Source organism: Topomyia yanbarensis, chromosome 2 (genome assembly GCF_030247195.1).
Source record: "Topomyia yanbarensis strain Yona2022 chromosome 2, ASM3024719v1, whole genome shotgun sequence".
In the NCBI taxonomy this organism is placed as follows: domain Eukaryota; kingdom Metazoa; phylum Arthropoda; class Insecta; order Diptera; family Culicidae; genus Topomyia; species Topomyia yanbarensis.
Window position 1 is genome coordinate 378,128,153 of NC_080671.1, and position 72,089 is coordinate 378,200,241.

A 72,089-nucleotide genomic window follows, 5' to 3' on the forward strand; every position below is an offset into this window, starting at 1 on the left:
CGTCGGTTTGAGCACGATGTTCCATATTCTTTGTGATTTAGGATGTTAAACCTGCTAGACTATGTTGACCATCCGGACGTGAAGCCGTGTTGATTGTCACTTAGGTACTGCTTATAATGAGCCTGAAGAGGTTCCATAATCACCAGCTCAAACAAATTCGAAACAACACAGTGAAGTTATTCCACGTTAATTATTGAAGTCTCGCTTATTACCCTTCTTGTGGACTGGGAGCATGTTAGCGTATTTCCAGCAAGATGGAAAAAATCCTCTAGAAACGGAGTAATCAAAGCTTCAATATGTCTTCTCAGGATAAGGGGGGGGGGACCCGTTGGGTCCCGGATTGAAAGATGACTTAAGCCGAGAGGAAGCTCTGGTGGTCATCGACATCGATAGCACCCAAAGATTGGCCTACAAGTGGAGCTCTGCTAACAGCGAGTTCGATTTGCTCAATAGTCAGTGTCTCATCTGTGAATACATTCGCGAATTTTTCCGAAAAAAGTGTACATATGTCTCCGAGATGTGGTAGCTGTATTCCCATTGAAAGTCATAGACGACGGCAGTCCAGATTCCTTGCGCTGCTCGTTCACGTATTTTCAGAAACGTTTGGGATGCGACTAAAGCGTGTTTGAGACTGATATAAAAAATGAACTTTCAGCATTTTTTCTCGGAGTGCACCTCAAAAAAATGCTTGAATGGTTCCCCGTATAATTTATATGTGGAATATGTCGACAGTTCATGCGGAGTCTCTCCACAGAAGGAAAACTTTTCACGATTCTCTCCGCATTTTCCACTCCGTGCCTTGTTTCTAAAATGGGTAACTATATAACCCTATTACTTGCAACGTCGGTAGTTCATGCACAAAAAGGCGAACAGCTAAATGAGCCCCGTTCAAAAGAACAAAGTATGCAAGAACAGATCCGGCGAAAGGTTTGAAATAAGGCCAAATTTTTTTTAAGTTGTTTTCTTATACTTCTCGATTGTTGCTTAACGCAATTGCTTGCATACCAGAATTTGCACTGACTAATGTGAAGGGTTCTGGAAGGGGCCAATTCCATATTTCGCAATTAAGGTCCCTCCCGGAGACTACACCATCAATCTCTACTTCCCAGGAAGGTACGTATACGAATACTTATTCGTATACGTCCGAGTGTTGTTTAGTTAGATCACTCGATATATGGATGATGTTAAATGGCTTATCTTTGGTTCGGAAGTTTACCGGCCGGTTGTTTCAGATGGATATGGTTTGTATTGAAAGGGAGACTTATTTTTGAACCATAGAAGATTCTATCGCAGGGAATGCAACGAAATTGAAAAGAATGGTGTGATTGATACTTAACTGTACAAATGTTCTATGTAATATCAGTAATCAATAAACACATTTTCGCTAAGCTGTCGGTCATACAGCCTGTTAACAAAGGGTGTTTTCAAATGAATACAAGCTATTATCAGGAAGTTTTCATTTTCACTTACACAACTTGCATCAATATGAGTAGAAATTACTCTGAATCTTACTACCCACTCGGGAAAAAAGTGTTCCGCCGGCCCTGACGATGGCTGAAGAATAGTAAGCCGAAACGTGATATGTTATAATGGAAAAATTGCAATCAACTAGTGAATAAAATGGACAGGCTGTCATTTTAATACAAATATATTGACTAAATAATGATAATACATATAGTTGAGTAGAATTATATTGTCTATTATTTGAGGTAGACAACTCTATTTTATATTCTTCTAAAGGAAAATTGTTGATAAAACGTGTACCAGTTATGTAAGGAAAAAACAATTAGAGTCAGTCAACAAACCACTGATATATGGCATTTTTAAGTAAATAATCCAACTTTTATTCAATTTTTTTAATTTACACGTTATAGTTAACGTTAGGTAGGCAGCCCTATTTTCACATTTTTTCAGCGCAGCATATAAATAACACCTTTTGGGCATTATATTTGTGTAATTAAATGGTAAGGTTTTACTTTAAACAGCGATACGTATAAATGATCTAAATAGTCAATGACCAACATGGGTTCATGCTTGAAATCTGGTAGAAAACCCATCTATGACCGCATACCGCATTCAAATCGTTATAACTTTCGATTCCGTCAATGCAATATTTTCAAACATGCAGCGGATATACTTGATTACTATATCTTTCGAATGCCAAGTACCAAATAACTAGACAAATATTTTTTTGTTTATAAAGATAGAACCAAACCCGTGGGTGTTTGGTGGTGGCCTTATGAAACGAGTCATAAAACTTCAAATCGCCCTTTCTCTCGAATCTCTCGATGGATCATTTGGAAATTCATTGAGAATATGCTTGGATACTTTCGAATGCCGTATGCCAAATTTATGGTCATATTTTTGTTACTAATGGCTTTGAACACACCGTGTACCCGCTTTTTGGAACACTTCTTTTAGTCAATTAAATAGTTTTATCGCATGAGCTATACCCATATTTCATTCGTGTCTAACAAGGCGTCGGAAATTCAATTACATTAATCTGGAATCTTGAATGCTTATTTTTTCATATTGCGATTCAACAAGATGTTCTAAGGAAAATCGTGCACGCCTTTTTAGCAATGAATCCTCATACGGGTGTGGCTTACGCGTAAAATAGTTCCATCATCATGCCGTAATATGCCAGATTGAATTTAGACCAAAATATTACCACACCATGCACACCCGAAGGAGCAAAACCTCACATCTGGACATTCGGAGCTTTGATCAAACTGGAGCGTTCAGTGCTATCATATTGCCTTTCATTTGAGTAATAACAGTTACAAGGATCAGCTCTAGAAGCGAAGTTACTGCAATTAAGCTGACTCGATTCCGATAGAGCAGTGCTGCCAGAGACTGTTTACGTTGACAACAAAAAATGATTTTGTCATATATCTTCGTTATGGTGCAATATTTTTGAAAACTGACAAAACTTATCAATTTAGACTGTCTTTGGCTACGTTTTCCATGCAATTGGGTTATTGTAAATATTCTTGTAGAATTGTATTGAGCATTGGAATGTAAAAATTGAGCAGCTTCTAGCACTGCAAGGGAAGCACCTATCTTTTTGACAATAGACTTTTCGTGTTTTTTGATCTCACCGCTTTCAAGGAAAAATAGTTTTGAAACCCTACATGCACAAGAAAAAAGTTGGGCATGAAAGGGTTAAAAAATTATACTTCACTCTGATTGTATGTCTAACATTACTTACCCATCTTTCTTCGTGAATAGAAGTGGACACTTTTTTCGCTGTTTGCTTACTTGTATTTTAGTTCACTTAGAACTGCTAGTGATGGTAGCTAATATTATTTTATATCTATCTTAACCCTCAAAAGGCAAGGGGTCTCAAGGGCCCGGCTAGTTACAGTTCTCTAGTTTCAATGAACCTGTGATTTGAAATACAAATGAGTGAGCTTTTTCGGGGTTTCGATTCTCTCCCTGATAAAACGCTAAAAAAGAGGCTTTTGATTTCATTGGGTCTTAGGAGTGATATTTCTTGAAGTTACAATTTTAGCTTGCTTTTTTAGGGTAAATGCGTGGTTCCTAGAATCCCGGAGACTCCTGATCCAGTGTGCGCTTGCATAAAGACAGTTGGAACTGAAGTTAAACAAATCAGTCCAGCCCAGTTTAAGTAGAATATGACTATATCTTATCAGTATGTGATAGCCAGTCACAACGATTTTTAACAGTACGAAATGATTAAGCATCTTTCAGTAGTAAGAGTGCCAAGGAGCAATCGTATCGCTGTGGAGCTTGCATATTTACGATACAGATTGGTGGATAGTTTAGCATCCAACAAGAGGAAAATTATACCTTGACATTTCGCTATGTGTCAGCTACTAATGAATATAACATTTGAGGGATACGGGAATGGCGTAGTTGGTAAATCGATTGCCTTGTACGCAGCTCACCTTGGTTCGATTCCCAACCGGGGGTTAGAGATTTTTCCAAAAAGAGATTTCTCTAAGCCGAAAAGAGGCGAATGAACCTAAGGTTATAAAGCATCTATAATCAAAATAAAAAAGTATACCATTCGTTCGATGACTCTCAGACCATCCGGTCGATCATTCCAGTTCGTGCAGTATACCGCAAGAAAGAATAGCGCTAATCCGCGTTCAAGGTTATCTTACGCTTTCTCTTCAAGATTTCGGATTTTTTTCCTTCTTTGGTGTGTGCGCGTTAACCGTTATTTAGCCAACAAAGCAGTGAGGCAGCAGTGGATACCATTGCATTTACAAGTAACGTATACAGTGACTCAATTTCATATTCGTACACGTCTAGTGTATATGTTTAATATTGTTTCATAAATATTTGTGCTATTTAATATAGGTATTGTTTTGTTAATATGGTAGTAGAATCACCATCTGTCATTCTGTTATCATTTGTAATCCAAAGTGTGCAAGTTTCCGTGCACTACAGATAAAAAATCAATACTTGGTGTGAAAATGGCTCAATTTGCACCTTTGAAAAGTCAATTATTTTATAATTTTGTTTTATTAATTGTTATTTTTTAGCTGTTTAAGTCTTGCTTAGAAAAATTTATATTATGACTACTGAAAAGTGTTCATTGGCACAGTTTCATCTACGTTGAGTTTGCAATGTCCAGTCAGTGCCCTGACAAGACTGCAGTTGCTGGTTCTGGACCAACGAAGTCAGTCGCAGCGCCAGCTCTAGCCAATTCGTCCGTCCACTCATTTCCAGTAATACCGGAACGACCGGGTTCCCATAGAAAGTAGATACCATTTGAAATGCTAAGCTCTTTGATTTGAGTTCGACATGTAATTACTAATTTCGATCTCGAATCTGCTGAACTAATTGCTTTCAGGGCATCGTAAAGATTTCTGCTTGGAATACGGTAGGCAATGAAGATTGGTTTAATCTCATTTCATGACAATAGACACCAGCACCGGCTCGGCCCTCCAACAAAGAACCGTCAGTATAACAAACTACGCATTTTTCAAGTTATCGCTCCATCCAGTCAAACAGCCATTCCTCGCGAAGAACAATTCTCACATTGAAAGGTCGAAAAGAAAAACTACTTGTGAGTGTAAGGTCACTGGGAGCAAGTGTATACTCATCCCAAGTAACCGTTTGGGGCACAGTGTTGTGTGGTTAGTTGCACGATCTATTGGGTTACTGTTCCACAGCCCAGTAACCATAAGACGGTATGCACAAGAAAATGCTTCTTGTTTCAGAAAGACATTTAGTGGTTTTATGTTTAAGAGCAAGGATGCAAAATGCCTACCTTTTATGCGGCTGTAATTTTTCTGCCTGCAATCTCATTTCTCTTTCGACGCTGCTGTCCTTCGCTATTGCAGGACACCCAGCGCTGTACGGCAGTCTGTAAGCAAAGCAGTAACATGACAAAGAAATACTGCCCCCAGTACAGCCACCAGACGCGAGCGGTACAGCTTCTCTTTCCTTATTTTACACTTTTTAATATTTTTAATCTATTCAATATTTTCAATCAGAAACGACGACAATAAATGCGGTTCGTTTACGCCACGACCGGTATCAACGCTTTCGTGTGCGGGCCTCTCCCTTTGACTACGCAGAGAAGTGTACAAAGCGAGAGAACAAACTTTACTTCGCCACACTCTCACCGAGCAGTCGGATTACAGCAGCAAAACAAAAATGTATTCTACTGTCTACGGGAAAATGTACTCGGTTTGGCTACCGTTCTGGCAAGAGCTGTAGTGATGCGTCGCTGTAGCGAGCTGTACGGCTTGTGCAAATGTAAATATACTGAAAAAAATGTAGTTTACCAGTACCTTTTGCATCCCTGTTTAAGAGTGCCTCTAGAGCAGCAGTAGGTGTTGTCGAGAACGCACCAGTCATCGCCATCAAGATGATCCTCTGAAGATGGTTTAGCTTTGATTGGATTGTCATGACTTCTCCCTGCTGCCACCAAACAAGGCACCCGTATGCTAGTATTGATCTAACAATTCTTGTGTAGATCCACTGAATGTACTTGGATTTGAGTACCCAAGATTCTCCGAAAGCCCTTCTACATTTTTCCGAATGCCATGCAAGCTTTCTTGATTCTGAAATCGATGTGTGCTGTCCAATTAAGTTTTGAGTTTAGAATTACCCCAACGTACTTAACTTGATCTGCGACAATAATTTCCGAGTCAACGAACTGCAATGGACGAGCTTCGGTTGTAACCCTTCGATGCGTGAAAAGCACCATTGATGTTTTATTTGGATTAACTGATAGTCCAACATGAAGAACCCGTTGCTCAACAACACATAAGGCTTGTTGCATCAAATCAAAAAGTGTTTTAATGCAAGTACCGGTGATCATTATATGAAAATCATCGGTGAAACGATACGTCGGAAACCCTAGCGTATTAAGTTACTTCAACAAGGCATCGGCGACAAGTTTTCATAGAAGTGGTGACAGCACACCACCTTGAGGACATCCGCAGACACTCAGTTTCATTATCTCTACTTGTCTTAACGATACGCACAGATGTCGGTTGCTAAGCATTGTGTATATCCAATTAGTGATATATGAAGGTACACCATGACCTCGTGCTGGTTCTAAAATAGATTCGAAAGACACGTTGTCAAAAGCATCTTCAATATCGAGAAAAACTCGTAAACTTGATTGCTTTTGTGAAAAAAGCTTTTTCAATGTTGTAGACAACATTGTGAGTAACAGGGTGGTGTAGACTTCCCCCGCTGATATGCATGTTACATTGCATGCAACGGGTGCCTGCCCAAGCAAACATCCCGAATGTAGTGGTCGATTAAACGTTTCACTGATTTGAGAAGTAAGGAGGTCAGACTGATCGGTCTGAAGCTCTTTGCCTCCTCATAAGTGACGCGGCCACCTTTGGGAATGAATTTGACAGTTATTTCCCGCCACGCTAATGGAATGTATCCTGTTGCAAGACTACAAGTGAGAACCTTTTTCCTTTGCTTGAAGTGTTCATATCTTTTTTGTAGAAGAACTGGAATGATTCCATCCTTTCCAGGAGACTTACACAGAGCAAAACTTTCAATCGCCCATTTGATCGATTCGGTTGTCACAATTCTACGAGCAAATACCCAAGAATCAAAACTGCTTGAAAAGAGCTCAGGGGCAGTCGTCAGTGATGGCTCCGTACAGCCTGGAAAGTGTGTGTAAAAAAACAGTTGAGCACTCTTCGTCAGAGGAGTATTTACCATTAGCAGTTCTAATTGAACGCATGAAAGTCTTTCGATTTTGCAAGTAACTTATTTAATCTAGTAGTCTCATTTAAACTTGAGACATTTGTGCAGAGGCTTTTCCAACCACTTGGCTCAGAGGATCGAAGAGCATTTCTGTATGTATGTGCGAGTCAACTTAAATGCCTCCGACCCGTCCTTGCGTCTGTGATTCCAAGCTCCTCTAGGTTATTTGAGTCGAACAAGTTCGGAATTCCACCAAGGTGTTCCTCTAGAAGCACGCATCCTCATCCAAGTCACTTCGAGATTCAATCGTCGAAAGATACCCATGAAACGTTCGTAGATTTGGGATTACGATATGTGACGATATCCAGTGAGACGTTTAAATGATCAAAGACGATGTACTTATGATCAGATAACAACGGTTCGAGTTCGTTTGGTACAAACCAGTTAGCCAACTCATGCGTAATACTGTCAGAGTTACATCTAACACCTCTTCTCTGCCACTACTTAAGTATTACATTAATTCGATGCTTCTCAAATTGATATCTGAGCTGCCCCAAATTATGTGGTGGGCATTTGCATCATTGCTGATTATGAAGGGAAACCCATTTCTACCACAATATGATACAACCCTTTTGAAATCATCAGAAGTTTCTTGTTTACGTTGTCAACAGTCACGTTTACCGTGAGATCACAAATAACGCGAGTTGTGAGGTCGGATATAAGACATGCGTCAATAGCACTATTCGCAAGTATACATGCACGAGGCATTTCACGTTGATTTGTCACGCCATTTTTGTTGAAAACTACGAAGACGGGGTTAAGTAGCTTTTCAACATAGAAGTTTTCTTTGTGGAAATACGGTTCTTGAACCAAAGCTATGGAACCGATAAGGTTAGATTTTCAAATTCATAAAAGTGGGACAATGCCGATATGAGGTCTTAGATAGCGTTATAGAACAAAGGTGTCCTCGAAAAAATATTCACAATATGATTCTACAATTTCTCTTTTTTACATTATTGGTGAAAGAATCCCCTCGTTTGACCGTGCACTTATAGCATCCGTTTTCTCCATTCCATTTCATAGTAATATCGGCAATATCTGAAGAGTTATCATTTTGACTAAATAACCGACTATGCCATTGCGACCCGGGTTGCGAAAACTAAGTTCCATATGGGAATAAAAGGGTCGTAAATACTGACGTAAGTGTTTCTCTTGTCGGAAAAATCTATCCTATTGTACAAATGTGCCATGTTGGTGTATTGAAAATGTAAGTACAAAACGGGTTTTTATCTTAGGCATTTGCATTTTTATGGAAAGCAATCAGCTGATTGACTTCCATAAAGATTTCAACTGATACTTTTCCAACCATTCCAACTCGTAATGTATGGCAGCATAATACATTCTAAAAGAAACCGTTCCCGCTAGTCTTCATTCGGCGGAGGTTGTCACTTCCGTTAATGATAAGGTTCCTTTTTTGTTGGTTAAATTACACTAATTAAAAAAGGCAAAGGACACGCTTAGATAAGCAAGTCAATCTCCTTTGGAATCCAACCTCAAATCTATTCGGCCAAGAATGCATGGACTTTGAAGGCGGAATGTTGTCTCCTTTTCATCCACGAGTGGGCAGTAATTTTCGAAAGCTGATGGTAACTGGGTCGAAGCGAACTAAATTGCCACAGGCAGGCAGGACCGCACCAGGCACCACACAGAGGAACAGTAGATTGCTTAATTAAAGGCTACTCGCTTCCGGTGGACGCTGGCGCCGTTTTGTTGGGCAAGGGGAACTTTTGCTTTCTCAGTTTTAGTGCAGTGGTTACCGGAAATGTGTAAGGCTTAGCACCTTTTTCTTTTTGTTTTCCTCTCTGTTCCTCCTTTCGGGTCGGGTGGGTGTGAATTACCTTCAAGGCGCCCATTCTTTAATTTACTAAATTGGCAGCCTTAACCGGCGAAAAGTTTTTTGCTGAAAGGGGTTGGATGGCTTCCACCGGGATCTTCCCTGAAACCCAAATTCTCCCTTCGGAGACTCTCATCAAAAGGGATTCATTTTTCGATGATTTTGAGCTGTTATTGTTTGATTGTTTTCCGATAGGAGGATTTATCGCAAGCCAGCAATTTCAAAAGTTTGCTCCTTTTGTTGTCTTCGGCTACCAACTTTCAGCTCAGAGTAGATACAGGGATACATCTTTCTGTTCGGATTTTGCGAAGAGCAAACGCTGCGATGATGCTGCTGATGGGTGCTGTGGGCATCATTTCAATCGAATAAGTCCCAGATTGAAAACTCGGGGCGGGTGTGCATTCGAGCAGATTCATTAATTATGTTTTTGTTCCGCACTTTATCAAACTCTGAAGAAAGCATACTTCAATGAGAGTATTTTGTGCGTTCAAGGATAACGGCGCAGATGTTTATTTTGTTACCCCTCCGGCTTCATCACATTTGTCGCCGGTAGACTTTCGAATCGGTTAGGATGCTACGTGGAAAGAACTGTTGTAACGTAGTCAAGCTGTCTAGCATTTTACCGCTTCGAAACTACGAAGAACGAAAAATGCTTACAGGCATAAATCAAATTAGGAACTGATTTCTGCGGCAATTTAAAGCTGAAACGAAGTGGTAATGTAAATGCTTGCGTTTTACAGACAATACTCTATTGACTCTAGATCTATTGTCGTTTGTTGGCAATAATCCTACCGGGACATTTGATTTATCAATTGTTTGGCATTTTTACGGCGAATTCCAGTTGAGGCATTTTGATAACAACTTTGCATGGGAGCTTTCGACAAATGGTCATCGTAAGAATAATCTTGTTAAATATTGAAACAATGTAGGGTAAACGCTCCCTAATTCATCTCAGCACTCAAATTTAAATCAAAATACAACAATACTATTTTGCAGAATCAACCATTTCAATAGCGAAAAAATTCTTTGGGATTTAACTATTATTTTAAAATAATAAATTGAAAAATAGGCGCAGTGAACTTATGACTTGAAAATAAAGCATTATTTATTTTTTCAGTTTTCTTATCTTAAAATTAGCGATGAGATGAATTTCTTCATAGCTACTAATCTTCGCAATACACACCGACATTTTTCACCTAATTGCACAAAAATTCTAAGTTTAATCACTTACACTTTACAGCAGACCCTTAACTAAATTCCAAACAAATTGCTCGCCACAATAATTTAAAATAGTTTTTTTGACGGGTGTTCGAGAATGATTTCAATACCTTTCTGTAATTAAAGTAAAGAGCGTAATTTTTTTTCTCTCTCCAAGAGAATTGCTCTCTGGACTCCCTAGAAATGGGTGGCATGTTTCTTTTCGCTCCGGTGCTGTCAGTTCAATCGAAGATGGCGTTGATATAGCAAGCACTCCGCGACCGTGTTGTACGGTTTCACGAAACGCATGGTCGTCGTGGAAAAAAGTTTACCGCAGATCACTTTCGAGACGAAAATATGCCCGTGAGTACAGTTTACTGGATCCTGGCATCCCTGAGCGTGGAGCGGAAGGCCGGTAGCAACCATCTGGCGAAGATAGTGACTAAGAGGAAGAAGGAAGCGTTGAAAAAGCTGTTCGACAACAAGGACGGAACGAGTTTGTGTGACGCCGGCCGAAAATATCACTGCTCCCATACCTTTATTCACCGAACCCTTAACACGGAGGACATCATCTGTCGGAAGAAGACTCGGTCCCCCGAGTATACGGACGAGCAGATAGCGGATGACGAAGAACTACCGCGGGACGTTGTTCGTGCTGGACGACGAATGTTACTTTTCGCTCTCGAAGACCCACATTCCAGGAAATGACAGCTACTATTCATGAATCTGACGCTCAACCTAGTTCCATTTCAGTCCAACCCTTCATTGGCATAAACCGCACTTCACATGATATTCCTAAAGGCGACAGCGACAAGTCGGTCAAACCCCCCGAATTAAAATATAAGTTTAAGCATAAATTTGAAAAAAAGTTACGCTGTACATCGCCATATCGGACAGAGGGATTTCAAAGCCGTCGTTGGAGCCGAGCGGCCTGGCCATCAATCAACAAGTGTACCAGGAGGAATGTCTTGAGAAAATTCTTCAGTCATTCTTAAAGGAGCATTATGCGGATGGGAAGTATGTCTTCTGGCCGGACGCCAAGAAGACGCTGGAGTATCTTGATCAGATAAAAGATACCGTACGTGCCGAAAGAAATGAACCCGACCAACTTGTGCCAGTGCCGTCCCATTGAGGATTTTTTTGGTTCCCTCAGTGCTATAGTGTACAAAAATAATTGGCGGGTCAAGGATACGAAGCAGTTGACCACCAGGATCCGGAATTGTACCCGAAAGATGGACATCAGTGCCATCTACTATCCACTTTGAGCTACCATTATCGGGAGGAGCACGATACGGCTCTGCAATAATTGCAACGTCGCACTTCGTTTCTGTTGTTAACTACCACAACAGTTGCTGTGCTATGTCACAATGATGGAGATTAAGCTGGATTATCTCCATCATTATTGGCATATTTTCGCCTTTTTGGACTCTGGGCATAAGAAGACTCCCGTTATGTGGTCTTTTCCGCCCTCATTTTACTTCTGTTGCTTTGTGCAGTCTCTAGAAATGTGTCTCTTCTCTCTACATTTTCTGCACAGATCAGATCTGCCCGGACCTCTACAGTTTCTTACCTGATGACCAAAACCCTTCTTCAAACTGATTGATATCTCTTCTTTCTCCAGGTTACAATGCTCTATTAGCGCGCTCCTCGCTTTGTCTTACGTTATGATCTCGTCCAGATTCCTGCACTCAACCACTGCTTCCTGAACTAGAACTCTCACGTTCGCTTCTCCTCCCACCGCTTCTGCTGCGAGTTCTCGATAATCCGAGCTCTTGATAAATGGATCTTTCATCAGCTCGACCAGCATTTCGCCTTTCTGGGTACGCCTGGTTCTTATAACGTTCTCCCCCAGCTCCTTCAGCATGGGATCCTCTCTCACCCTTTTGACGATCGCAGCGTACGTCACGCCATCGTTTGCTTTGACGACTAGAGCGTCTCCCATATGCTTCTCCTGGCGCGGCCGAGGATCTTCTATCTTCTTTTCCTCCTTTTCTTTCTGTTTTTTCCTTTTTTCTTGTTCGGTTTCTGCGGTTCATCATTCACTTTACTATTGTCCGCTGTTTCGCTGTCTTTCACCGACCTTCTTGGGCTTCTTCGGTTCCTCGTCCTCTCCTTGTGTTTCGCTTACTATTTTCACAGAACGATAATACCGATCACCCTTCGGTGTCTCATAGACTTCGCTCTTTTCAGCGTTTTCAGCTCCCTCTAGTAATGCCATCTGCTCGCATTCGGCTGCTGCGACGGCGGATTTGATGCTAATCACTAGAACTGTTCGTACACGTTGCGCTTGCCTTTCACGAATTCGTAAAGTTCTTCGATTTTTTGTTTTGACCCCCTAAGCTTCCCTTGGCGTTCAGTTGGTTTGTCACCGCTCGTGTTCAGCATGGCCTCCCTGGGCTGCTCTCGCTGCTGTTGCGGCGGTTGCACTTGTTCGTTATGCTGGCTCGGCATTTGTGTGCCAACTCCAAGCCGCTATCTATGCCCGTAATAAGTAGTCGCCTCATATGATTCCATGGTTACCTTTGCTTTGTTGACGCGGTCCTTAATGGGGCACCGCGTTCAGAGCCGGATCGGCGCTAGTCAGGATCCTTCAACTGAGCCTACGCGTTGACCGGCTAAGATGCCGGGTTTCGAACGTACTAGGAGATCTATCAAAGCTTTATTGAGACGGGGGACAGCCAGTACCATTAGCCCACTCGCCGTTTCCGGGAAGTGTCACCCATCCTTACTAGGGCAGTGAAATGGCGTGGCTGTCGGTCCGTGGATAAATTTTGATGAAATCCTTATTCACATCCGTGTTCTGCCGCCAGTATGCCGTAATTAATTATCTAGCAAGCCTAACTAACTCGCGGTAGGTCCGAGGGAGGAGAGGTCGTTAAACCCCTGAACTTCTGTCCTCCAGTCCCTGCTGCCCCTATGTGTGTATGTATGTGTATATGTAGTGTGTGTCACATAATGTCATTCAATTTTCTCAGAGATAGCTGAACCGATTTGCGCAAACTTAGTTTCAAATGGGCAGTATAACGCTCCCATAAGCTGCTATTGAATTTTGATCCAACTTCCGGTTCCGCAGTTACGAGCTGAAGAGTGCGGTCACACAGCAAATTCCCTTATAAACTGGCAACACCATTGTGCCCGAATGATTTATTACAAATGGGTTCAACATTACTTGCATTTGCGGGTCTAAATCGCTGATGGCCAATCAAGGTAGCTTTGACCACATTGATGGTTATTCATCCGGGGAACTCGCCTAGTTCCTAAGTTAATATAAGACCTATGTTCCAGCGAATCCTTAACCGATTTTTACAAACTTGATTTCAAATGAAAGATATAATACTTTCATTGGCTGCAATTGAATTCATTTGGTACTGACTTTTGGTTCTGGAGTTAAAGGTTGGTTATTGCAATCACATAGGAATTTCTCATATAAACCAGTACAATTATAATACCTCATCGGTTAAAAATCTATTGAAATGAACATCAAATTACTTCGATTCGCTGGCTTTGATCACTGATGGTGAACCAAAGATTCGTAAAATAAATTGTCCACTATCGATAATGCCGAAAGTACGGGGTTTCAGCCATATTCTAGAACTACAGCCACTTCCCAAATAAAATGGGACAAATATGCGATCATGGGCAGTTTCTTACTGAAAAATTTACCTTTGATTGATTCAAAGAAATATTGATTATTTCACGACTCTTAAGATATTTATGGTATCGATTTCGCAGCCATGGTTTCGAGAAAAAACACGTGTAAAGTTTTGTGTGCGACTTTTGTTTACTGTCAAAAAACGATTCGGTTCAATGTTACTTATCTCCATAAACAACAGTTCGATTTGTCTGGTATTTTTAGAAAATGTTTTAAAAATATTCTACTTTTTGAATCTGCAACCTAATAGTTTTTTTCTTCAAAATGTTATCATGATCCTTAACCCTAGAACGTTGCACTGGGGTACAAATGTACCCCACGCCTTCTTTGGAGCCGTGTGAAGACGAGAATTCGGCATTTACCGATCTGGAACCCTAACCATAATTCAATTGAGAGTTCTTAGTAAGAGTAGGAGAAGGTGGTATAGCCAGTTTGCTTATGGCCTTCGTGGAAGCAGGTGTCAAAGTTGGCGTGGGGTACATTTGTACCCCAGTGTACGGTTGCCGTTAGCGTTTTGTTATGTTTCGTGCTGTCAGTGGAAATGTGACTCGTGACAATACCAGTTTAAATACTGGTTGTTTTAGTACGCAAGTAACAATTAGTATTATATAATCGTTTTTAATCATTTATTCAATTAATTTAATTTAATTTTGAAGTAGAAGAAAAATCGTTCTCATTTTTGCTGATATTTATTGTTTTATTATTTATTTTTCATAGTTTTTCAAAACAATGGCTCGCAAGTATAATTTGCGCACAGTAACTGCTGTAGCAGTAATGTTGCGTGTTACCAATGTATTACTGGTCAGAAATATTTTTTCATTTCAATTTCCACCCCATTTCGTGGAATTTTCCAAAACCCGATTTTTAAATTTTCACTTTTTCAAATAATTGTACTTTTTTTTCAAAAATATCGAGATTCCATTTTATACCGCTTCTAGACCAACTTTTAAAATCACTTGATTTTTTCAATTTGGTTGAAAATTCGAAAAGTTAGAGTAATTTTTGTAAAAACAGTCAAAATCGCGATTTTGTCACTTTTTTGTTCAAACCAATTTATGCAACATTTATTCAATGGATTCCGCACTTTTAGTACACAGCTGCTTTTGCAATTAAAAACGAAGAAAATGATGTACTATACATGGCTTTTGTTTGCATTTTTACCTGCGAAAATTGCGATCAAACGCGTGGGGAACATTTGTACCCCAGTGCAACGTTGTAGGGTGGAAAACGCAAGTGCAACGTTCTAGGGTTAACGAATCACCTCTACAGATTTGTCAATGATTTCAAGGGTAGTAAGATTCGGCCGTCGGTTACTAGTATTGCTCTCATTCAGGAACGGCATGAAACGGAACTAGATAATCACATGCTATTAGAAGCACCGTAAGCTGTAAACTAGTGAACAAATTGTGTGCAATACAATAGTTCATAAATGTATACTCAGAAATGATAGAAACATAACCGAGGCATAGTTACATGTTATGCCGGCACGTAACCAGAGGGGGCCCCTTCGGATTATTTTTTAAAAAGAATTAAAGAAAAAAACAAGTTTTTCGGTAATTTTTATCTCATTTGTATATCGATTAGTTTAAACAAATTAATGAGAAAATGTTTAAAAATATTGCTATTTCGAACGACCAAAGACAACAGTCACGATCCGTCGAGATGAGTGAGTCGCAGTTTAGCAAGTAGTGGTGTTCCGGCCAAATACGGAGGTTATTGAATTCCGGCCTTCTCACATACGATCTAGCATTCGTGATGTGAAACATTTGCTAAAGGTGAATCCTATCCTCCATAGTTTTACGGAAGTCGCCTTTATCGAGTTCTACGATATCCGGCATTCAGTGCGGAGAGCGTGTAACAAATTCGTCCAAGCGAAACCAATCATTCTGCATAACAACTTTTAATACGTGATTGTATGTAGCATTCAAGATCTTCATATATATGGATGATGAGAAAATGAATGTTCGGCTACAAGATCTGAAACTACTTACTTGCACTGCAGAAATTAAAAGATTCATGTCACAATTGAAATAAATGGAATTCATTACATAGGGCACATCTAGGAACAAGTTCCCGGTATTTCAAAGGGTGTTTTGTGGTGAGAAGTCGAGTCTTCTGACTCGTTTCCTCCTACCCGACTCTGTAGTACAAAACATAATGCGACAGTACCATTACACAGATAATTCTTTGCACATCCACAATCTCCAATGTCATTACCTGATCCACCAATTGCCATATTTCAGGTAATATTGATAGTGGAAAAGTTGCGTCAGTACCTCAAAATCAAAAGCTAGCACCATCATTGAGATAGTTTACACTCGGGACCCGTAATGAAATGTACGCCCGTCAACACGATGTTTGCCAGGAAAATATATTTCTCTGAGGCTTCGTAAACAGGTGTCCACGCGCAATGGCTAGTATCTCGTAGGAGATCTGCCGGACAACCATTAAAACTCATTTTATTGTTTTCATTGAGAACATCACGGAAATATATAAAGAACACACAGCTCCGTATAGATAACGCATTGCGCCGAGCCAAATAAACGAAATCATGAAATTTAATAAGTTGAAGTTTAATTGAAGACTAGGCACTAGAACTCTCCAAAAAAGCACTTCATCGCAAGTGATTGCCGAGCTTAACAAAACTAGTATATAGTAGTAGATATTGGCCAGAATAGAGTTAGTTACTTAAACGACAACTTTTTCAATTTTTACTCAATTTGAATTTCTGTATTAGGTCAATGCACCCTATTTTATTAGTCAATCATTCACAATGAACTTAATGCTGCAACTAGCAGCAGCATTTTAGCTGCTTTCTATAGTTTCCAATTAATGTGTATGTGAGTTTGAAAACGATGAGACGATGCATCGAACAGAAATTAATAATCATCCCGAGCAACACCATTTGTTGAATAGCAGTTTCTGCAACATAATTAGTTCAAAAAAGTGAACAATGGTTGATGGTTGATTCAACTGATCTAGCAACCAAAAAAGCGCACCAGCAAAATTTTATGGTTATGCAAAGTGTTGCTTGGGATGGAGCGCGACTAACATGTTGTAACTGGCTGAATCTATAAGTTAATATGTCGGGATTATTATTTTATTATAATAAATGAGGGAGATGATCAGAAATCCCGGCGAAATGGAGGAAAAAGAAACAATCAATTGAAATCGACTCAAGAGCACTTCGTCTATCTTTTCTATACACTCAGCTCGAGTGCTTTTGGAATTGCGCTCTGATCCTCTCATTTTCGAAATACCTTTTCGTCTTCGCTACGCTACGAATTTGATTTGATTTATTTTATTTATTTATTGAGAAGGAAAAGCCCGCGGGAGTGGAGTCTCAAAACTCCCTCTCCCGTAGGCACAAAACCTCCTTTTCGAAGTATCAACAGTTAACGAAACCAAATGATACAAAAATTAACACTAAAACACTGCTTAAATTTAACACTTCTTAAACACTAGTTTACATGTATAGTACAGTACAACCATAACATTTATAGATCTTAGGCTAGCTCTATTAAGTACGAGAAAGGGCGCGCGAAAATAATTCCTTCAGAGCAGAGAATGCATTAGATGCAACAGCTTTTATTGATACCATACTGTTTCTAAAATTGTGATAAAACAAACCTGTAATCAAACAGACATTACCGCTTTCTTCAAGTAGTCGAATATCTCTATCAATCTTAATGGAGATTGTAGGAAAAAAAATAAAAACTAATAATTTTTAGTCATAAACAAACCTGAGTTAAATTACTGAGAATATTAATCTAGTTGAGAGAGGGAGCTAGAAAGTTGGCTTTATACACTGCCGCTGACAAAGGTTTTGAAACATTTTCGTGGTAATCAGATGAATTGCAGTAATTTAAAAACAGAGGGTCAGTATTAAGTGACTCTTTTGAATAGTGAACCATTTCTGGACAGTGTTCCTTAATAGATTAAATTCTGGGCAGTTTCCTTTAATAGATCAAATAATTTAAATATATATATTTTACACTTTTTTTTGCAAAACTGACGATTTTTTGCGAAACTGTGACAATTTCTTTAAAAAGACTGCTTTTTTCATTACTAAAATAATTTATAACATTTATGTGAAATTTTGGACGAAAAAAGTAATCGCTCAAGGGCACGCCAAATAATTTACGAACAATTAAAAAAAATGGAAATCGGTCGAAAACTTGTTCAGACATCCCTGTTACCGCAACGACGTTTATGGAAAAACATGATTCGCCCTCGTAAGGAATGAACATGAAAAACACTTGCTTCTACTGTTTGGATCTCTATAAAATATTGGGATAGTATTTTTGAAAACTCGATTTTTGACCCATCTCAACATATATAACCCCTTAAATTGAATATATCATAAAATTGTGTTAGCGTAATGCCACAGAACGGGCAATAGTGGAAAAATTCCAGATTAAAATATAGGAATTAAATCGTTTCTCCGCATCTACAAATTGCTTGCCAAATTAAATGATTTAGAGAAAATTTCGACAATCTCCTCGTTCGAGCATTCTCTAAATATTTTCTATGGAGTTTTTCGGACGGCTGTCTCAGTCTTGTTACAAGCAAAACGAAAATTAGTTTATTGCCCGACGTTTCGGCCTTTTTCAAGGGAAACTACATATTTTGAAAGAAAGAGGTCGTTACTAAACTAGACATAAAACATAAAAACATTGTGACATTGTGAGCACAAACTTACTGAGGTCTATCGTTTTTTGTTATAGTGTCGCTGTCCGACAATGCGGTGTCTGGTTGTGGTTTCTACGCAAACATTCTCTCTATGGTTAATTTTAAATATTTTTTAATTTATATTCATTCCAATTTAGCGTCTTTCATACCTTGTAAACGTGTAGCCTAGAACGCCTTGCACTTTATAGCACCACTTTTTTAATTTTTAGTTTCTATCGTTTTAATTTTGGAATTGTTTTCACCGAAAACTTCCAAAATCATAAATAGAGCAACAACTATAAAATATCGTATCCAAGAAGTATTTTTTTTTTCATACGCATTTCACGCCAGTTTCTTTTTTTTACATAGCATGTTGCAAAAAATTTTAAGACTAATTTTAACAATACTAGTAATTTGTCTAGAACTAACACTGTAATAACTTTAAAGTTTGCTTTTTTTCTTTGATTCTTGTATTTCATAATGATCTTGTATTTTCGAGTGCATTCATTTATTTTTTCTGCTATTGTCTGAACTTAAAACAAAACTGAATAATCTATGACACTGTAATTGGTGAATGATTAGCCTTGGATGAGAGTATGAGGAGATGAATCTAATTAAATTTTGACAAACACTGTTTTTAGAAAATGATACATAAGTTCCATGTATAGAGGAACGCGGTAAGTAAGGATGTCTCTAACAGGAACATGGATTGGTCTACCCCGGACTTGTAAAGAATCTACTAATTGTGATCTGGCTTCGCGACATTTATTTCTGGATCTGGCTTCAGAACGACATTTAATTCAGTGCACGACCAAACAATATGCTCAATGACGTGGTAACCCTCTCCACCCTCTCCACCCTGATTACCCTCTGCGAGCCCAATACGATGGAGATGCGCATCTAAGGTATAATAATTGGACATGATCCTAGACATCACACGGATGGAGTCCCGAGTTACATCCAATCACCAAGAAGTATTTGTTCGCCTGAACAACAAAATTCACATGGATTATACTGCCGCTCTACGCATAATTGACCCATGTGTATAGAGAATCCCATAGCACATGGGCCATTTATGGCCATAGCGCCAGTATATGCGTTTCATCATTCCTCTTTCCTAGCAGAGGTATTCTTCACACACAAACAATCCTGAAACCTTGCCATAAAACTAGAAACTGAAATATGATGTTTTATCTTTTATTGCATATAACTATAGATCTGTTCACTTGTAGGGGCCCCTCAATTCAATAGTGCCCAGGGGCTCCGACTGATCTTGAGACGGCCATGGATTTATCCACATTTTTACGGTGACTTACTGTTGAGAAATGCTGATAACAACTTTGCACGGTAGCTTTCGATGATCCAGGGGGAGGATCCTGGGTGGCTTGGTCCCACCAAAATTTTTTAACTTCTTGAGAAATTTTAAAATATTTTCTATTTCAAATTTATTCTAAATTCAAAAACATTCCAAATCAGATTTGACTACCAAAACTGATTTTAATTAAATGAGGGTATTACATTTTACGTATTGTACAATGAACCTTTCAAAATCGAAATTTCGGACCACCTTCGAATTTTTTTCTGGATCTGTTGCTGTAAGAATCATCTTATTGAATACTGAAACGACGAAACTGAAAGAAAGAACCTTTAAGAGAATTCTGAATGCTTTTTTTCCCCTTACAATGACTCACTAAACCAGAAATTCCCACACAATTCCACCGAGCAGATTCCGTTGTTTATTCGCAATTTTGCACTTTCTATACTAGTTTGATTTGCAAAGCAAATAAACCGTACTCCGCTGACGTTCGTACCGTGGAGCAATGCAGCAGAGGAAACGACTAGAATAAACACAAATAATACGCCACAGTGCGCTTCCAACGGGATTTCAGTGTTGGCTTTGTCGCTGTGCTTGTGTTTGAATATAATTTAAATAAATATTTTTAATTACATATGCGCCCCAACGGTTGTTGTTCCACAAACTTTAAATTGTATGCCCTTTCATCGTGGTACAGTTACCCAAAAAAAAGGTACTTGTCAGAAGTGGGATTCGAACCCACGCCTTCAGAGAAGACTACGACCTGAACGTAGCGCCTTAGACCACTCGGCCATCCTGACTAAGCTACCCCGCTTTCGATGGTAGGTCAATATTAAAGCAGCACCCAGACACGAACGGAATGCTAGACTTGCCTATATTTATACAGACGCGACAAAAATCCAATTAAATCGCACACATTCTAGCAAACGTTTCTCACTTCTGGTTCTCGGCCCATTCGTTTTTTTTTCATCCACCATCCAGTCTATCTTGCCGGCAAATCAACGTGTGGGTATTTTTTTTTGTTGTTATCTGTTGAACGAACAGCTTACGAATGGGTTCTACATATACGATGCCCGCGGTCAATTCTATACGATGCCGAACGAGGGGAAAGGTACATAGTCAAACAAAATGCGAAGCAGAAACGAAGAAAAAAAGTTTATTTTTAGAACTCGCATACTTCCACAGAGGGAATGTGCGGTGGTTCTAAAAATATAACCCTCATTGGAGATTGTAGCGAAATTAATCTGACTACGTGTAGTCAGTTGCCCGTATCTTTACTGATAAGCTTGATTTCTTCTTCAAGTTCACTCGTTAGCACCGGGCTGGCAGATCGCACCGCTTTCTAAATCTAGCAGCTTCACACATTCCACCACGGGAGAAGGCAGCACTGGAACAGCTTTCAGCAGAGGGCAGCACTTTGTTTACATATGGTATATGGCTCTCCGATTCCGGTTCTCAGTTCGTTCTGCTGCGGTGGGGACATTTTTATGCCTCTTCGTTCTTTATTCCGAGAAGAGCGGAATAAAAGGATTCATTCATTCTGAGCTCTTGTGTAATAAAAAAAACGAGTAAGGGGTTCTCTTTCTCGCCACCGTTGCAGGCTGCGGGTGTGTTGTTTTTTATTTTTATTAGTTTTTATGCGTCTTTTTGTTTCGGGGTCCCCCCGATCACTGCCGGCAGCACGAAGACAAATGGGTCACGGATCGGTTTAAGTGTCCTGGACTAATCTCGTCTTCCTGATGATTATGGCCGGGATTTCGAAGGATTTCGGCATAGGCATTGATTCGCTTGGCACAAACAAACAGGCCGTAAATATGAACGAAGCACAGTCGGACGTGAGTGAATTAGATCAGCCTCGAACGGTTGATTGTTATGTATATGTATTTGGTTCAGTTGCTTTTTTGTGATCATGTTTGCCAAATTTCAGTGAAATTTTTGCTTACCATTGCACTGCATAAGAACTTGACGGCACGGTCAACCTGCTGCACGTTGTTGTCAAAGCTGTTGTCGGGTTTGTTTTTAATCAGCCAAACACGTGCTGTTACCTTTTGCTTCACTATGCCATACTACTGTTAAGTCGAACAACTGTCCGTTCGTTATCGGTTTGTTTTCACTCATGTTTACATTCTGACGCGAGAGCGATGCTTCAGTTGCCGACGGCCGGTCTGCTTTGATGTGTGTATGTTTGCACTAGGAAGTTAATTCGAACCGGATTATCGACAGTCAACAGTTTAGCGTAGTATATATTAGGGGACTTTAGCGACAAGTGAACGGGGAAAAATACAATGGGGGTCATTAGGTGAGAAGAAAATTATTTCAATTATTATTTCCAACCCCTAGAATTTCAGAACGACATTTAATTGATTTTCTACGAAAATGTAAACAGGTCCTTGTTTGTCACCATCTGTCTTATTTGTATACCCAGCAAGCCGGCTTTCTATATACAAGGCTAGTTCCTTAACGGGTAAAAATTTGACGACTGGGCGTCGTCGAAATCGTCAGTGAAAATAATTAGATGAAATTTATTTTTGTATTGCTGCTAAAGCGTGATCGGCACCTGGTAGATCATAAGGAAGCAATACCGATGTCCAGAGCGTAAGTAAATTGACCGAAAACCATGTTTTTTCTTCTTGTTTTTTTGGCACAACTCAATGCGTTTGCATAACTAAGTCGTGGGTCTTTTACGATTTTTACAAAATGTATAAATTAAAATTAACTTTCCAAATGCCCATCCATCGAGTCTTGTCGACGCAGCTTACTGCTGCGTGTGGGGATCCTCTTCTTTGGCGGTGAAACATTAGCTGCGTTGTCTGGCACACCTTGGTTGTCATTCGGTCCGTCTTCTTTCGCGTTTTCGTTCACGTCCATGTCGTCATAGGTACTGCATTCATGATGCTTGCAGTCGAATGTTCTTATTTGTTTCTTGTGCTTACAGGTCGCTGTTGTAATCCTTCTTCATCGATGTTTGATTCTTTATTGGTGGTTTTGGTTGTTGGTTTGGAGGTATTTGATGTTATCGTTGTTTCTTTGTGGTACTGGATCCAATCGCTGTTGAGCTGGTGTTTGTAACAGATGGAATTAGCAGCCTCTGCGCAAGATTTTCCGTGGTGTAGCGGCTGATCACAGTATTGGCACGTATAGTAATCTGCCTTAGGTACGTGATCAGTGTTCGTTGAGAATATGCCATAGCTTGAACTAATTTGCATGGGATGTCGACCGCATTTTCATCACACGAGCGCCGCTGCAAAGTTCTGGGAACAACTTCCTCCAAGTATCTTCCTTAACACTATCCACCTTTCCGTATTTTGACATGAGTTGTTTGATGTCGGCGGAACTAGTACGTGGTGCCAGGTCATGTTACTTTATTTCAATACGGTTTGTATTGGGATCCTACATAAAATGTCATTCATTCGATGACGTGTTTTAAGTTGTTCAATCAAAAAAATAATTCTATTTCACTAATGTTTTTGAACATAATCAGTATCGCATGACGTAGATGGTGGAATTGCACAGCATTAACTTCTGCTACGTTGAGCTTCATGTTCACCTTCAACAATTGCTCTGCTTCGTGAATCGATGATCTTACCGGACCTTTCGAGAAGTTAAAAGCAATGCAGTTTACCCGCATCGAGATATAAACTTGCTTTGTATTGTCACTCATTATTTGTTTACGGTTCACACACTAGTTAGAAGGAATAAATTTTTGCTTTTGCAAGTGAACAAGTCAATTTGATTTTTCTGACCTGAGCAAGATGAGAAACCGGATTGACCCAAAGCAATTTGGCCGAATGCCACTAGACCGAATGCCATTTGGCCGATAGCTGTTAAGACGAAATAGTTACTTAGGCGAATATCATTTGGCCAAAAGGGCCATTTGGTCGAATGCCATTTGGACGAATTCCATTTTTTTCATTTTGTCGAATACATACATAGTATCGTTTAACTGAATGTGTTGTAACGGAGGGTTCAACGATGGATCGACAACGGTTGGAATAAAATACAACAGTTTCGATTCATTCGATGAGCTGAGAAGAAAACACCACCGTCGCTGTATTACAAAGCACAAGAAATTCATCACATTCTAGGAATGTTTTGATTGCAAAATGTCCAAGAAATCCAATGCCCTCCAAGCGTTGCCAAGTATTTTTAATCAAAATCACCGAAAAAAAAATTTTTACGATGGTAGGCATTGTACGCAACTTACTTGGGCTCGATTACTTATCGTGCCAACCCGAAAAATAAGCAATTGATTCAAGGGTTAAAAAATTACTACTATGCTTCCAATTCTTTGTTTTGGTAGAGTTTCATCGAGAGACAGTTGCCTCGCCTGTGACATCAAAATAACAACAGCTAGTTAAATTATTTTTTTAGTGACAAGACTGATTAAGGCTACGATGGATGGTGTAAGGTGTTGTGTCAAAATTTCAGGCGGCCTCTCGGGTCCGTTTGAAACACGCAGGGGACTAAGACAAGGCGATGGGTTGTCCTGCCTGCTGTTCAATATAGCGCTGGAAGGTGTAAAGCGGAGAGCGGGGTTCAACATGCGGGGCACGATTTTCACGAGGTCTGGACAGTTCGTGTGCTTCACTGACGACGTGGACATAATCAGTAGAAACAGGGAGACGGTAGCAGATCTGTATACCCGACTGAAGCGTGAAGCAGCACGAGTAGGACTGAAGATAAATGTGTCTAAGACGAAGTACATGCCGGCTGGCGGAACCGATCGCGATAGGGAACGCTTGGGCAGTAGTATTACGATCGACGACGACAAGTTCGAGGTGGTTGACGAGTTCATCTATCTAGGCTCATTGGTGACTGCGGACAATAACATCAGCCGGGAGATCAGAAGGCGTATTATCTGTGGAAGTCGTGCTTACTATGGGCTCCACAAAACTTTGAGATCCAGGAAGCTTCACCACCGCACGAAATGCGCCATGTACAACACACTGATTAGACCGGTGGTTCTCTACGGGCACGAAACGTGGACAATGCTCGGAGAGGATCTGAGGAGAACGATCTTCGGTGGTGTGCAGGAGGATGACGTGTGTAGCAGAAGGATGAACCACGAACTTGAGCTACTCTATGGTGAGCCAAGTATCCAGAAAGTAGCTCAAGCTGGAAGGGTACGGCGGGCGGGGCATGTTGTGAGGATGCCGGACAACAACCCCACCACGTTGGTTTTCACCTCCAACCCGGCAGGTACAAGACGGAGAGGAGCGCAGCGTTCCCGGTGGCTGGACCAAATGGAGCAGAACCTGGCGAGTATCGGGCACCTGAGAGGTTGGAGACAAGCAGCAACTAACCTAGTGACGTGGCGGAATATTGTGGAACAGATTAAATCATGATAATATGTTGAACAATCAAGAAATATAAATATATATAGTTAAATTATTATTAATTTTATGCTCTGAATAGCAGGATACAACTTTTCCTGATTCAGAATTGGGGATCGACTTATTTGCATCTCTGAATGCTCAGAAATTTATAGCTAAAAATCTGCCCTGAATCCCAAAGTCATTTAGAACCCATTTTAAAGCGCTTTTTTAGGAATTTAAAAACTTATCAGATTGCGATTCCAACGGTGTGTATGAAATCTCAAGAGGCTAGTGTCTATTAGGAGGTTGATGTCACTTTTTTTTCTTGCTCCGGTCAAACCGAAGCTAGAGGCCGCGAGGCATACGCCGATAGAAGACTAGAATAGACCCATACTAGTTTATTGTTCTGAGAGACGAATTGATTTAATTTAAGAATTCTGAATGCTTCGAGGAAGCCGAGAGGGCTTATAGGCCTTCGTCATCATGCACAAGCTAATTACACGTTCAATGGCGATAGGACCGGGAACTCTAGTGAAATGGGAGAACTCACTTTCTTCTAGCTTCTGAACCATACACTAAAAATGCAGTATCAGATTCACGGTCCGCGCGCGATCATTCAAGAACACGCGAATATGCGAATGGCCGCATGGTTATAAAAATAATTTATAAACACGATGTTACATACACGCTAGCACACGCGGCAAACGCGCTAACGTACAAACGCTCGAGTCCTTCACGATTATCCACGCACACCTACGGCTGCGGTCTCAGGAGTGATCCTACAAAAGGCCGTGTTCGCGCATTTCATGAATCGGATACGTCCGGAAGTTCCTCTCCTCGGCCTTCGTTATACAGATCCAACGATTTTAGGTAGACCAAACAAAAAAATAACGCGCATATCCAGTAAACAACACGATCCATGGCGACAAAAAAAATCTAATTTATACTTGCGAAGCCACATACACGCGACAAACACGTTAACATACAATTGCTTGAGCCCTTCGCGATCATCCACGCAACCTACACCCGTGATCTCGCAAACATGATAACATCTCGGTAAAAAAATGAACGTCTCAGCTTATAAATTGTCAAATACGGTCTCAAGCGTTAACCTACACCCAAAACGAATCTTTGAGAGTGGAATCGATTCTGTTTTTTCGCTCTCGAACTGTGAGCGAAAAGCTCCCAAACGATGAGTTATGGGGTTTTCGATTGATTGACACCGGTGTAGTGGAGTGCACTGGTTTTGCACTTTCTAGCAGAAGTGTCAATGGAACATAGTCAGTTTGTCTGCACTTCTGCTAGAAAGTGCAAAAACGGTGCAGTTTCAGTGCACTCCACTACACCGGTGTCAATCAATCGAAAACCCCATTAGTGTTCAACCAGCCTCATACTTGTGCAATACAATATCGTACCCCATAGCTACACGCTGTTGGCTCATGCAGTGCAGGGATAGCTTGAATAACACATACCATCGTCTCCATGCTGTCCCATCTGTGATCGCTGCTGCAATGATGCGAAGTTTATATAGCTCATTCATAAATTTTGCGGGTCGTTATGGCCTAAGGTGTAAAGTAGGCGTTTTAGCGAGTAGATGTTTGTCGGTTCCAGTTCTGATGTTACCTATTCCATTAATCTTTTTCTAGTGATGCTTAGTTCCCAACATATACATACAAACGAAATATTAATAACAGCGGGGAAATGGTACAAAGCAAAATGCGTCAATGAGACGATGCTGAAATAACGACGCGGCACCGGGAAGCAAACGATATTATCTTACTCATCATTAGTGTGAAGCTTATATAGGGTGAAGTGCCTATTTTCACCATGCTAAGGAGGGCGCCTCACTGAATCATTAAATACTCGGCCTACAAACAATGGAATGCGTAAAAACTGGCATCAACAGCTTTGCCTTGTTGTTAAGTACCAAGATAATAACATACATGCGCTGAAAACAGTGAAATTCTTGTGTTTGAGCGCAACGAAAACACGAATCGAGTGCCCCCATTGTTGCGCTACCATTTGACTCAATGCGTTGAACAAAGATGGCAGACACTGCTCTAACCAACGGCTTCAAATGGGTAGCGTGATAATAGAAACATAGCGATAATGGACTCATCACCCTATGCCATTTCACTACTCCACCAATGTGTCGTCATGGTACGGTTAGTAAAGAGGTGTTTTTACCGAATAGAAGTTTGTCGGCTCTTATCTTGAATCTGATATCAGATTCAAGATGGTGATGAGATTGCTTGTGGTGGTTGGGTGGGGAATGTAAGGTGTAGAAGAAAGCTACGAAACCAAATACTAACAAAGTTTCCTTGTGTGTGAGTGTGTCTCATCGTTTTTTTTCGTGAGCGTTGCGCTCATCTCGAATTGTGCGCGAACAGCTCAATGTTCAAAAAGGATTGCTTTTGGGAATGAGATTGGGAGCCCAAAAACAGAAAATCTGAGCGCGCCATTTTGGGTGTACAAACTCCCACGCTTGCACAATCATGAATCGGTCACTTCTGGAGTCTCTATCCTCTGTCCCAGAAGTCTAGATCCATGACTTCAATTGGACCAATTAAAAAATAATAAAGCTCTCATATCCACTAGGCAACATAACGGGGCGGCATGATCGGGAACTCATTTCTTGACAGAATCTAAACCCAACATTAAATATCAGAATAACGGTCAGCGTGATCATCCAAGAACACACGCGAATGTGTGAAGGGCCACACGGTTACAAAATCGAATTTATACATGCGAAGTCTCATACAAACACGTTAACATACGAACGCTTAAGCCCTTCGCCATCATCCACGTACACTTACGCCCGCGATCGCGCAAACTTGCTAACACCTCTGTAACAACGTGAACGGTTGGGTACTTACGGTCACGTCAGGAAATCTTTTCCCGCCGTCCTAGCAACTTAGGTTCAAAGCCCATATCCACTAGGCAACATGTTCCCTGGCTACATGACCGGGAATCTAGTGATATGGAAGAACTCACTTTCTCCTATCATCTGAACTGTACACCGAAAGTTAAGAATCAGATTCACGGTCCACGCGCGATCATCTAGCAACACACGCGAAATTACATATACGTTAGAACACGCGACATAAAAACGCACACGCGATCGAACACGTTAGCGTACAAACGATTGAGGCTTTCGCGATGATACAGGCGATCGCGAATTCCCTGCGCCCTCACTTATCTGAACCGTACAATGATATCACATGTAGAATCACGGCCCGCTGCAATTGGTCTCAAGTGGTGTTTTAGTGGGTGACATTTCCCGTTTCGTCTGCGATTGTAGTGAGTGATTCTCATGGAGAGTCCTTCCGAGAACCTAGCTCTACAGCTCCAGTGGGACAACTCTATAAAAAATATGTACAAACAATATAATACAATTTGTCCGTACCGCGCCTTGTTCAAATCGTTCACAACCTTTTGCGTAGGTATTGTTGAAGTCGATTCATCTGAGATAAGAGTTCATCTTAGGCTTATGAGAACAACTTCATACCTCAACGCGACCTATTTAAGGATTATTTGCGAGATACAAATAATTTAAATGCCTTACGGACTAACAGATCGAAATATGTATGATTTAAGCCAAATGCCAAACGGGCAAAACGGCATTCAACCAAAACGGCATTCGGCCAAAATGGGACTCGGCTAAAACGGCGTTCGGCCAAAGCTGCCTTCGGCGAAACATCATTCGGCAAAACCTCATTCGGCTTAACAGTTTGGTCGGATAAACGACCCGTTCGGATAATTGGGCATGTAGCGCGAATACCCGAAGAGGGACTAGTTAAATGTCGACTTCGGAAGGCGGCGGACGCATAAACAAACTGCGACCGGCAGCCTAAGATCACACAACCTGTAACTCCAAAATACAAGCGTTCATGAGTCACCCGAACACCCGGATTGTTCGGCGATGACGACGATGATGATGATGTTTATCGAACCGCCCACATATCAGCCCTTCTAAGGACCACCAATATAATTCAGAAAGAATTTAATTTGTATAGATTCAGCCATTTATAGAGTATTTCTATCGTATACGCATCGCTGATTGAATTTAAAAGCATTTCTTTTGAAGATTCCGACGGCAATTAGAGGCGCAAGTTATAAGGGGAGTGCCCTTGTTATTAAAATTACCAATAAGTACGTTAAGAAAGGGCATTTTTGGATTGATGTTCATTGCAATGAGTTACAGCGGGTGAACATTTTAATTTGAAGGAAGCAAGTAATATCAATTACAATTTGGGTTAGAAAATGTCCTGCTGTGTGGCTAAGTTGTTTCAAATTCTCAATATAGGGGTTCCAATTCCTATATTTCCGGTTGAAATAGCTTCCGAGTTTTTTTTTAACGTGAGTATCTGCCGTTATATTGAACGAAACTAATTGCACTTTTGCGCTACCAATCTTCACAATAATTGTAACAGCGCACGGATAAACAGATGCGATCTGAAGCCATTTCAAAATCCAAGAAATATTCTTTATAATTTCAACAATACGGGTATCTTTGGAATTGGCTTGACGAGTAGAAGACGAAAATCAGTGTCTCATTTCAAAATCCAAATAATCGAGTTATTGAGATTGTTGTTCAACCAGCACTAAAATTGGATTGGCTGGATTGCATCGATTCAAATATCGATTATCATCATCTACATGCCGAGCCCTTTCCAAAAATATCCATGATGTAAGGGTTATCGTAAAATATTGCTCAACTAAAAGTTGCCATCTTAGAATTTTAAATATCGCTAAACATCGATTTTCATCGCCTATTCATCCTATTACAGTGGCTTTCAACCGGGGGTGAATTCACACCCCGGGGTCAATTTAACTATTGTATGGGGTGAATTATACAAGGTAAATTTTAACTTGTTATTTTAACATTTTTGTCAGATACCTCAGGAACAGAGTTCAAATTAAATAGCATAGCGTTCATCCAAATTGAAAATCTTTTATTTTTATTTCTATGGTAAGCAATTTTCAGAAGGGAATTGCAATCGGATCAATATTCGGAAACATGGAGCGATAACGGTTGAAAACCACCAGTGCTGATACGGTTATCAAGATTATTGTTCAACCGGAGGTCGCCATCTTGAATTTGAAAATAACGCTAAATATAAACTTCCATCGGTTCCAGGCCTAATGCCGTTTGGTCTAATGACGTTAGGCTGAATGCCATTTAGTCGAAAGGGTTATTTGCTCGTGTGCCGATTGACATTTAGCCGAATGTCGTTTGCCCGAATACTGTTTGGCCAAAGGCTGTTTGACCAAAGGCAATTTAATCAAATGTCGTGTCGAATAACAATAAAAGTAGGGGAGTCTGAGGCTGGTTGGCCGAGTTTTATTTTCGGAATTTCTGTACTTAGACTTTTTGATAAACGTTTTGCGCCATCATGAAGATACAATCCTTGAGAAAATATGTGAATTTCTCATTCACTAAAAAATCAGGGTAAAAGTTATTAACAATCAAGCGTAAAATAAGTGAAACACATCAAATGTATCAGTGGAAATTGATTTAATTTTTTTAGACTTAGTTTAGGCAGCTTTAGTGAACTTTAACCTAAATTTATTTTTATTACATATTTCTCATGCATATTTGTCCATCACTATTAGCATAATATCCAATTTTGCTTAGAAAATGGTTAGTATTTCAAGAATATCAAGTGCACATTGCTCTATGCTAAATTTATAACTCGAACAACCAGCCCACGCAAAATTCGGCCAACCTACCCCAATGCATATTTTCAAGAACAATCACGATTTCCATAAACAGAAGTAAGGTTACAATGTAAACCGTTAGACCATTTTATTGGCTTTGTAATACTTTTTTCAGCGGTACCACGTTTTGTAAAATGTAATTTGTTTCGTATTACATACATTACTTTACAAAAACAGAAATTTACTCGCCATTGCCGAAAAAGAGCAAACGCGCTCCTGTACAAACCATATCGCCAAAACGCCTGAAATTATGTTTGTAAATGGACGACCCAATACCCCACCAAAATCGCTATAGATTTCGCTACTGTGGGTAATAACCTTTTCATTAGTCACTCGGCCAACCAGCCTTGGTCTCCTCTACAGTTAATTTTTTGAACAGTACTTTACACAGTGAATAACAAGACACAAATTTTACTAGATATTCGATAAACAGTTACGTTAAACAATAGGTTCAGGACCAGTACAATAATTTTTGGGACGCTTCTTAGGCGGACTTCGACTTATTATTATGACTTATGCATGGCGCATGATTTCTAACAATACCGAGACTATATTACAAAACACAATAAATCAATCACTATCTAGGGATATTTTGATTGCAATATGTACAAAAACTCGAATGTCATATGAGCGTACCGCGTCGTATTCCAATCGTTCCAAAACTTTTATACGGACATTGTTGAAGTTGATTCATCTGAGATAACAGTTCATCTTAAGGTTACACAGAGAATGGGCAAAAATCAAAAACGAAAAAAGCAGTTTTTTCCACACCGTATGTTAGATCTTCATAAAAATCAATCAGCTTATGTAGAATCTTGCTACAGTACTACTGATTGATTTTTATGAAGATCTAACATACGGTGTGGAAAAAACTGCTTTTTTCGTTTTCGATTTTCGCCCATTCTCTGTTCAACCTTAAGCTTGTACTACTAATACTAATACTCTATAACCCCAACAATATGGTTATTTTCGGAATGGGGTTCACGAGTACATGACGGAATTCGATGTTTGAAGCCACTTTGAAATCAAAAATGGCGAATTCGGTTTAGATAAATTCTCTATAACCTCTGATAAAATCTAGCTTCCACTATATTGCTCAACCACATGTTCCCATGTTGGATTTCAAAATAGCGCGAAACATCAATTTTTATTATTAACATGTCAAAGCTAGTTTCGAAATATTCATATTGTTAGGGTTTTCAAGAATATTGCTGAACTGCTCGCAGCCCGTTCGTTTAAAAGTCTAGCTCGCCAAAAAAAATTCATTCTCCAAAATATAGTCCATTCGTCACAAAAACCCTTTTCGCCAAAAAAAAAAGTCCGTCCGCAAAAAAAAGCTCGTTCCCCAAAAAAAGTCCGTTTGCTAAAAATAAATCCGTTCGCCAAAAAAAACCCCGTTTGACCAAGAAAGCCCTTTCGGCCAAAAAAGCCCGTTCGGCAAAAAAAACCCATTCGGCTGAAAAAATCTCGTTAGGCCTAAAATATCCCATTCAGCCGGCTCGACCAAAAAAAGCCTGTTCGGCCAAAAAAATCTCTTCAGCAAAAAAAAGCGCAATATGCCGAAAAAGCCAGTTGCGCGAAAAAAACCCGTTCGACCTATAAAGCCCGTTCGGACAAAAAAGCCCGTTCTCCCAAAAAATCTGTTTCGTAAAAAAAGCAAAAAAATCTCCTACGGCCAAAAAAGACCATTCGGTCAAAAAAGCCGGCTCGGTTAAAAAGCCCGTTCGGACAAAAAAGCTCGTTCGGCAAAAAAAACTGCTCGGCTGGAAATGTCCGTTCGATCAAAAACCCCACTTGGCCAAAAAACCCGTTCGGCCAAAAAATCTCTCTCGACCAAACAATCCCGTTAGGCCAAAAAAGCTCGTTCGGCTAAAAATGTCGGTTCGGTTAAAAAGCCCGTTCGTTAAAAAAATACCTGAGGGGCCCAAAAAAGGCCGTCTGCCAAAAAAACTTCGTTTGGCCAAAAAAACCGTTTGACCAAATGATCCGTTCGACCAAAAAGAACCCGTTCGGTCAAGAAAGCCCGTTCGTCCAAAAAAATCTGTTTGGCCAAAAAATGCCCGCTTCGCCGAAAAAGCCCGCTCGACAAAAAATCTCGTTCGGCCAAAAATGCCTGTTCGGCCAAAAAGCCCGTTCGGCCAAAAAAACTGTTTGGCCTAAAAAAGCCGGCTCGGCTGAAAAAGTCCGTTCGGCCAAAAAAAGCCCGCCCATCAAAAAAATCCCGTCCAGCCAAAAAAGCTCGTTTGGCCAAAAGAGCCCGCTCGGTCAAAATTATCCTGCTCGTCCAACAAAGTCAAAAAAGCATGTTCTTCCAAAAAATCCAAAAAAACCGCTTGGCCAAAAAAACATTTCGGTTAAATGGCCCGTTTGTCCAAAAAACATGTTCGGTAAAAAAAACCCGTTCTGCTAAAATAGTACGTTTCGCTAAAAAAACCCGTTCGGCTTGAAAAGCCCGTTCGGTAAAAAGCCGGTTTGGCCTAAAAAGCCCATTCGGCCTAAAAAGCGCATTCGTCCAAAAAAATCTGGTTGCCCAAAAAAGTCCGCTTAGCTGAAAAGGTCCGTTCGGCCAAAATCCCACTTGGTCAAAAAGCCCATTCGGTCAAATAGGCTCGTTCTGTCGAAAAAGCCGGTTCGGTTAAAAAAGCCCGTTCGGCCAAAAAAGCCCCATCGGCTAAAAAACTTCGGCTTAAAAAAGCCCGCTCAGCTGAAAAGATCCGTTCGGCCAAAAAATTCACTTAGTCCATAAGCCCATTCGACCAAAAAACCCACCCATCCAAAAAATCCCGTTCGGCCAAAAAAGCTCATTCGGCAACAAAAGCCTGTTCAGCCAAAATTATCCCGTTCGGACAAAAAAGCCGGTTCGGTTAAAAAAGCTGGTTCGGTTAAAAAAGCCCGTCCGTCCAAAAGAATCCTGAGAGGCCAAAATAGCGTACGCCCAAAAACCCCCGTTCGGCCAAAAAACAGTTTGCTCAAATGTCCCGTTTGCCCGGTCAAAAAAGCTCGTTCTGCCATAAAAGTCGCCACAAAAACCCGTTCGGCCAAGAAAGCCCTTTCGGCCAAAAAGTTCGGGCAGAAAAGCCCGTTCGTCTAAAACAGAGGCCGTTCAGCAAAAAACCCATTCGGCTGAAAAAAGCTCGTTCGGTCTAAAATATCCCGTTCGGCCTTAAATATCCTATTCAGCCGGCCCCACCAAAAAAGCCTATTCGGCAAAAAAACCTGTTCGGCCAAAAAAGCCCGTTCTGCAAAAAAGCCAGTTGCGCCAAAAAACCCGTTCGGCCTAAAATCCCGTTCGGTCAAAAAAGTCGGCTTGGTTAAAAAGCCCGTTCGGACATAAAAGCCCGTTCGGCCAAAAAAAATGCTCTGCTGAAAAAGTCCGTTCGGCCAAAAAACCCACTTGGCCAAAAAATCCATTTCGGCTAAAAAACTCGTCCGGCCAAAAAAGCCTGCTCGGCCAAAAAAGCCGGTTCGGTTTAAATGCCCGTTCGTCCAAAAAATACCTGAGGGGCCAAAAAAAACCGTTCGGCTAAAAAACCGTTCGACCAAACTGTCCGTTCGGCCAAAAAAAACCTGTTCGGTCAAAAATGGCCGTTCTACTAAAAAAGTGTCGCTAAAAACCCGTTCGGTAAAAAGCCGGTTTGGCCAAAAAAGCCCATTCGGCCAAAAATGCCCGTTCGTCCAAAAAATCTGTTTGGCCAAGAAAAGCCCGCTTGTCTGAAAAGGTCCGTTTGGCCAAAATCCCACTTGGCCAAAAAGACCATTGGGCAAAAAGCCTGCCCATTCAAAAAATCCCATTCGGCCAAAAAAGCCCGTTCGATTAAAAAAGCCCGTTCGTCCAAAAAAATCCTGAAAGGCCAAAATAGCGCTTACGCCCAAAAACCCCCGTTCGGCCAAAAAACCGTTTGACCAAAAAAACCAGTTTGCTCGAATGGTCCGTTTGTCCAAAAAAAAACCCGTTCGGTAAAAAAGCCCGTTCTGTCAAAAAAGTCTGTTCGGCCAAAAAAAACCCACTTGGCCAACCGTTCGGCCAATTGGCACGTTCGGCAAAAAACCCGTTCGACCCAAAAAAAAACCGCTCGGTAAAATGGGTATCTATAAATCTGTCCTCGAAGACGTTTCTGCGACATCCGTTGAACGTTAAACTGCATTGAGCTTCCCTAGTAACAATTGAGGTTTTATGGTAGTTTTATAGCCACTCATAAAACATAGATGGCACTTGTAGCATGGTATAAAACTTAAATTGCTACTTGGGTTTATGTCCTGAACTTCAAGGAGCCTAGTGGGGAAAAATCATCAATCTGTTGACCACTACCGGCTGGCGGTCGATCGGGCGTCGCTCAAAACGACGTGTTTTTTTATATATGCATGTCACAGACCGTCTTTTGTTTCACCCGTTTCTGTTTCGTTCGTTTGTGTTGATCGAATAATGGAAAGCAGGAATGAATCCTATTGAAAAATACATAAAATGAATAAAGCGAAAAAAAAAATCAATAAAAGTAATTAATAATAAAATAATGAAATAATAAAATGAGTAAACTGAACAAATCTATTTTATTGGATGCATTGGCATAAGTAAATTAGAGAATAAAAAGAACAAAATAAATAAAATAGACCAAATGAATAAATGAACAAAATGTATAACATAAATAAAATGTAGTAATACAATGAGGAAAAAACAATAAAACGCAAAATAATAAAACTAATAAATCGCAATAAATGCATAAATTGAATCAAATGAGTTAAAAAAACAAACGAAGAAAGAAAGTTTTTTTTATTTTGATTATAGAGGTTTTAGCCTTAGGGTCATTCGTCTCTTTCCGGGTTAGAGAAATCTCTTTTGGAAAAATTTCTAACTCTATGTGCGGGGTTGGGAATCGAACCCAGGTGAGCTGTTTACAAGGTAATCGATTTACCAACTACGCTATGCCCGTCCTCAAAGTCAAATAATGATTGACACAAATAAAATTAACATTTTGGAAAAAAAAACGTATATTAATCAAATGTAAATAATAATTGAATAGAAAGAAAAGAACCAAATGTTCAAAGTGAATTATATTAAATGATATTGATATATTATTAAATGAATGAATAAGAAAAATAGCATTCACTTATATTTAAGGTTGATAAAATATTACAATATTAAATTAATAAAACTAGAAAAATTACCAAAGTTTATAAAATAATAAAAAATATATTTATGATGCATGAATATATATTTATAGTGTATAAAGGCAAATCACTGCCATGAATATAACAATTATAATCTTTTAAATGCACGAAAAATTAAATATGCAATTGAAATAAATGAAACGTGCAAAATGGATATTTTACACAAAATGAATAAAGTGAAAAAATGGATAAAATGAATAGTGTGAACGAAATGCAAAAATAACAAAATAAATTATATGAAGTAAAAAAATTGGAAAAATGTATGAATTGACTGAAATTACCAAATTATTAGAAAGAGAAAAATAAATTAAATGATTAAAACTAATAAATTCAAGGATATAATTATTAATTTGAATGAAATGATCGAATTGGATGGAATGAATGAAATAATTAATGAATCCAGAATTATACTTGTAGTAAAATAAATACAATTAATAAAATAATAAAATGAATCCAATGAATAAATTAAATATAGTGAATAAATAAATTTAAAAGAATAAACTATTTAAATAAATCAAATAAATGAAATAAATTTAACGAATATAAGGCATTAAGTAACTAAAATTAACAAAAATGAATTGGGGGAAAATAATGAAAATTAAGGAAATAAAAGAAATAAATAAACGGAATAACTAGAATCTGAGGAACATCCTGAAATATTTCGGTAAACCCTGCTATTTAAAGGTCGCTTTACCAGCAACTGACGAAGTGGCTAGACAAACAATATCTACTTTTTCATTTCAATTGTTTTCTCACCTTTCCGCTCTCGGTTTGCTTTTTTTTGTTAAAGTCGTTAAAATTTATCTGTTGTTTTAACTTTATAGAAAAGGCTTATTTAATTATCAGAGAACTAGAACTTTCACTTTGTTTTAAAATTAAAAGATGTTTTTTGGTCACAGATTTCTGGCAAAAATGAATATTTTTGCAGAAAGTGGCCTACGTTTCGAAAGAAGCCTTTTCTTCTTAAGGGTTTGAATATAAATTAGTTATAGTTATCTTTTGCAAGAAATTAAAAAAAAAATTAATATGTAGGATGATATCGAAATGTCTTCCTAGTTTAGAGTTAGTCTCACAATTGCGCTGCTTAGTATAATGTAACTTGAAAATAATTTTGAATTGTGAGCTTCTAGTTTTAAGAAATTTTAAGCTTGAAAAGTAACACAAGCGTCTTATAAATTAAAAGACTGTACATTCTGCATTATGCGCTGACGGTATTATACTAAATTGAAAAATCTGGTGTAGACAAACCTTTTTTTCTTCTGAAAGGATATGTACAGTATTGTTCTCAATAACTTTGTTAACGACATCAAGTTCAAACATTTCACCCGTCTGAAAACCACTGTTATGGGAGAATACGGTCACATACAGACTGGCGATCGCTGCCTTGAACTTACTTGCCATGACGTCTAGAGACGAATAATTAAACTGCACGACTGAACAATAGCGCTAGAGCTGCTTGTTTTCGAGAACGCCTAGATTACACTGCTACGGTTAACTGAGTGTAAATGAGTATATCCGTTATCAAATTAATTGAATTTTCCCGACAGTTTATAGCAACACGTTCTCCTTTTGCATAATTCATCATTCTAAATACCAAACCATTTAATTTCGGCATCAACTTGACAGGTTGTCGTAGCATACACACACCCACACCATATTCTAAAATAATACAACCCAAAGTTTTGTGGAAGAAGAACGTGCTCCAACACGAATCCGTACGAACCGTTGTCAGCCGAAAAGTAAACTTTCGTTCAGTTATTCTTTAATTTCACGCTCCACAGGACCGCGTGGTACCGGCAATGTGTCACAGGTTTGACGATGATGAAAATTGAACGTTCAATCGGGGGGACAGCCCAAAAGTCACTTTGTTTCCTATTAAAACGCATGTTAAACCATTTTCCCCCTTTCTCCGCCGGTGGTGGTGGTGGGAGTGGAAAGCAGGATTCAAACGGTGCGAAAAAGAGTTACCACCCCATTCACTTTTATTGAGCTTTTTAAAGGGGGATAGACTGAGATCCGTTATCAGATAAGCCCTTCTTTGCTAGGCAGCAGGGTGGGTGGGAAGAAAGCAAAAATCTCTTTCAATTTACTTCCAATATCCTGAGTAGATGCTAGCAACCTGTCCTCCCACGGCTTTTACGCCCGACAGACGACGGCGACGGTTTCCAGGAATATACACAGGATGTTTCAATGTGTCTGGGACTGAGCTTGCGAGGGTTTTACGCGTGGCAGTTGTATGTGGGTGGCTGACTGGCGCTCTTTTGGGTTGGGTGACCGTTTTCCCTTTCATTACACTGAGTTGGCACTGCTTGCATCCGAACATACAGACAGCTTCACTTCAGTTCACTTAAATCTACTTTGGTTGTTTGTGATACTTTCAGCTTTTTCATTCAAGCGAACACAACCGTCGGAGATGTGATTTCTCGACGAGTGAAAGGTATTTTGGGCACACAAAACGATTGGAATATAATTTCATCTATTTGGTTGGAGAAGAATAAAGCCATAGGGGATGTGTATGGTAAGTGCGTTCAATAGATGCACGCAGGAAACGATATGCCTATCTCTATTTCTTTGCACATACTCCAGACGCCATCGAAAATCTACTCGCTGATCGGAAAAATAGCTGAAATTATTTTTTCGAGAACTGAAATTAATCTTCGAGTGTATCAAGTGCCTGTCACTTAAACATGTCCGTCCAATCTACGACTCGTCGTGTGCGGAATGAAAGGACGAGACCCCTCCATATCCCATATATTACGTTGCAGCGAGGCTTAAATCACGTGCGGCAATTGTTTATGTGATGGAACCAACGCAGCGCCGCCACCGGGATTAACCTCGTCTCCCAATCGGACTGACGGGTGTCATTCAAAACTGACCACACTGTGGATGGGACAGATGCGTCCCACTGACCGATCAACCCGAATAACAAAGCCTGACACAGCTCGAAATACATTGTGTCAAATTAAACCCTATCATGTGTACATGTTGTATGCTCAAACGGCACACGACCAGTGTCAATATCTGAAATCCTGTGGCACCGACCGGGGCACGACGGGTAAACGGGGAGACCGGTCGCCGGAGAGGTTTATGAGAACGAATTAATAAAACCTTCATTTACCAAATAAACTCCCATAGTGATTTTCGGAACAGGAACAGGGGAGAGTATCATCTTCCCTAAATGAAGTCGTTTAATGATATTTCGAATGTCATGGTGTGTGGCTTCAGTTCGGTGCTCGCTGATGGCGACATTTGGTTACCTAGCTATTACCGATTCACATATTTGTCGAATGCCGGGTTCATGGATTTTCAGACCGGAGTAGACCCTTTCTCCCCACAGTCGATTACAGTTATTTCGCATCCAGACAGCATCCATATGGTTTCAGATGAGGGTTATAACTACGGAGTGGTAGACTGCGCGAGGGTCAACGGCGAGGGATTCCAGGGAAGAGGAGGTTTCAAACGGTAACATGAACTGTGATGAGTTTTTGGATTGCGGTTGTTTGGAACTTGTAGACCTGACAGAATTTATAGGGATTCCTTCGTTAGTGGTAAACGATTTTTCCTACAATAAATACCCTGAACTGAGTCCATGACTGTATTGTTTACAGGAATGGAAAAAAGCAATTGAAAAGAAAAAGGATTCAAACTGGTTTTACCCTAGGACAGATAGCAGCATTTGATTAAATTAGCGAAATTTTCATCAACATATTGAAAGTAGCTAGTAACGTCCTTCTTTATCGATATGTTAGTTTGACACCAAGATATATTTCGACCTTCATTTCATTTATTGAAACCTTTGCTTATGTTTTAAAAAAGTTTGTTTATTAACAGAAATGACCTTGTGTGGGCAGCCTTTAATACATAATATAATATTGCCAATATAGTTACCGAATTTGGATTACTGCTCGGACGCACGAGGGTATCCACATATATTTTCCCAAAAAAAGTTACTTTGAAGTCCGCTTTAAATAATATCTGTGGCCGCGCTGAACTTCTTTTGTTTTAAACATCCATTAATTCCTCGCGCATATTTGCTATGACACACGCAGATTTCAATCTATCGGCAACAATTTTCAAAAACCTGACAGCGATAAAAATACAGTGTAAAAAATACACTCTAAACTACTTTTACCCAAATTTTCAAGAGAAAATATCCTATGGGTAATTTTCTACAGCGTTTTTTCCGTGATGCAATTTGGTGTGGGGCACCCTTTAATAGCGTTTTTCTCGAACCCGCGTTATTCATATTTGGCGAACATGTTAACTCAAATACTAATCAACGAATTGACTTGTTTATTTTTATAAGAATGCATAATATGTGTAGCCTGTCGATGAATCACAGAAAACTGAATAAAAAAAATATTTTTCCTATTATTTTGAAGAAAAGTTAGCTAGTTTTATTGTAAAATATGAGATTTTTCGGTTTTTATGGCGCCATTTTCCGAAACTCGAACTTTTTTCTATTTTTTGTGGTTCATCGACTAACTATACGTCTAAGCTTTACAAAACTAATTGAATTTGCCGTATCAGACAATTTTATCGAGAGTTATCTTGTTCACTGCGACGCTCCTCGACGTGGAAATGGTTGGACGTCTACTCTTGGAACGCTCGTACGTGTGGCTATGTGTGACTGAAAATATTTTTTTCGTACACAATGAATGTTTAAATAAATTTGAACATTACAAAAAAGATCCATTGTTACCTGGCATTCAAAATCGTAAAGCAAAATAACCTTTGGTTTGAGCACTTTTCACCAGACGACTTATTGATGTTTCATTTGCTCATCTGAAACTGTCGCATCGTGTCCTTATTCCGAATTCAATCGGTTTTACCATATGGGAATACATGCTAAGAAAGTTGGGATCTGTGTTTTATCACATTTGGTTAAAATTTAGGATGAAAGTATGCGCGCGTGACATTGACAGTATGTCCATAAATTTTTAAGTACAGTTAATGCTTATTTTGGGCCGCTCAAAATTATTTCATATTTTTTTTACGAAAAAATCGATATATTTTAGTTGCTGTCCCCGTTTGTTTTCCACTCTTGATTTCTTTTCTTTGCGAAATTTATCGGTATTTTTCCATTTGGAATTTTGTCATCCACGAAAATAATGTTTGAATTAAGTAAACGTGTTTTAGGTACCCAATGAGTCCCCAGGTGGCCAGGCGACTAGTGATTCCTGAAATCTGGAATCGCACGCGAGCTCCAGAACAATTTCGAATCCCTATCCTTACTAACAATCTCCCTCCATCCTTGATACTTGTGGAGTGCACAGCAGCATATACGGTCGCCAGTAAAAGCATGTGTCGGACTAACATTCCTGCCTTTTCCTGCAGTGATCAATGCTTGGGTCAGGCGGCGCTGTTACTGATTATTTCCAGTACTGATCAATAAAGAAGTTTGGAGTAAATGAACGGGTGTTCAATAAAAAATGAGAATTTTTTCAGTCATGTAGTTAAAAAACAAAAAAAAAATGAACGAAATCAGTTTTTTTTTTTTAAATATAATGTTTATTGTTCAAAAAACAAAACGTAAATGAATATTGGAGAAGGGGCCATGGTCAACCGTACGACGCAACTTAGTCGCGATGCTCTCACAAGAGCGCTGGGCGGCACTGACGTCCATCTTCCAGATACAATTCCGGATCCTGGTGGTCAACTGCTTCGTATTCTCAGCCCGCCAATTATTTTTGTACACTAGGGCAATGAGGAAACCGAAAAAATCCTCAATGGGACGGCACTGGCACAAGTTGGTCGGATTCATTTCTTTCGGCACGTACGGTACCTTTTTCTGCTCAAGATACTCCAGCGTCTTCTTGGCGTAATATGAAAACGCCTTGTCCGGTCAGAAGACTTACTTCCCATCCGGATGATGCTCCTTTAAGAATGGCAGAAGCATTTTCTCAAGACACTCCTCCTGGTACACTTGTTGATTGATGGCCTGACCGCTCGGCTTGAAGCACGACTTTGAAATCCCTCTGTCCTATATGACGATGTACAGCATAACTTTTTTTTTTCAAATTAATGCTTAACCCTCCGGAAGTCGCGTTTATGGCTCACTGAACGAGCAGCCGCTGGTGCCCTACGACAATTTCGCTGGATTTTCAGAGCAGCTTGCACTCAGTGTACTAGCGCAAGTGCCGGGAGGTTAAGCTTATATTTTACTTCGGGGTGTGGCCGACTTGTCGCTGGAATAGTAGCTGTCATTTCCTGGAATGTGGGTCTTCGAGAGCGGAAAGTAATTTTCGTCGACTAGCACGAACGACGCCCCGCGGTAGTTCTTCGCCATCCACCTTACCGTACCTTATCGTTCAGGCTAGAGCCTTGTTGTCTCTTGCTATATGCAGAAGCCATCTCCACTCCACTCGGTCCATTGCAGCTTGTCGCTAGCCTCGCAGTCTTCGAAGGGTCCGCAGGTCGTCCTCTATCTGGTCGATCCACCGTGCTCGCTGTGCGTCCCATCTTCTTGTTTCTGTAGGGTCGCCCTCAAGAACCATCTTCACCGAGTCGTCGTCCGACATTCTTATGACGTGTCCAGCTCACCGCAAACGTCCTATTTTTGCGGTATGCGCGATGGATGGTTCTTCGTGCAGCTGATGCAACTCATGGATCATTCACCTGCGCCACGTTTCGTCTTCCATCTGCATGCTACCATAGCTGGTACTCTAGGGGCGCGTTGGTCCCCCACGAGCATAGTCCAGGTCTCGTGGTCGTAGAAGACCACCGGGATAATCAGCGTCTTGTAGATAATCAACTTCATGCGGCGGCGAATGTTGTTCGACCGGAGCGTCCTCTGGAGTCCAAAGTAGGCACGATTTCCCGCCACTGAATTTCTCTGCTGGTATCATTGTCGGTGGTTATCAGTGAGCCCAAATACACGAATTCGGCTGGTTTCAGCCTTGCAGACTGATGTATGTTTCCGACATTGCCTCAAAGTTCCGTGTCATTATGTCAATGTCGTCGGCGAAGCCAAAAAGCTGGACGGACTTCCTGAAGATCGTGCCACTCGTGTTTATCCCCGCTCTCCTTATTACACCTTCTAACGCAACGTCGTCATCACGTCGGCACTGCGATTTCACGATCGCTATCTGCTCGACCGTGTACTCTGGGGACCGAGTCTTCTTCCGACAAATGATGCCCTCCATCTTGAGGCTATCGTGTCCTGCGTCGGGGTTCTTGAGCCATTACTTTTAATTTTAGAAAACGGCGACCTAGTTTGGAAAAAGACGTAGCGCTAACTATCCAGCTAGCAATGTTATTTCATCTAAACTTTTTCCGCGACGGCCGTAGCGATGGCACCTCGAACACGTCTTACACTTTCTGTCGCCCAAGTCCAACTATACCAACTATGCTCTCCTCGTAGCCTCCTAGATAACTCCAACTCCCACTCACTATCTCTATAACTCTCCCTATTTCCGTTTCATTTTCCGCACGAATCTACGGAATATTTCACATAAACCCTACGATCTGATTCACACCACTTCTTTACCGACCGCCCACTACAAATTCACCGTTGCTCCTACGCTAACTTATTACTGTTCACGAATCTTAAAAAAATTGAGTTACATTACGGTAAAAGCTACAACCTGATGTCTTTCGACGTGAAACTACGTCTTTGTTTTCAATATGTGGGTGTACTTTTCAATTTCAACAACAATGGTATATAACGAAAAGTGGATAGAGTTTAAATGCTTATAATTCGCAAATAGATTTTTGATAACATGGCATTACTTATTTTGATAATGTATAACATAGTCAAAAAACCACGCATTTTCACACGGAAGGTAGCGCTTCCCTAGTCTGGCACGATAGATTTATGTTCCTAGTGCGTTACGCTTCTATGAATGCGTCATTATCGACTATTAATTGAATAGAATTTGTCGGACAAACTCAGTTGTCTGTAGAACGGCAGGCAGAGCACTGCGCTGAGTGCTTTCTCATCCATTGTACCAGACTGATAAGTCCGCTACACTGGCTGTGGAGGTAAACTGCGTAATTCCTTTCAATAGGCGACTGAGTTTGTCCGATTAAACACCATGCTTTTCCTTGTGCTGTGCTCGTTTCAAGCACATGTTCTATGTACTATTTATGAACTATTTATGTACTGTCTCTTTCGTTCCACCCATCGTTACCAGCGTTGACCCATTTTTCTTGGTGTGTATCTTTCATTCGTGTACGGTTATGATGTACTTACACAGCTGTTTGATTCGAGTATTGTACACCGTTCGCTTGGGTTCAATGATTGAGGATAGTGTGCTTACCTATTTTTTGCGGTTGCATGCGTGCATGAAAGCAATCTGTGCTTTCGTAGCGTAAAGACGATTTCCGCGAATTCATGGAAAGCGCAACAAAGGTTTATTATTTACGTTCAATAAATTCATTAATTGCACGTGATATCGACATAGATCTTCCATAAGGGCTCAATCGCAAATGTCAACAAACTGCGTTTTCGCTATTATAACATTGTGAGACTAAAAACTGCAAGATTGAGGTGAAAATTAGTTAAAATGGTTTTTGGATCGATTCATAGTTAAAAAAACCAATCGGCGAAACTTACACTTTCTTTGAGATTTCGACTTAGGCTCTTAGGAATATAATGGCTTAACTTACATTTTTGGACAGAACGGAAGGAACGAATGGTTATTTGCGTTGCGTTGCGTTGTGACGATGATTTTGGCGGATTACACACTGACTTCATCATGTTTGACTGCTGATTATCTAATAAGAGTTGCTTAGGAAATGGTAAGTAGGAATTCATACCAATCCGACCCATATTAAAACCTCAACAGCATGATAGCCATCATTGCCGGCCGCCCCCATCTCCATCGTTCACGGGGAAGGATAAAGGATAAGGTAGACAGGAAGTGTTGATGCTCCACCTACTTAACGGAAGGACGACGATTTATCAGACTCTTCCATAGGTGTCGCGGAGTTGGTAGTTTGTAAGGGTATCAGGTCTAGGATTCGCTCCAAGCAAGCAATGCGACCTGTAAAGCATATTTTATTTGGCAGTTGATTAGTTAGTCTTCGAGTGCACGATCACTCGAAAAAGAGAAGATCTTATTTAGTGTTTGGTTCTTTTTAAACTCTGGGCAGCCGGCTACCGAGAGTATACTATGTTCCCTAAACAAAACACATTATACCGGCAAAAATAACGCGAGATGTTATAAATCAAGGAAAGTATTTCTTATTTTCCATATCGGATTGTTTGTGGAATACAAGTATACGAGCGATACTAACGAACACTGAAGGGAAATATAAAGGATTGTTAACCTGATTCACGGGCTTGTTAGCAATAACGGAGTTTGAAATTAGGTTCATAAAAACAGACGTGGAGAATTTTCAACACGTATTGACCCGAGATCATAGATACTAGTCAGATTAGTCGTATTGGGGCTAATTTCCGATCAACTATTCATTTTTACGGCAATGTTTTCTCGACTAGATCTGTTCGCACCCTCTCATTGTGCTACTATCGGTAGAAGGCTGATAGCACCCAGTCGTCGCCGGTCTAAGGACCAAATGTCATCAATAGACTTAGACTCGCGTGGAGGCATGAGATAGGAAACTTGTGAGAATTTTGTCATCCCACCGTTTGACGACCAGAACAGGAACGAATGGTTATTATTCATAAAAAAATTCTGGAAACGGCGGTTCTATTTTATATATAATAATTAATATCTACTGTGATAAAGTGACACTTTCTCATTGATGTGTATTGTTTACATGCTGTCAAACTCGAAGTCGTGTTTTTCGATTGAACGAAAATGGAGGTGAACCAACGCGAGTCGAGGGAACAAATTCTTTCCAAACACCTGGAATTTCCTGACCTGTCGCACCGGCAGATGGGAAAAATGTTGAACATTCACCATTCAACCGTCTCCAGTGTTGAAGCGGTTCCAGGAGCGGTTGACGTTGGACCACGGCAAAGGAGCTGGAAGAAAACCGGGACCGGAGAACAAAAAGACGGAGGGAAAGGTGAAGTGGATGATTAAAGCAAATCCCAACGTCTCAAGCCGTGATTTGGCTAAAAAGATCGGCATGTCGCAGAGCTACTTCCAGAATGCAAAGCAGAGAGCTGGACTTCATACATACAAGGTACAGAACTTCCCAAACCGCGATGAGCGGCAACAATCGACGGCTAAAACTCCGACACGGAAGCTATACGAGAAGATGCTGACAAAATATGGCTGCTGTGTGATGGACGACGAAACGTATATAAAAGCCGATTTTAAGCAAATTCCGGGGTTGGAGTTTTTCACCGGCAAGAGCAAGTTCTATGTGGACGACAAATTTAAGAAGAAGAAAATGTCGAAGTTCGTCTCCAAATATCTCATTTGGCAGGCCATCTGCTCTTGCGGACTGAGGAGTGAGCCTTTCGTGGCAAAGGGCACAGTAAATGGCGAGATCTACAAATCTGAGTGCCTCGAGAAGCGCCTTTTGCCGTTCTTGCAGCAGCACGACGAAGCTCCGCTATTTTGGCCAGATTTGGCATCATGCCACTATTCTAAAAGTGTCCTGGAGTGGTATGAGGCCAATTCTGTCCATTTTGTTCCAAAGGACATGAATCCGCCAAACTGTCCGGAGCTGCGCCCGATGGAGCAGTACTGGGCAATGATGAAGCGGGAACTTCGGAAGGGCAAGAAGACAGTCAAAGACGAGAAGGACATGTTAAGAAAATGGAAAAACTGAGAAACTGGTACCGGATGACACTGTAAAGACTTTAATGGAGGGCATCAAGCGAAAATGCGTTCAATTTTACACTCAAGGCTCCATCAATTAACTTTTCTTTTGATTTTCGAAGTAAATATATGTATAAAACCACCCTAAAATTTTGGTTTGGGTTTAAACATTATAAGAAAATTGGCATGACATTTTCGGTGTCGCAATAATTTCGTGATCGCCCTTTAGTGATTCCTGAAATCTGGAATCGCTCGCGAGGTCCAGTATAATTTCGAATCCCTATCCTTACTAACAATCTCCCTCCTTCCTTGATACTTGTGGAGTGCGAAGCAGCACATACGGTCGCCAGCAAAAGCATGTGTCGGACTAACTTTCCTGCCTTTTCTTACTGTGATCTATGCTTGGGTCAGGCGGCGCTGTTACTGATTATTTCCAGTACTGATCAATAAACAATTTGTGAGTAAATTACCGGGTGTTCAATAAAAATGTCATGTAGTTAAAAAACAAAAAAAAAAAAAATTCAACGCATTCAGTATTTTTATAAAACACATATTGTTTATTCTTCAAAAAAACGCCAATGAATATTGGAGAAGGGGCCATGGCCAACCGTACGACGCAACTTAGTCGCGATGCTCTCACAATAGCGCTGGGTGGCACTGACGTCCATCTTCCGGATACAATTCCTGATCCTGGTTTGAAACTGCTTCCTATTCTTGGTTCGCCTATTATTTTTGTACGCTAGGGTACTGAGGGAGCCGAAAAAATCCTCAATGGGACGGCACTGGGGAAAGTTGGTCGAGTTCCTTTCTTTCGGCACATACGGTATCTTTTTCTACTCGAGATACTCCAGCGTCTTCTTGGCGTAATGGGAAGTTGCCTTGTCCGGCCAGAAGACGTACTTCCCATCCGCATGATGCTCCTTTAAGAATGGCAGAAGAATTTTCTCAAAACACTCCTCGTGGTACACTTGTTGATTGATGGCCTGACCGCTCGGCTTGAACCACGGCTTTGAAATCCTTCTGTCCGAAATGGCGATGTACAGCATAACTTTTTTTTCAAATTAATGCTTGACCCTCCGGAAGTCGCGTTTATGGCTCACTGAACGAGCAGCCGCTGGTGCCCTACGACAATTTCGCTGGATTTTCAGAGCAGCTTGCACTCAGTGTACTAGCGCAACTGCCGGGAGGTTAAACTTATATTTTACTTCGGGGGTGTGGCTGACTTGTCGCTGGAATAGTAGCTGTCGTTTTCTGGAATGTGGGTCTTCGAGAGCGGAAAGTAACTTTCGTCGACTAGCACGAACGACATCCCGCGGTAGTTCTTCGTCATCTACCTTACCGTACCTTATCGTTCAGGCTAGAGCCTTGTTGTCTCTTGCTGTATGCAGAAGCCATCTCCACTCCTTGTTGTCGAACAACTTTTTCAACGCTTCCTTCTTCTTCTTAGTCTCGAAAGTGGTCTAACGTAAACTTTTTTCCACGATGACCATTAGAGTGGGACATGGTTATATGAAAAAAAAAATAAATTTCGCTCCGAGTAACTTTTTGGGTCCCATTTAGCTCCCAGAACAACTCTGCAAATTTTTAGTTCGATCGGTGAAACTATATTTTTGCGCCCACGGTTTAAAGTTTTCATGGAGTCAGTTTTCAGTCGTTCGTATGGGGAAAACGTCTTTTACAAATTAATTCTTCCAAGAGTCGCTCGTTACCTCCTAAAAATAAATAGGGGACATTCCACGCAAAATTTGCCACAAATTTTTTTTTTGCCCAGATCAATTTTTTCTCGGTTTAGTAGTCAAAAATATTCGACACGTATTTTTTTATTTTAACATAGTAGGCGAGACTTTCGAGATTTTTTGTGTTGAATTTCACCATTTGAACAAAACCTAGTTTTTTCAATCGCTCGTACTGTCAAAGGTAAAGAAGGTACCCACAAGTGCCCAAAACATGAAATGTGCGTCTTTTTCATAGCTTTCGGATGAAGTATATTAATACTTACTCAACGTATTGGTTTCATGGAAAATATTGAAAAGTTTAAAACATATCGATTTTTTTCAAACTTGGACATGATTTTTTTCTTTTTTTTTATTGTATGAAATAGGAAAATCATTTTTCTTGTTGCCATAAAAATTTGGAAGTGCGCAATTAAATAATTATGGAGATATGAATGTTTCAATCGCGCGAAAAACATACCGCCACGCGCTTCGCTCGTACTCAGGTTTGACTGTATGAGATTTTACACACTACCGCGTTGTGTAAAACACACTTACAATTAACTTCATTATTTATTAGAAATAAATAAAAATAAACAATAATAATTATTCAACGGACTGACTTGATTTTTTATGAGGATGCATAATATGTGTAGCCAGTCGATGAACCACGGAAAACTGAATAAAAAAATTCTCTCATTATTTTTAAGAAAAGTGAGTGAATTTTACATAAAAATATCAGATTTTTCGGATTTAATAAGGCTATTCCATATTTCAAAATTCTAATCATTTTAAAAAAAATTTTGTTCATCGAGCAAATAATAGTCCAAATTTTAAAAATCTTATTGAATTTCTTGTTTCAGTCAATTTTATCAAGAGTTATCATATTCGCCGTGGCGCTCCTCGACGTGGAAATGGTTGGACGTCTACTCTTGGAACGCTTGTGTGGTTCTGTGTGACTGCAATTTTTTCTCGTACATAATGAATGTATAAATAAACCTTAACATTACAAAAGAGGTCCATTGTTGCCTTACCTTCAAAATCGTAAACCAAAATCACTTTCGGTTTAAACACTTTACATCAGACGCCCCCCTAAAGTAAAACATACACAGCTAATGCGTTATGTTTGTTTTAGATTATTATTATTTTATACTCAATTTCGTAGTTGATTTTATAATATAAAACGATTGGGAATATCGTTGCATGAGATAATTTTTAAAATGATTAAAATATGATATTTGTATTCTGGCGATAAATGATTGCTGAAGAGAGATTCTTGCAGTTCTGCAAAAATGTTGAAGCTTTTTAAGTTTCTGGCACTTTTTAAATCAGTTTAGTTACCTATCGTTTTACGTCGTACTGTTAATTCCATTCTTTTTGAAAACCTTGAATGTTTGCATTTATTTTTCTGATGGTGTTCGTCTACATTTTAGAAATGTGAAACGTTGTACTAATTTTTTTTCACCACAAATCTGACTGCATTCACCACACACAGTGACATTTTCGCACAACAGCCCTTGGAAAAGGTGCTTGCGACGAAGCCATTATTTGTCGAGCCAGTTTACAAATGATCAATGATGATCAAATGTTGACCGCAACTGAGTCGTACGATGCGACAAGGAACGCTTCTTTGTCACGCAATATTTCAATTTCAAATCTCAGAATAACATAGGAAACGTGCCAATCGAACCAATTTATTCTAATGCAAGAGCAGAGAAAAATCCACAGAATTGTTTCGAAAAATGCCAAACCATACCTAGACCACAATCATTTCACTATGTTGAGATGAACGAGGACTTCAAATTAAAACTGAAGATTTTTTCTTCCGGCGACACTGTTGAACGATTAAGACAATATAAATCTAAAATTAAACATACATCTAAATGCAATAAATAGTAAAGTTAATTGCAAGTGTGTTTTACACAACGCGCTGGTGTGTAAAACTTCATACACCCAATTCTCAGTACGAGCGAAGCGCGTGGCGGTATGTTTTTCGCGCGCAAGGCGCGATTGAAAAATTCATATCTCCGTAAGTATTTGATTGCCCACTCCCAAATTTTTATGGCAACAAGAAAAATGATTTTCCTATTTCATACAATAAAAAAAAAGAAAAAAAATCCTGTCCAACTTTGAAAAAAATCGATTTGTTTTAAACTTTTCAATATTTTCCATGAAACCAATACGTTGAGTAAGTATTAATATACTTCATCCGAAAGCTGTGAAAAAGGCGCACATTTCATGTCTTGGGCACTTGGGTATCTTCTTTACTTTTGACAGCACGAGCGATTGAAAAAAGTAGGTTTTTTTCAAATGGTGAAATTCAACACAAAAAATCTCGAAAGTCTCGTCTACTATGTTGAAATAAAAGAATACGTGTCGAATATTTTTGACTACTAAACCGATAAAAAATTGATCTGGGCAAAAAAAATTTTTGTGGCAAATTTTGCGTCGAATGCCCCACAGATATCTGATTTTTATAGAAAATTTGTCGAGGAAACAAAGTCTAAAAGACCACGGAACGATCTGATACTTGTGGAAAAAATTATTAAGCAAAAACCGATTGATGCCCTGAAGATTACTGAAACTTTTACTTTTCATAGCATCACTGCTGCTGACGGTCGAATTATATACAAAATCTTTAACTTTCTTTTATTATGCACAAAAAAAGACTCAATTTATCCGTCTAAACTCTTGCGGAGTGGCCAAATAGTATAGATAAATGATTCAGACACATTAAGAGAAGATCAAAACAAAATTGCATATAATTGGACAACCAACAGCAGTGGTGCTAGAAAAAATGAATATTTTATAAATCGTCAGAGCATTAATTGGTTGCAGCTTAATAACTTTTTTCTCAAGCGTCAGATCGTTTCGTAGTCTGTTTCTTTGTTAAATTTCCTTCAAAAGCCATATAACGGTTTATTTTTAGGAAGCAATGGGCGACTCCTGGAGGAATTATTTTGTGAAAGTTAACTTCCCCATATAAAATCCCATGTAAACTTTAAACAATGGGCGCAAAATATAGTTTCAGGGATCGAGCCCTACTGGTTGTGTTTCGATCGTTGTGATGAACCGTATATATCGGACTGAACAGTTGAAGCGAATTTATTTAATCGTTCAGTCACGTCTCAGTAAGAATTCTACAATCTTACCCATTTTCTCAAACAGCGACGAACAAGTCATCATTTTTTGTACGCAGTCCGCAGTAACATTTTGGTAGAATAGAGCCTTTTAGGACTCTTGCCGTAATTTTAACTGATTTCTCCTTACTCTTTGCTTCGTAGATTAGAACCCGATTCTGGAAATAGCGCCTCAGAATTCAGAATTTAAAAAAAATAGAATGCTTCTTTGAAAAAGAAAGTGGCTATTGTTTTGCCTTTCTCCTATTGTAAGGTTATGCAATCGCTCTAAACATCGTCATCTTAATCCCGGCCTTTTTTGACATACATAGGTTTTCTGTATTTTAACAGGGGCGTAGTTAGGGGAATACGGTGAGGGGTACCCCCTGCATCACTTACTACCCTTCCCTAAACCGCTCTTCCCTCATCATGTACTCCCCTACCCGAATAAAATTGTCTAGTTCCTCCACAATAAATTTTCCTAGTGGGTCTGAAAAACCAGTGAAAAATTTGGTTTGAAATGATTTTGAGTTGAGAAACCAATTTAAAATTTCTTAACAAATTGAAATTTTTTGGCAGGGTCCAAACCCCCGAACCCTCCTTCTGCATCCGCTGCTGGTTTCAAGTGTTTCAGCGTCGACACATAGCAACTCAAGTTTGTAGCTGTCGATTCATTGTACGTATGTGTGAATCGCACTGAATATGAAATAGACATTTCCACCGTTATATTATACATAACCAGCCATGGAATCGTAGTTTGGATAAATGAGAAAGGCACAATTGCACCACAAGGTGGATTAAAACGGGTTTTCGTAAACATAGCGATTTTTTTCGATACCTTTTTATTTGTTGTGTATTTGCAGACATGACCTACGAACTGCGAAATCATACCATCATTGTTCGCGTCAAAATGTCAAGGCAGAAGAAACTAGTTTAATGGAGGTTAACCTACACTTAATGAAGCGAGATGCTTGTAGATCGAGTGGACTATTTTGTGATACTGTCGACCTCTGAGGAAACTGAAACTGCGTGCTTTTCTCTTAATAAAGCAGTAGCTAGAGATTCCGGCCATTGTCGGAATGTTCTGTTATTTGTAATTAATCGGTAAGTGTTCCATAAAGTTGATTTAGTAAGCCAACAAATCGCCTTTTGTTGAATAAAGCTATTGTAGCTTGTCTTGAATTCGGGCGAAGCATATCCGTTGAAATCATAAGCGAACAGCTACTGTAATACTAAAGGAACAGTCAAGGAGTCTGTACTGGTACACTATGCGGAAAAAAATCGTTCCCAATCTCGTAAATAAAGTGCCATAAATTCTGGAACAATCACGTTTCTACGTTGCGAAAACAGGATCATGAACGAAAATCATGACTTTTATAATTATGGTCAATTTCCGTTCAGTAACGCCAGCGTAATGTATTTATTATATGAATTTTTTTTTGGGAACTTAAGTCATGTTTTCCGCCATGTCATTACCAAATCTACACGTGAACTAGTACACAACTTTATTTAAGAACATTATTCATAAAACCAAAGGTTGACTTATGATGTTATCCATAGATTTAGGAACATTAGTTCACAAAATCAAAACAGTTTGGATACTGCCTCGTAAACTATTTCACGAAGCTCGGAATTTCATTCATGAATCCATGGAATCCTCGTGAACAAATTTATGATTCTTAATATATTAATCAAGATCCAAAATCCTTGCTCGAGAAATAGTTTACAAAATCATCAAACATTATTTATGTATTCGTTCACCATTCGTGGTCGTGAAATAGTTCACGAAATCATAAAATATTATTCATGTATTCATGAACCGGTTCATAATCCGTAGTTTACTAGTCACGAGTTACCATTCGCGTTCGTGCTATATTTCACGATACCACGCAATATTATTCATGTATTCGTAAACTGGTTCAGGATTCTTAGTATATTAGTCACGATTTTTCATTCGCTTTCGTGAATTATTTCACGATATCATGCAATATTATTCATGTATTCGTGAACTGGTTCAGGATTCTTAGTATAACAGCCACGATTTACTATTCGTGGTCGTGAAATAGTTCACAATATCATAGAATATTATTCATGTATTCATGAAAGTAACGGCTTGCCATTCGTGCTCGTGAAATAGTTCGCGTAATCATTAAATATTTTTCATCTATTCGAAGACTGGTTCATGATTCCTAGTTTAATAGTCACGACATACAATTCATGCTCGTGAAATAGTTCATGAAATCATGAAATATTTTTCATATAATCGTGAACTAGTTCATGATTCCTAGAACAATAGTCACGACCAATCATTCGTTCACGTAAATATTTCCCAAAACCTTGATTGATATATTCATGGGTTCGTGCACTAGTTCATAATTCTTAGTACTTGACCTAGGATGTGATTGTGATATTTAGAAGATATATCTAATCATTTTCAATTGCATGCAACATGGTCATGACATTTTCACAGGAACTATTTCACAAAATCTAGAGCATTATTCCAAGAATCATTTTTGTTCCATGCACTATTCCATCAAATGTCATTTGTCCAGCTGCTAGTAACCAACAAGAGGCACGTAGATATAAGAAAACTATTAGAACCTAGCACATCGTTATTCATTTGATAAGATTTAGTGTTATGTCTCGATAGAAAAAGAAAACTGCGCTGAGCACCAAAAATAGATTATAGAACCACGAATCGTGTACGTGGTATAGTTCATGGAGCAAGACCCGCTTATTAGTCACACATTTATGTTCCTGTTTATATTGTCGCGATACTCAGAGTACAAAAACCGATAATAACCAAAAAATAACAGATCGCGATTAGGTGAAGAGAAATTACAAATATAATAAAACTGCTGATGTCATGAATATCACTCCACATGTCAAATTTGAAAATCGTGACCAAGATCATAAAATCGAGAACATAAATCATGCTATTCGTGACAAAATAATCAAATATCGTGATTAAAATCCTGAAATCATGAACATAAATTACTCTACCCGTGACTAAAATATCAAGATAACGTGAATAAAAATTACGAAAATCGTGACTAAGATGATGAATTCATGAGCATAAATCACTGTACTCGTAACTAAAATATCACGATAACGTGAATAGACATAGACATTATGAAAATCATGGCAAAGAAACCATGACTATAAATTACATTACTCACTCAAAAATCGTGATAAGTATCCTGACATCAAGAGCATGAATCACTCTACTCATTACTAAAAAGCCATGAAATAGAAATTACGAAAATCGTCACTAGGATCCTGAAATCATGAAATCACGCTACCCTGACTGAAAAATCCGATAGCAAACTCATGTATAAAATATTACTGTAACTAGATGAGAAATCACCAAAATCGCGAATTAGCTCCTGCAATCACGAACATCGTTTAACTCTCGTATGTATATTCCCAAATTGTGAACAAGAATCACAACAAACACTAAACATGTCCAGGGAACAACCACAGTAACCCTACCAAACATTCGACTAGTTTGAGCAAACTAGTTTTTTTGAAAACAAATAGTTTCATGAATACGAGGTTAATTATTCATAATTTCAGAAATTTGGTCACGGTTTTCGTAAATCTTTCAGTTCACGAAATCGTGATCTTGTTTTCATGAATTTATGAGCGGATTTTTTTCCGTGTAATTTCGCAAAGGAACACAAATGCAGTATTGAAAAACAGACACGGAAATGATAGAGAAATGGACGTTACTTTTGAACTGCTTGACAACGCGTTGAACATAACAGTTTATTTTTGGGTTTTAGGCGGGTTTTTTTCCCAAATCATTTTAACCCGGACGAAATATGGGTTTTTTCGTTTTATCGAATGTATGATGTTCATTTAATGTTTTTTAACCTCTCGACAGTCGCGCTAGTGCACTGAGTGCACGCTGCTCTGAAAATCTAGCGAAATCGTCTTAGGACACCAGCGGCTGCTCGTTCAGTGGGCCATAAGCGCGACTTCCGGAGTATTAAAGAATCTTGCATTTACATTTGAGAGACCGAAAATAAAAGTCGCAAGGATAAAACATACTTTGTAGAATCGACTCCAGATATCTTAGCATGTAAAAATCGAATATAAACACCAAGCGTAAAAATCGGACGAGATCCTTGAGCATGAGAACCGCTTAGAATATTCTCACCCGAAAAAGTCGGCAAGTATGAACCTCCAGCATAATTCGCTCACAGGAAATTCCGTACAACGTTACATTCAAGATTAAAAGTTGGATAAAGAAAAGTCCTTTGTAAGAACCGGATATACTTTTTTACGGTTTTTATTCTATAGGACATAATCGAAAAGCTCCTGTCCGATTTTGAAACTTGAAGTTCAAATCCAATTTTCACATTCTAGTATATTTATAACGGGTTTTACGAAGCAATTTCTGTTCCTGCGACTTTGATTTCAATCCATTCCATATTCCAACTTGTTTCATATAATACTGGGAACAATAGTCATTGTTACTCTGACTAGTGAAAATTAGAATAATCGTGTGATACCAAAACTACTTTTATTCTGCTTGTTACTCATTTTAGGGGTTGCTATAATTTTAGCGAAATAAGGTAGGTATTCACACAAAATTTAGAAAATACCTATTTAGTTCGGTGAAAAGTAAAAGTGAGTAATATGCAAAAAAGGGAGTGGCCTTGACAAGTCTTTAGTATGAACAGTAATCAGAACTCTCACAAATCGCAATCCAAATTCTTTCAGCATCAACTACACCAGAAACAGTAGAAAAAATGTTTAGTACGTTTAGGTGAATTCACAGTAAGAAACGCAATCGACTTAGCCCAAAACGTGTTGAAAAGTTTTATCACTTATTTAACCACAATATTTGTAAAGAAATGTTGGATCACCGCTATAACAATGATTCAATCGAGGAAAACCATTCAGAATTCATATACATGCAAAACTTTATGACAATAATGCTAAAAAAAAATTAACCCTCAAAAAGGCAACCGGGTCTCAGAGGCCCGGCACGTTACAATTTTTTAGTTACAAAAAAATGTGTATGCAGTATAAGCTTGGGCATGGAAATTTTGATAAGTAGCTTTGAAATCTATAACAAAAATAAAGAATTGTGAAATTTTCATCTATGGAGTGATGCGCAGCTATGTTTGAATTTTTTACATGCACAAAAAGGCAAGCCGGGCCTGACAGGCCCGGTGTGCATGCAATATTTACTAGGAATACCACGGGTTTTATACATTAATATTTATCCGAAAAAAACATTTTGATGAGTTCATCTTCATATTAGCAGGGATTTTTTTCATGTTTTGATTGATTTTATCTTTATACCTTTGTTTATAAGAAAAAAATCTTGAAAGTTTGAGCGAATTCTATACATTTCTTTTATAAGAAATGTAAAAATAGCATACGATAATGACGTGTATCATATTTTTTTGGGTAAATACTTCTATTTCACCCACTGTGGTCTATTTGACAATTATTTGGATACAAGATAACCTAACTCTGTCGTTTTTGTCTATTTTTGTTGTCTATTCTTTATGTTATAGTTGTCGTAATTATTCAAATTGTAAGATCTAAAAGCAACAAAAAATTGAAATGGCTATAAGACGATATGCCCATGTTTTCAATCGTCTCAAAGAATCTGAAATAATGGAAGAAATTCGAGCAAATTCAACAGCAGACGATTCCGAAACTGATTTGCAAAGCGAGGAAGAAGATGTGAATGATATTGCTTCCGACGATGAATCTGATGCAGACTCGGAAGAAAAATCTGAATATGTATTCCGGTTATGCATCAGAAGAAATTAATAGCAACCCACAAACATTTATTGGTCATGTTCAAACGAAATGGAGCTCAGAACCAATCGAAAGTCGACGTGATCTTCCGAGTACTCACATTTTGGAAAAAACTCACCTTTTGGAAAAAAAAATTTAAATCCATCGCCTTATACGCTGAAATCGGGATTTGCTGCGTGTTCGTACTCATCATCCTGTAATTCCGGAACCGGAGGTCGGATCAATTAGAAATTCAACAGCAGCCAATGGGAATGCTGTACCTTTTATTTGTAAAAGTTTGTAAAAATCGGTAAAGAATTCGCTGAGAAATAGGTATGACATTATCTTAGAAACTTGGTAAGTTCCCCCGGGGCATCAAGAACCGCCATAGCTGGCCAATGTGGTCGAAGTGCCTTCGGTGGGTCATTAATGATCTAGACATGCAAAGCCAAGTAATGTTGCACATATTTTAATATATATTGCATCATTTGGACATTATGGTGGTATCAGTTTCTATGGAAATTTGCTGTATGATTGTACTTTTCAACACGTAACTCCAGAACCGAAAGTCGGATCAATAAAAAAAATCAATAGCGACCGATGGGAAGGCTGCACCTTTCATTTGAGACTAAATTTGTACAAATCGGTCCAGCCACCTCTGAGAAAAATCGGTGAGATTGTTTGCCACATACATACATCCATACATACACACACACATACAGACATTTTACGATCTCGACGAACTGAGTCGAATGGTATAAGAGATTTGGCCCAGCGGGTCGAAATTTCGACCGATTGCATAACCTTTCTATATGAGAACGGCAAAAAGGAGCTTGAATTTAGACGGGCCTGAGAAGCCCGGCTTGCCCTTTAATGTTAGGATTTTAGCTTGCCTTCACAAGGGTTAAAAATATTTGAATAACAATACATTAATGTTCAATTACTAAAATATCAAAAAATTGCAAAAAACCCAATCTTCCCGCGAAAAAACCGTTTAAACCGGGAAAAAACCTTGGGTTTTTCCCCAAAATTATAAAAACCCGATTCGGTACATCACTGCTGCTTCGCATTTATACAGTCAACATCAACTGATAAAGCAGACTAATATGCAGCACACATATACGTATAACTCGGAATTTTAGTATTTGGTTCGCTCTGTCCGAAACAGTTTGAGCAAATATTGGTTTTATGTGTCGATTCCGATTTTTTTCTAAATATCAGTTTTTACTTTACCTAATCTAAAAAAAATGTTACACTTTTCGGACTAATTCTTGCAAACATTGTGTAATTTCGATCAATAAAATGAAAGTTACTAACTTCAAAAACTATTACTCCTGATTTTTAAAGGGCCCCTACATTGGAAGGTTATTCATGTCAAAAAATCTTGAGTACTAAGTAGGCTTATGGTAGGCAACTGATAGTGTTAGGTAAATGTCTGCTTACATATACGAGGTGCGGTTTGAAATTGTCCAATCTTAGTCCACACGGTTTATGCATTTACTTCTCCTCAAGTAGTCTATAAAAACGGTAGTCACCAATCCACGTAGTATACTGATAAATAGATAACATGCCGCAATATTTTAAACCGGGTGAATATCAGTTTTTTTATCTAAATTGCAACAAATCCCGATTCCACAAGCGTGAAGTTTATAGAATATAAACCTGATACGCTTCCACTATTTATTATTCATTGACAGGAAATACTTCCCTTCCGAAAACTCAATTTGACACTTCAAAAGAGGAAGTGTTCCATGCGAGAGACGCCAAATCCTAAAAATTTGTACACACGAAGTCCCCTTCTTTCCGGAACATTGCAGCAACAAGATTTTCATTTTAAATTGATTCTGGCATGTGACGTTGACGTTTGGTTGGCTTCTTGTTGGTAGGCACACATTCGTCGGTCGGTCGGAAGGCAGTAGACGAACGCGAGTGTGTGTGATAAGAAATTTACATAAAAGATCCTCGGCGGGATGTTGACGCGGATAGGATGCCACTTGACGTGGAACAAATAGCAGAGGCTTTACGCTGCTGCCACTAGCAACTGCAGTTAAGCGATGATAACTTCGTTGGAAGAAAAAAAAATCCGGAAATAAACTTTTCTGCCAGGTTGTGCCAACTCCTCAAGTCGGCAAAGTTGTAAGTACATTTCCATTAATTCTGTTCACTTCCCCAAAGTGTCGTTTATTACATTTGTTATATATATTGTTTGGGGCCACAAGTAGTGTGGAGAATGACTTCGTAGGCTCTACTGGGAGTTCGAACTCAATCACAGGACTGAGGAGTCCAATAATTGCAAACGGTCAAAGTAATCGGTTCAGTTGTCTAAATCCAGCAGCGTCAGTTCGCTCTGTCCTTCGAACGACTATCTCCCGCAGGACGTTCGCAACTCCCACTCGTTTTCTTTCGCTTTGATTTATACGGTTCTTTCACTTTTATGGAAGAGGCTTCTACTCGGTAATTTACGAAAAACAAAGTGGAAACGGCGGCGGCGGTGACGACGGTTGCACGATGACGGTTAACGGAAAGCTTAGAACGAAAGGACGCTTTGTTTCGTTGCGAGAGGGAATCTCGACAAGCCCGCCCTTGCCAGGAGGGTCAAAAGAAACACCGGTTTCCGCTCTCATGGCTTCAGCTGAAAATACAATGCAAATAGCAGCACCTTGTAGCAGACCGACCGCGTAACCACCATATAGAAAATCTGGCGATATCGTTGAGGTGAAAGTCGGGGAGAAAGTCGAGGGTTCCAGTCGCGCGCTAGTGTGATGAGCGGAACTCGCAAACAAATTGGATATTTTTTGGTTTTGTTTCGGGAACTATTGGGATGTTTGTGAGCAGTGGGAAAGCAGTTCCTAATTCATCTAGCAGTGCAGTTTGTTGATTCTCGTATACTGTTACAGTTATTACTAAAAATTGTATTAGGATCGAACTTTCTGAGAGAGTTTTGTTCGAAACGGTTTATAATTCGAGCAAAGGCCAACGTCAAAATTATACCTTCTAAAGTGGATTTTCCTAGGTATGAGTCATAAACCGCACACACAAGATCTTCATATTTTTCGTTTTTCACGAAAAGTTTTTTTAAGCGATTTTTTTTTTTTTTTTTTTTTTGGTCGTCAAACGGTGGGATAACAAAATTCTCACAAGTTTCCTATCTCATGCCTCCACGCGAGTCTAAGTCTATTGATGACATTTGGTCCTTAGACCGGCGACGACTGGGTGCTATCAGCCTTCTGCCGATAGTAGCAGAATGAGAGGGTGCGAACAGATCTAGTCGAGAAAACATTGCCGTAAAAATGAATAGTTGATCGGAAATTAGCCCCAATACGAATAATCTGACTAGTATCTATGATCACGGGTCAATACGTATTGAAAATTCGCCGCGTCTGTTTTTATGAACCTAATTTCAAGCTCCGTTATTGCTAACAAGCCCGTGCATCAGGTTAACAATCCTTTATATTTCCCTCCAGTGTTCGTTATTATCGCTCGTATACTTGTATTCCACAAATCTGATATGGAAAATAAGAAATACTTTCCCTGATTTATAACATCTCGCGCTATTTTTGCCTATATAATGTGTCACTTCGAGTGGAGTTCAAATTGCTTTTGTTTAGGGAACATAGTATACTCTCGGTAGCCGGCTGCCCAGAGTTTAAAAAAAACCAAAAACTAAAGAAGATCTCTTTTTCGAGTGATCGTGCACTCGAAGACTAACTAAACAACTACGTAATAAAATATGCTTTACAGGTCGCATCGCTTGCTTGGAGCGAATCCTAGACCTGATACCCTTCCAAACTACCAACTCCGCGACACCTATGGAAGAGTCTGATGAATCGTCGTCCTTCCGTTAAGTAGGTGGAGCATCAACACTTCCTGGCTACCTTATCCTTTATCCTTCCCCGTGAACGATGGAGATGGGGGCGGCCGGCAATGATGGCTATCATGCTGTTGAGGTTTTAATATGGGTATGAATTCCTACTTACCATTTCCTAAGCAACTCTTATTAGATAATCAGCAGTCAAACATGATGAAGTCAGTGTGCAATCCGCCAAAATCATCGTCACAACGCAACGCAACGCAACGCAAAAGTTTTTTTAAGCGATTTTTACGCCGAAAAACATCAAACCGAGTTTTTCATTTGAAGTTTTTAGGCGACTATTGAAATGCCACAGTACAATTATAAATATTCTACATCCCCTTCTGACTTTTATTTTCTGCTCCTCACATGTCGTTCTATTATAATTAATTGGCTACATGTTTGGAATGAGTTCCAATTAATCATCTGAAACTAATATGACTTACTTTATCCTATCAGGCACGTTGGTATCTGTCTTGATGATATTTGGGTAATTACCTGGAAGAGACAAGTAAGAAATAGAAAAAAAAATTTATTTGATTTCTATATTGTTAAAACGATACTTGCTTAATAGAAGGTAATCGACTCATTGACGCTTCCACAAGCTCCATTGAGTTGGATCAACTAAAACTTATTGGTTTCAATTTGCTACAACTAGAAATTTAAAATTTCTACACACTAAAGCACATAGTTTTAATTTTCCATCAAGACTTTATGCGGCTAACTCTAATATTGAACATCTTTTGGGCCACACACTACCTAGTTTAAAAAGATTTTCAATAAAAAGTTGCCCGAACTGCGGAAGCAATGCCGAAACATTGTCCGTACACCATCATGTTATTCGAAATGTACTTAAGTAAACTAAATAGTGTTAACTATTTTATTACCTACTGTTATTTCTTTTTAACTTTTTGAATATGTTGTTATAAAATAAATGTATAGAACTCGCTCAATTTTAAGATTTTTTTCGAGATCCGGAGGGCCGAGTGTTCTCTACCAATCGACTCAGCTCGATGATTTTGGACAATGTCTGTGTCTGTGCTTTTCTACAGTAAGGATAAAAAGCTTCAAAAGCCTGGCCTGTAGTGTATTGGCACTCTGTGCAACTCACGACGCACGTTCGTGTCTACCCACTAAAACACTCCTTACTCTTTTTCGACTTTCTTCCCACGGAACTACATCAAGGTATTACTTTATGAGGGGGGCTCGTTGTGCTTTCGTCGCACCTCTTTCTTCTGCTCTATCTCGGAGCCTCACTTGATCCATGGAATGGCTCAACTTGTGAGTTTTGATTTAACTCTCGAGAGCAGACTCTTGCTTCTTGTCTCCATCTAATACGTCGCCATTTAACTCTCGTTCCAGTGAGTCGTTCAAATGCAGCTTTCATGAACCATTTAGGCCCTGTTTCTATGAGTCATTCAGCTCCCAGCCTTATCACAATCTACTCGGATAGCCCCCGTCTGTGAATTCACCCAACTCCGACTGAGAGTTCATCGACGGAGGAATTTCTCCCGACAACGATACCCGCTTCCTCGAACCATTTAGCTGCCAGTTTTATCGAGATCTACTTGAAAATTATCTGGCGGTGAACTACCCTACTCCGACGGAGAGTTCCCTGGTAGTGGAATTTCTCTCGGTACCGATTTCTGTTTCGTGAGTCAATTAGCCCCCCTTTCTGCCGCGGCATATTCCGATAGTCTATGGCGGTGAATCCACCCTACGGTGAATTCCCCAGAGGTAGATTTTTCCCGATAGCGATGTTCGTTTCCGCGAGCCCATTAACTCTCCGCTTCGGCGTCTAGGCGATCTAGCCCCCGGCGGTGAACCTATCTACTCAACGGGCCAACCAGTAGGTTCTGAGGTCTGTCCAGCGATTCCGGGTGGAGCGTTGCTTCTATTTCATTGGCGCCCCAACGACCAACCCACAACTAGCTATTCGACGTGGTCTACTCGGTCTAGTCCCCAGCGGTGGATCTAGCCTGCTCACGAGCTACCCGATAGGGTTTGGAGGTCGGTCCGGCGATTCCGATGAAGCTTGTCGTCCGGTGCACTAGCGCTCCGACGACCCAAACCAGGTGCTGCTTCCCGTACTCCTCAACCGATAGCCGGCGGTGGACCTAGTCTACACCGATGGAGAATTCCCTGGCGGTGGAATTGCTCTCGAATCCCGATTTGTGGTTTCACGGCGATATTCTAGCAAACGGCGATACTTTGTGGGTCCCTTCGCCACTTCCTCTGCAGCTCGGAGAGTATACTCGTAACCACTCTGTTGAAAGCGTCCCAGGTATGCTCGTCGTGGCACATCTATTCGACGATATTGTCAACTGTCACACTAGGCATACCCCTACGAACTTCTTCGAACCTTGTGCACTCGAAGACCACGTGTTCTGGTGTCCATTGCATGTTCACGCACTCCGCGCAAAGGGGTGACGAAGCAAGTAATTCTGGAAGTATCAATGCCCATACAAAAACTGCGTCAAATGGAAATTCACCCCTCCATGCTTTCTATGCACCTAAGCCGACACATTTGGGATGAGTCGGTGGGTCCACCTTCCTTTCTGTGCGTTGTCCACCTCCTGCTGCCACTTAGTCAACGAGCCCGTTCGGACCAGTCTCCTTGCATTACGTACGTTTCTCCGGTGGTTGCATTCCACGTCCTCAGCCTGAGTGATGCAGATGGGCATCATACCGACGATAACGCATACTGCCTCCATACTGATTTGTACGACCATCATCCGGAATGTCCTGTTCAGCTATTCACGGTTCCGCCAGGTTTTCAGCGCCACACCCCAGATTGGAACCCCATATCGCAGTATCCATGACGAAACAGTAGATAGCAGACGTCTCGTGTTGTTTCTCAGACTGCCGATGTTTGGCATGAATCTCGCTGTTGCATTCGTTGCCTTCGCCGATTTTTCGCAGGCGTAGTCGACGTGGTTGTTGAAGCTCAATCGGTCGTCGATTATCACTCTCAATTGCTTCAGTGCACACTTCTATGCCATCAAGTGCGCTGCGGCGTCGATCTGTATCTGCTAAACAGCTCCGCAATTTTCTGACCAAGAACATCTCCGTCTTGTGGTAAGCTATTTCCAGCTCGACCCCATTCATCCAGCTTTCGATCCCGTCTACTGTCTCCGCTACCGACACCTCCGCTACTTCAAGTGTCTCACCCATCACCGTTAGTGGCAGGTCGTCCGCGAAACGCACGATTTTCACTTTCCTGGGTGACCGCGATGTTAAGACCCTATCGTATAACCCGTTTCAAAGAGTTGGCCCGAGAATGGAGCCCTAAGTTCAGCATAGATAGTCGGGGACTCTCATTCTTTACAGTGCTGCGGCGATGGCTTCCCAGCTGGTGCTGATTAATGTACTCTTCACATCTATCGTGATCACAGCACTGTATCGATCTCCTCTTTGCCTCCGTTTAGATGCCTTCTTCGCATTCTCGAACATTGTCCGAATTACATCCACTGTCGATACTCCTTTGCGGAATGCGTACTGCATCTTGGGCAGTCCGCGAGCGCCTTCCATGCATTTCGTCAGCCTGTTAAGAATGATTCTTTCCAGGAGTTTTCCGAGTGTATCCAGCAAACATATAGGCCTATACGAGGCCGGATCGCCAGGTGACTCCCCTGGCTTCGGCAGCAACACCAGCTTCTGTACTTTCCACGTTTCGGGGAAGCAGCCTTCATTTAAACACTTCTCCATCACCATTTTGAACATGTTAGAATTTGCCAGATTCGCAGCTTTCAGCACCACGTTTGGTATTCCATCCGGACCAGGGGCTTTCTGTGATTTCAGGCGCTTCAACGCTTCTGCGAGCTCATCGTTTGTCACTTGCCGATCGTCCGTATTTCCTCCTTCTTCTTCGCTGTAAGGTGTCGGTGGATAAGTAGTTAGATTGTTCGCCGTCAATGAAGGAGTACAGAATGTGATGTCGATGATAGACTCCATCCCGTTTATCCGAAATGTGCTAACGGATCCTTTATTGCCTAATCGTAGGTCTAACTTCGCTAGAGCTTCCTGCAGGAAACACCTTCTTGTATTGATTACTCTACTGTCCGTCTCCACAGCCCTGGCGTTGAAGTCACCGCCAATGACTACCGGCTTACGACCGATCAACTGCTCAGTTAACTGATCCAGCATTGGGCTAAACTGCTCCACTGTCCACTTTGGAGGAGTGTAACAGTAGCACACGAAAACGACGTTGATTTTAGCAATCACGAAGCAATACGAAGGCTTCGAGCGTTCTACCACTTCTTGAATGGGGAATCTGCTCATAACTTGTATCACAGCCGTTCCCGATCTATCTGTCACTCAGTTATCGTTATCAGGGTGACCTGATACGGCTCTGCAATCAAAGCGACGTCACACATAGATTCTGTCGTAGACTGCCACAACGGTTGTTGCTAATTCAGAATTATCTGGGTTATCTCCATTACTGTTGGCCTGCATTCGCCCTTTTATAGGAATGACATTTAAAGCCACTTGTTTGATGGTCGTTACCTGGGGTGCAAAGCAAGAACTTCGCCCTCTGTGTGCAGTCTCTCGCATTTCCAGCCATCCTGGATCTATCTGGGCTTGTTGAAGCCCCTGTCAAATGTCCAAAGCCCAAATACTTGAAACATTTCTCCGCATGTTTATTCAGTCGTGAGGCTGGTCTCAATGGGCATCTCGACCATCTAACCGTAACATTGCCTACCTCCAGCGCCTTGTCGGCAGCGGTTACCGGTAAACGAATCATCGCTGTCTGAGTTCCTCCGTATCTCTTCCTTAACAGGATCATTATGTGCACCTCGTCCACATTACACTGCTACTGCAGTGTGCACTCTCAGCTCGCATTCCGTCGTGATCTCATCCAAGCCTTTTCACACAATCACCATCTCCGGGTTTGAGGCTTTAACTTCTGCCTTTTCACCCAGTGATTTGGTAATAGTCTCCTGCAAGATCGAACTGCAAATCATTGGATCTTCCTTTAACTCGAAGCGCATCTCACCTTTTTGGGTACGTGCGATTCCTACCACGTTTTCCCCCAAATCCCCCATATCTGGGCCCTCTTGAACCTTCTTGAGAAGCGCTGCATACGTCGTCGCGTCATAAGCTTTGACGAGCACGGCTGCTCCCTTTGTCGCCTTCTGACGAGCCGGAGGTTTTTCTTTTCTCGTTTGCACTACTTTTCGCTCTTCCTTCTACTTTTACCGTTTCCTTCGCAATTCCTTCCGGCCTATAACGGTACTCCAGTTGACTTCCTGTTGGGTTACGTCCTTTCCTTCGGCAACGAGAGCGTCCTCGAGCGTCTGCCTCTTGGGCCCGCCTGGTCTTCCTTCTCCTGGAGGAAACTCTTTGTTTCTTCTGAATTGACCAGGGGCAGTTTGCTGCGGATTTGTGGCAGAGCCTTTTCTTGCTGGTATATTTAGTGGCCTATCAAAAAAAATGTTACGAAGACTCATTTGCTTGTAATTAGTGCAATACTGCATGCATGACGCGCGGCACACACAACCGATCATGCAGACGATCCTTGTCGAAGAAGACGCAAAGCAGTCTCGCCAAAAGATTACCCGATACTAGCTTGAAGGTCCGGTGCGATTGTCACTCAAAATCTTCGCTCCCTGGAGCAAGGGATCATTGAACCAGACAATCCTGTCCTGCAGTAGATCCACACATGCCAAGTTCGAATCGATAACTACACAATCGATCTCTACTTTGTGAGCGGGAATGTAAACGTGTTAGTTCTTCAAGAAAGCCTTGTCGCCAGAAACGTCATTTGTTTGCTTTAGACGAAATATCACAATCCTGAGCTTATCTAGGCGAACTTTCGAGATATCTGGCACATCTGAATATTTCTGCGTCTTGCGGAATATTAGAATACTTCGCGGACTATCTTTGATCCGAAAGAAGATCGGATACGGTCGAACTCAGTGCAATATATTTGATTTTAAATGGGAGCTCGGATCTTTGGCGACGAACCTTGTTCGACATCCATTTTAGTATCATTTGGGTCAATTGAGGAGTACACTTAATATACGGTAGAGTGCCAATATTTATAGTCTTCCTGAAATTTCAAATCGGACACAACTCAAAAGTATTGGTACCTCGAAAAAAGTTCCCATGCAAAATTTGAGCGCAGTCGAAAAACAATGTCATGAAACGTCGAGATCTGGTGTAATGTTGAAAAATGTCTTTGTGGTGCAAGGAATATTTTTGAATTGAGATGGGACTTGAGTTTTTAAATGCAGTTTTTATTTTTTGTATACAAAATGTCAAATAAAATCAACGAAATGTCAAAATCTGGTGAAAAACTTAGTTTAAAAATTAAAAGTACCAAAGAGGCAACTTCTGCCAAAACAATTTTTTATGAGAAGATACAAAATTCGTTGTTTGATGTAGTTCTAAAACATTTGGCATAGAAAATAAATTAAAAGAAACCTTTTAAAACCCCAGAATCCTGAATTTTCCAAGTTTTATAAAGGCTACCTTAAAACAAAATTCAGGGTGGCAGTAGATCGCGACGTTTCATTACATCCTAAGCTATTTAGCACAAAAATTCAAATTAAGCGTTAACTGCTTTCCTAAACTTAAACGAACTTAAAAAGAGCTGTGCTGGAATATGTCATATGTCGGGTCACTCTAATATACTCCTTTAAATAAAGGTGAATAATTCCAAAACAAACAATTTCACAGAAGAAAGTTTTTTGTAAGGACGTTTCTGTCAAAAGATATAGCTTTGGTGCTATGTTTTTAGTGATTAATTCTCCTAGAGCGAGATTTTTCTATTTTTTTACGGAAGAAATGAGCTGACGTCTTCGGCAAAATTGTAGAATATATTTGCTGACACTAAGTCTCTTCTTTGAACATTTAAAAAAATATTGCTCGTTATATTTGAACGACCCTAAAATTATTTTTTATGAACACCTGTTTAAATTTCATTTCATCAAAATACACAACTGTTTATCACATTTTTTCCTATTTCAAGTTATTACAAACATATTGGACCTTTTCTGAAAAACAATAGATGTTAGCTCTGCTGGAGACAACGAGACAAATTAATTTTTTGAGTTTTTTAGTATTGTAGCAAATAGAACTTGTTATCCGTTTCCGCCAGTTGAAAAGATATTACTATTAAAATTTTCGCTAATTACTTCTAAGTCTTAAGCAAAATATCACAGGCGTCTTCTGGGAGAAATGATACTTTATCTACGATATTTAAGATGCCTTGTTAAAAAAAAATTAAGTGGTCATACACAAATAACGGTCTATATCTTCGAGTGTACTAGAAACAGAGATTTCTGGTCTTCATTAAAGATGTTCTTCAACATTTCTGAAGATGACGCTAATTTTTACACTAATTACTAGAACAAGATTGGAGATATTGTATGCTTATTGAACGAAAAGAAACTAACCTGTCACCTTTTTCATCAATAATCGAGCTTGAATATTTTAACATTCATGAAGAAATATGGCTAACATGACAATCAATAATATAGTACATCAACTACTTCCAAGCGGATGGAAGTATTCAATACAATAAAAACAATTAATTTAATTGATTTATTAGACAGAAAATAAGCCAATGAATGACAAATTGCTGCTATCGCCATCTTGGATTCCGGTTTCAACAACATGGGTATTTTCAGAATGAGGCTGACGAGTGCATGAAGGGAATAGATGAATTGAACCATTTTGTAATCCAAGATGGTCACTTCCGGTTTAGAAAAATTATCTATAACCTAAAATTTTTGGAATGGGATTGAGGAGTTCATTACAGAAGTCGATGTCTTGAGCCATTTTGTAATCCAAGATAGCGACTTCTGGTTTAGATAAACCAAAAGTTTCTAAAACCTCAACAATATAGGTATTTACAAAAATGGATATCTGAAGCTATTTTGAAACTTAAGATGGTTAATTCAGGTGTAAATTACCATATTGTTAGGGTTATCGTGAATAATGCTCAACCGTCTTGGAAAAAGGCTCCAATTGTCCATTTTCATCGTCTATTTGTCAGGCCCGTCTTAAATATACCCACATTGTTAGGGTTAGCGAGAATATTGCTCAACCAACGAATTTGAATACGAATGTGGAGCAAATTTTTTTTATGAGATAAAACCCAAATAACGAACACTTCATTTGCACTTTTTGCGAACTATCAATACTCAACCCTCATACATGATTCAACAGTCATCGCTTCACTCAGACAAGACAATGCGTATTATTCACGCACATTACATTCCCAGTGGATTAGTTTCCTAGTTAGTCAAATAAACACTAAACAAAGAAATTAGTCTGATCAGTCTAAAGAAATGTCAGCTCGATTGGCATCAACTAGCGGATACGTGTTCCCTTACAATGCTATCAAATCAAAGAATATTTAAAATTATATTTGTCAAAATATGTGCCATTCTGAATATAACATCTTGAAAACTACCTAATTATTTGCAGTAAAATAAGATCGGCAAAATTAGTTGCTTAACCAAGGATCATTCTCTAAGATAGCACTGTTGATGAATCACCTTATAAAATAGGTGATCAGGGACGCGGATGAAAATAGCTGACCACCGCCTATTTTTTATTCTATAAATATTGTAGCAAATGTCTCACTTCAAAAGAAATTAACCATTGCATTGTAACTATATCACCAAAATGAAGGTATTTGATCATCATAAAATATCTCGGAAGACACTACACTGTACACTTGATCGTTTTCCCGTTTTTATCGAACTTTAAAAAAAATAGCGTGCAGTTCTAGATAGATTATTTATTACACTGACGGGTTGAAAAGTTTTGAATTCTCGAAATATGCATTCTGATGATAGAACCCACAGTAAGAATTCAATTTTTATAGTACGCTGCAAGTGCAATCGAGTGGCTGTAAAACTACCATAAAACCTCGATTGTTACTAGGGAAAGATACTCTCCGGATCGATTGGTTGATATCTCTGCGCAATGTTCCTTCTTCTGGTTAATGCCAGTTGGATCCAACTTTTACATTTCACTATGACAAGAATTTTCGCGTTTTATTTAAACAGACAGTTTTTCAACGTATAGGACATTGGCGTGGCTAGTGCTACGATCCTACTGTCACTGACAGGGCTTGATCATGCAACGACTGGTTTATAAGACCAGAGCTGCATACCCTCTGTATTGCAAAGCGAAAGGAATTCTTCAAATCCCAAAATAGGAACATTTCTACCAAGCAAATAAAAGTTCCATAGCTATCCGACCAAATTTGACATATGGGTTGGCTGACATTCTTCTGACGGGTTGCTAAATCGAGCGTGATCAGAACTAATGAGGTGGTTTGTTCAGATTTCTGCCACAACACAATACGACTGATTTAATAACGGATTGGTTCCACCTGTTATGTTGTTCAGTAAATCATCACCAATACTCATTTGTGCAGCACTTTCATTTACTTCATCTCATGTTGTGCTTCCTCCAATAATCCCCGAACAAAGGTCGCACTAAATAATCTAAAATAATACCAATGTCCCTTGGTTTCAATTGGCATTTCTCCGAACGGCTGATATTTTTCATTTCGCCGGCAGGAGGCCAGTGAACGCAAAACATCCTCGATAAAGAGGGCGCGTCAGGAGTGGATTTTCTTTTCAACCTGCTTCCCGAGCCATCGTCGTCGCTGGTAATCATTTAAATTGAATCGTTTTTCAATATCGACTGCTACGGGAAACGGGGGCCAAAATGCGGGGTCGTTACCTTGGAGAGATCGTATTTCGGGTTGGTAAAGTAATCTCTGTTTCTCTTTTCTTTTTTTTGGTTTCATTCTACTCGACAGCTCCGGATTTGTACTCAAGGCGACGACGACGACGACGGACATCAATCTCTGCTAGGGGTGGATAATTAATTGATGAACTCGAATGTTGCCCCTGATTTTCTAGTGAGCTGCTTCCGCAATGCATCGCATAGGACGGTGAGTATTACACTTCCCTTAGTAGTAGTTTTGATGCTTTGATAGATAAATAGTAGGGTGTCAGTGAATGTATGGGATAAAGTGGTTATCGAATTTCACAAATACATAAAATGTGTACTGATTCGAAAAAAAAACCATTGCTAAATTTGAGCTCAATAGAGAAAGTGCAATATGGAAGATGTTTGTACTTTTCACGTTCAAAACAATACATGGAGGGAGGGTTGTTAAATGATGAGATAACATTGTGCTCACATGTTCCTATCTCATGTCTCCCCCTGAGTCTTTTGACGAGCGTCGGCTGAGTGCTATCCACATTCTAAGCAGAATGCAGAATGAGATACCACCAACGATTATAATCGTTATAACTACACCGTAAAAAAGGATCATTTATTGGAGATAAGTCCCAACGCGGTTTTATTTGATTAACTGAAGAAAACATTTCTTCTGACCTGAGTGACCGTATACTCGAGAACGCACCATACAACTAGAAAACAAAATATCTGAAATATTTAAAATAAAAATAAATACAACTGCGACTTTTCAACTGAAGAACGTTTTCGAAACTTATGCAACCCAAAGCATTCCATCAAAATCGTTGTTTGGCACAGTCTGATTCTTTGTTGGCTTTTCTGTTTCAGGATATCTAATGACATCCTCCGGTACATTTAGAGTCGAACCAGACCACGCGATCTTTAAATGTATCGTTTCATCCATTTATTGAAACTGGAATTGCGCCGGCTCATGCCTCCTAGAAAACCAACAAGCTCAGATTCCTCCGGGGAGAATTCGATGCTCATCTGAAGAGCCCATGTAGACTAATTGTCCAGTATCAGTATCTTGCAATGCTCCTTGCAGATCGACAGGTTTGGCCCTTATACAGAGACCACCCCGTGGTCTACAAGTTCCCTTAGTCTGAATATATTGACAAGACAATCGTCAATGTCTTTGACGT

At 39.8% G+C, this 72,089-nt stretch overlaps 1 non-coding gene across 1 annotated transcript; it reads right to left on the minus strand.

The window, feature by feature from the left end:
• Nucleotides 1–20,604: 20,604 nt before the first annotated feature.
• On the minus strand, nucleotides 20,605–20,687 carry Trnal-cag (transfer RNA leucine (anticodon CAG)). The gene has a single exon. It is a non-coding gene; the product is annotated as a tRNA-Leu (tRNA).
• Between the last annotated feature and the right edge of the window lie 51,402 nt (nucleotides 20,688–72,089).